The following is a 72089-nucleotide window of genomic DNA, read 5'->3' as shown; positions in this document are numbered from 1 at the left end:
ACGTTTGTTTAAAACAGCCTGTCAAACGGATGGTATGTTTGGGAAATATTATTGGTATCTTTAGAGAAGTCTCACTTTACAAAGAAAGCTCACACAACCCTCTGAGCTAAGTGGAGCAAGTATTTTCAGCTCATTTTAAAGAAAGATATGGAGGCAAATAATTATTGACTTCCCTAAAATGAAGTATCTAGTTAAAAATACAAAGTATACCAGAACTTTTATCTCTTAATTCCCAAGGCAGTATCTTTTCTTCTCAACTCTGCTGCCTGGCTCTGTGCCCATGCAAAATACTAACAAATCTTGCTTAAATTAAATCCATGTGATGTTGAAATCCAAAGTAATATCAATAAACAGGTTACTTTTAATAGCCTGTGAATGGTTGCAGCACATATTGTAGACACTAGATTTGAACAATAAGAATTTAATCATTTATTTTAATAGATCGGTATGCAAGTTGGTCTCTTAAAATAATCATGTTTCTTAACTGTGAGTTTCATTATATCCTTCTTTTATAATATGAGGATTAGAGCATACTTGATTATTTTTTATTGATATATTTTTGATAATGAAGCACATTTGTATGAACTGTGAAGTTCTCCACTCTGAGGATTACAAATATTTTTTACTTGGAATTTCAAGATATGAGAATCTTGGCACATTATCTGTAGTTCTGCATTCCAGTAAATAGTCTGAATAATCACGATATTGAAAGAAGATCATATTTGGAACTAATTTTACTCCAGCTTTTGCTTTCATAGCACATGCATTCATAGTTCCTCTGAAATTCTTATAATTCATAGGATTTTTAAATAAAATTAAAAGATACTATGAATAGAGCTTGAAGGCTAGAATAAAAGGTAAAACAATAATAATGTATTACTTTTTCAAACCTTGTTTGGACCTTTGTTCAGGCATATCAATTGAAACAAAATATCTTTGAGGCAACTGGGAAATTTGAATATGGATTGGTATTATATAATACTGTTAATTTTGATGATGGTATGGCATCTGTGTTTTTAAGAAAGTACTTATTTAAAGATGCAGACTGAAGCACCTGGGTGGCTCAGTCGGTTAAGCGTGAGACTTTGGCTCAGGTCATGATCTCGCAGTCTGTGAGTTTGAGCCCTGGGTCAGGCTCTGTGTTAACAGCTCAGAGCCTGGAGCCTGTTTCAGATTCTGTGTCTCCCTCTTTCTCTGCCCCTCCTGCGCTTGCACTCCGTCTCTCTCTGTCTCTCAAAAATGAATAAATGTTAAAAAAAATTTAAAAAATAAATAAACATTAAAAAAGTATTTTAAAGATGCAGACTGAAATACTTATGGATAAAATACAATGGATTATAACAACACTGATAAGTATTCATGGTAGATATAGATATGTGAGGGAGAGTCTTAAGACAATTCTAATTTCGTATGTTTAAAATTTCCATAATACAAAACTTTTTTAAAAAATAGAAAACAATGAAGGCGATAGATTGGATATGTAAGACATGTTTCAGGAGAAATAGGGAGATCAGGGGAGGCCTTACTAAGAAGGAGACATTAGGATAAAGATTTGAATGGGAAAGGTATGTGGATCTCTGGGAATGTTCCAGGCAGAAGTAGGAGCTAGTGCAGAATCCTGAGATGGAAGTGCAGCTGTCATATCCAAGGAACAAGAAATCCAATGGCTAAATAAGAATGAGTAATAGATAAAATAGTAGGAGGTGGTGTCAGAGAGTTAATAGGATGGGTGAGAGGAGAGAAAATTCCTAACTGCAAATATGCAAAATACATGAAGAATACCTTTAGGCCAATAAGAAAAAAAAAGGCAGACAACCTAATATAAAAAGCGGGCAAAAGACTTGAACAGACACTTTACAGAAAGGAAATGGACAATAAGAATATGAAAAGGTGCTCTACTTCATTAGGCATCAGGGAAATACAAATTAAAACCACAACACTACAACAATACATACCCAGAGAAAGGTTAAAATGTAAAAGGTAGGGAATACAGATAGTTGAGAGGAAACAGAGCTCTCATATGCTGGTGTTTAAAATGGTACAAACTGCAGTATCTATTGAAAATGAAAATTATGCATACCTTCTAAGATATCAATTCTCTTTCTAGGTGTATCTCCAGCAAAAAAAGCATATACGTGTTCATTGAAAGAACTGAATGATTAGAGCAGCACTGTTCTTAACATCCCAAAACAGAACTACCCATATGTCCATCAACAGTTAAGTGGATCAACAAACTGTCTTATAGTCACAAAATGTATACTATACAACATTTAGAAAAACAAAGTAAACAGTATAGATAAATCTCACAAATTTATTAAACACAAGATGCAGACACACAGTACTTAATACTTTGTAATTCTATTTATATGAAGTTCACAAACAAGGAACAGTAATCTATATTGTTTGAGCAGTGTCTACTCTTCAGGAGGAAGTGCTTAGAAGGAAAGATGGCAGATGGTGGGGAGCTGGTAATGTTCTGTTTCTTGGTCTGGATGTTAGTTTAATAGGGAGTTTAGTTTGTGAACAGTCACCAAGCTGTATACTGATGATTTGTGCACATTTCTGTATCTAGATAATATATCATTAATAGTTTAATCATGTAGGAGTAGCTTATCATGTCCAGCATGTGGGCATCACTGTCCATGCTGAATAAGAAGGACATGGGACATGATGGATTGTTGGTTTAAAAAAAAAAAAAAAAAAAGAGGGGCGCCTGGGTGGCGCAGTCGGTTAAGCGTCCGACTTCAGCCAGGTCACGATCTCGCAGTCCGTGAGTTCGAGCCCCGCGTCGGGCTCTGGGCTGATGGCTCAGAGCCTGGAGCCTGTTTCCGATTCTGTGTCTCCCTCTCTCTCTGCCCCTCCCCCGTTCATGCTCTGTCTCTTTCTGTCCCAAAAATAAATAAACGTTAAAAAAAAAAAAGAGTGGAAGTCTTGCGTTTTCAACCTGCAGCTGTAACCCCTGTAGTCAAAGATAATAAACCATATATACATAGTGAGTTCTTTGGCTCTTGGAAAGGAGATATCTGTTCCAAAGCAACTGGGAAAAACTGTAAATAAGAAATGAAAATATGATGAGAGGTATATTCTTGTCAACTTTTTGAATGATAATATATCTTACTATGTGTTATGCAACAGAACATTTTGTATAGCATCATGATGCCAGTTAACTTTTGGCATCATTTAAAAAAATTTTTTTTTACATTTATTCATTTTTGAGAGACAGAGAGAAAAAGAGCATGAGCGGGGGGGGGGGGGGTAGAGAAAAAGGGAGACACAGAATCAGAAGCAGGGTCCAGGCTCCTAGCTGGTAGCATAGAGCCTGGCACGAGACTCGAACCCATGAACTGTGAGATCATGACCTGAACCGAAGTCGGATGCTTAACCCCCTGAGCCACCCAGGCACCCCAACTTTTGGCATCATTTAAGTCCAATCACTAAGAGTTTACAAAAAAAATTGAATATGTAAGTGTAGATGTTATGAGTTCTTTGAAAATCAAAAATTATTACAGTTTCTTAAACTAGACATCAAAATGCCACAGAAGCATTTTAAAATTTTTGATTCTCAAGTAAATATTGACAGCTGTAACCCACATAAACAAAAAGCTCTTAGGGGTTTTCGATAAATTTGATTTTTAATGTAAGCTCTAGGCCCAACATGGGGCTTGAACTCACAACTCTGAGATCAAGAGTCACATGCTCTAACCACTGAGCCAATCAGGTGCTCCATAGGGTCCTCAACAATTTTTTTAAAAGGGTAAAGGGTCCTTCAGACAAACATGAGAAAACCCCTATGGATAATGCCCATTCTTTGCTCATTGTTAGTTCATTGTCATGGAATTCCAAGCCTGTTTTTAAATCCTTGGTTGGGCCTAGGTTTGTGGTCCTTCCAGCTCAGGAAGTTGATTTTCAGTAACCTACGGGATTTTGATTAAAGATAGTTTGCTCTTTGGCATTGTGGGTATCTTGTCTAATTTGTTTGTTGTTATTATTTTTTTTTTACTCCTGAATTTGTATCTCATTTTTTTCTTTCTCCTTTTTCCCAATTTTCCTTTACTTTTAGAATACCTTTAAGCCAAAAAGAAAAAAAGGCAGACAACCCAATAGAAAAAATGTGCAAAGGACTTGAACACTTTACAGAAAGGAAATGGACAATAAAAATATTTTCTTATTTTTAAAATTTAGCTTGCTAGGTCTTTTGTTTTTTTGTTTGTTTTTGTCTGGCAATTAGGTTTTGATTCTGTTATAAAGATCAGCTCATCAGGCATGCTTGGGAAATGTTTTTCTTCTAAGGTGATTTGGACCAAGTTTCTAAAGCCAGCTTTTCCAAATCTTAAGCTGCCTTTGGGACACCTTGACTCAACCCCATCAGTAAGTCCAACACACTGCAGTGCCTCTCAGCTAGTCCCGTCTGATGAGCAGGAGGCCCAGGTTGGCAACTGCTGGTCTTTCAAGAACATTGCCAATGGTAACCTCACCAAGCATAACTTCACCAAGGTGAAACTGACCCAGCACCTTTTGACTGGGAAAGAGATAGATGTGAAGATCATTGATAAAACTCAACAGAACTCAGCCTCCAGAAATGATTCCATGAAGTAGATTCATGAAGGCATTGAATCACCCCAATGTAGTGAAATTATTTGAAGGGATAGAGACTGAGAAATACTCTATCTTCCCATAGAGGATACTAGTGGAGGAGAGGTATTTGAGTCCCTGGTGCTGCAGGCAGTAGCCAAGAAAGACATCTGAACCAAATGCCACGAACTAACATCTACTGTACAGTTCTGTCACCAGAAGCTTATTGTTCATAGAGACTTAACTGCAGAGAACCTTTTCTTGGATGCTGCCATGAACATCAAGATTGCAGACTTTGTGTTCAGCAAAATATTCACCTTTGGCAACAAGCTGAACACCTTCCATGGCAACCCTCCTATGCTTCCCCAGAGCTCTTCCAGAGTCAAAAGTAGGATGTACCACTGGTAAATATGTGTTGCTTGGGAGTTATTATATATACACTGATTAACAGTTCCCTGCATTTTGCTGAACAGAATTGTGAGAAGCTGCATGAGCCAGGACTGCATGTATTCTATTTTACATGTCCATAGAGTCTTAAAACCTCAAGAAATTTCTCATTCTCAGTCTCAGCAAGAGAGCCTGACTGTTCCAGGGTCTGAGGTCTCTATGGCCTCTGTTTCTCCTACAGTCCCCCAGGCCCAGCCCACCTGCACCAGGAATCCAAGTTAGCCTGATTGGCCCAGCCAGGCCTCTAGGCTGTGACCGGCACACAGAAACCGTGAGGTGCTGCAGTCCTTAGAGTGGCCCTATAGCCTCCTCTTCCACCCCCATTATCAGCAGCAGTGATAGAGGCCCATATGGAAGCAACTTCCGCATGGGACAGGTGGAAATTTGTTCATTTTTGGCATCTGGGACAGATGCATGACCACCAGAATTTGCCCTGTGGGTGACCTGAGCCTCTCTCTCTGGCAACAACCATGGCCAGCAAGGAGCCATTGGGAGCTTCTTCAGCAACCACAGCTTTGAGTTTAAATGCAGATATATGTATTTCAGGTTTGCCAGAAAGAACTTGAAAACACAGATGATGATGATGATGATGATGATGATGATGATTGTTTTTAAGGTAACTTTTTAAAAAAGATTTTATTTTTAAGTAATCTCCACCGAATGTGGAGCTCAAACTCACCACCTTGAGATCAAGAGTCACATGCTCTACTGACCGAGACAACCAGGTGCCCCTGAAAGCACAGATTATTTGGAGATGCTCCAACCTCATGTAGTGGGCAGCCAAGACAGTAATGAAAGGAAGTTGGGGAGGAAGGAAGGATAGAAGTTAGGAGAGGTGGAAGCATGGATGGGTGGATGCATGGATGCATGGATGGATTTCCAGAGGCTAGCCCTGCTCATTACACTTTACATGGAATATGGAGATCACCAGCTCCTACGTGCAAGGAGATGATGCAGGAGATTGTCTTGTGTGAACTGAAACAGAAACAGGTTCATCTGTGCATGTGTAGCTGGCAGGGCCAAGAGGACCTCCAGCAGTGGAAGACAGAGGTGTGCAAACCACTACAGAGGTCTCTCACCCTGGCTCATTTTAAGTGAGTATTGGTACCCTTACAGCCTTCATAAGCATTGCCTCCAAAATAACCAAGAAATTAAGCTTTAAAAGGTTGTAAGGAGAATCCTCAAGGCAAGAGGTGGGGCTGGCTGGCCCTAGCTGCCCACTGGCCACTCTACCCCAACCTAGGAAAAATTGCAGAGACTAGATTGGTGTGTTTGCCCTGGGGCACTACCCTACTGCCCTTTACCCCCACCCCTATCTCCTTTTCTTCTGTTTGTCCTAGAGGGGAAATGGTTCATGGAAACAAACGAGTCTCCTATTTCCTCAGAAGAAAGGAGGAATAGAGATAAGGTAATGCTAATGTCACAACATCTTGGTTTCTACCACTTTAACATTTGCCCACACAGCTGCTCTCCATTAAAGAGCCTTTGGCATGGAAGTCTGTATGGGATGAAGATTATGTCAGTCCTCTGAAAATGAATTTTCATCTTCAAAATGTAAAACTATAATATACAAGGCTTTGACTATCCATTTGCATATTTAAAGATTTCTAGCATGCTCTGCTCATGACAAAATCATCCATTTTTTCTTTCTCTCTTAAAAATACTTCTGGACCTTGTGTTAGAGACCACAAAATCCCTTCAGTCTATTTCTCCTTCTTACGCAAAAGCCAATAAACTCTGAGAAGCCAGGGGCATGAAATATTCCGTCTTCCATTTCATTCTAGAAAGATTTTGTGCTCAGATCAAGCCCTTTGTGGGGCTGGTATGAATTTTTAACCCCGTTCACCACTTTTGATAATTACTACTTGAGGGTAAGGTGTTGTAAAAGTAGGAATTGCTCCTATGAAGTGGAGTTATGAATAACTACTGCTGGAGAGATTTGGTCTTTGCTTCGAGTTAAGTTCCTGTCTGCCATGAGAGTTAAGGGCCACCAAAGTGGGACATAATATGGGTATAATTTGTCCCAGCTTGAATAGCTGTTTCCTATTCCTTTCTGTCTTCTCTTTTTTCAAGGGTGGGGTGGGTGTTTTGTTTGTTTTTTGGTGTTGTTTTAGGTATTTAAAATCTGTGATCATTTTTATAAACTGTCATCTCTGTTTCAACTCCTGAGCTACACTATTCTTCCCATAAATTATGTGTCTTTCTGTATGATGATATACTTGCATTTTGTTGTTGTTGTGAAATGTCTCACTAGGGAGCCATTGAAATGGAGCTGATTTAAGTGGATGCTTGTTTTGTACTGAGGAGGGAAATCGTCAGGGTAAATGACACCTGTTGGACCACAGGGATTTGTGCTGGACAGGAAGCACTGGAGACTGAACAGGCACAGTTGCAGTTGACATCATGTCTATATTGGGTCATGAAATTTAGAGATGCTTATTCTTCTGGGTGGAATTTAGTTGCAAAAATTTTTAGGCTGAGCATAATTTATAGATGGCCTTCCATTGAGAGGCCTTTCATTTTTATTCTTCTTCTCCAAGGAAGAGTCTAAAAACATCTAACATGGTGTTTTGCATAAAGCACTTGATGGAAAAGACAATTTCTTTTTGGCTTTCCGGGTACATCACATTACATGCATAAACTCCTTCTGCCCTAGCATGCAAAGTCATGAGGCTGTCACTAATGCACGATAGAGTGAAAGGGAAAAGAACTACGCATTGCAAAACTTGAGTTCTGGTCCTAATTTTCCAAATTTGTGACTTCAGACAAGTCAATTGTAATATAGGCCTACTGTTAGTTTTGAATATTAAATGAAAATAAACTTCAACATTGAAGGCTTAGTATAGTAACTAAGTAGGTGCTTAATATATGCCATCTATCTCAGTGTTGATTATATTTTCTATCTGCCTTGCAGCTCTGTGTGGCCATGTGACTAAGTTCTTCCCCAAGGGATGTAGTCAGAAGTGAGGTGGGCTATTTACAGGTTGTACTGTAAAAGGAGGGAAACTGTCTTCTCTGGTCTCCTTCCTCTATCCTGCCTCTTGGAAAGTGGACATGGTAGCAAGTCCTCAGACCATGTAGAGAAAGACAATATGCTCTGGACATCAGATAAGATGACTTGGTGGAACAAATTCTTTATAGGTTATGAGACAGAGAAATTTCTAGCTCAGTTGAGCTAGATTCTATCTTAGCTAGAAATAGATTCTATAAACACCAAATAAACTACTAAAGTATTTGTTTTGTCAATATACAAATAATAGTAATTATAAATAAATAATTATAAGTAATATAAATAAATTATAAGTAATTATAAATAAATAAAATTATTTGTATTCATTTACTAATTATACTAAGAGAAAATTAGTATTATAATATTTTTAATATGAAGTACAATAATACATGTGCATATTTTAAATATAGGTCATTATTTTATTTAGTTTGCATATGACATTAAACACATTTTCTGTGTCCACTATCATATCTATACCTTGTTATTTCTGTATTTTCTCACGCACACATATCATAGAGTTATCACACGCATATGCATCAAAATATAGACTATAGTCTTATCTCTATTTAATACCATACAATACCTATTTGAGACAATTGAAGTGTGCAATTAAATTACTTCAAATTATAAACATTATTTGAGATGTTACTTTATAACAATAAACTGGTATTTGAAAACTTCATTAGGATTAGAGATTTGTTTTATCCAAGTTTATGTGAAGCCACTTTCTAACAGTCTAACTCCTTTTTGGCCACAGAAGTCATCTTACCATTTCTTAATCCATTGTTTACAAATCCAGAGCATCTTGAATGAAAAAAGATCAGGAATCCTTGAGAAAGAACACTGCAATGCCAGCACAAAGGGAAAACAGAGAGATATTTCAGAAAGGGGTTGGGTCAGAGTGATTCAAAGCATAAGGAATTCATCAGCCATTGCTGGCTTTGAAGGTGAAGGAGGTCATGAGCCAGAGTATGCAGGTGGCATCTACAAGCCAAAAATAACCCCTGGATGAAAGCCAGTGAAGAAATGGGGACCTCAGTTCAACAAGTACATGGAACTAAATTCTGCCAGCGATTGGATTGATCCTTGAAGCAGCATCTTGATTTTAGCCTGGTGAGACCCTTAGAATTCTAACCTACTGGTTGTGAGATAATGAATGGTATTGTTTTAAACTTCTAAATATGTGGTATTTTGTCACATCTCCAAGAGAAAACTGATAGCACCACCCAGAACATTCTTGTGGTTTACTAGTCATGATGGGCTTGAGGAGAGTTGAGGTCAGGTGATACATGGAGTTTTGGTATAAGACCATGTCATAGTGGGCCTATGAGATGTGAAAACACAGCCCTCCCATTATTTGTTCTATTTCCTAAGTATATGATTGAATTAGGCATCCTCAGCAATTTCAAAAATAGTATGAAGATTGTCAAGGAAGAAGAGTCAAGTGGTAGATCGTGGAATACCAGTTCCCTACCAAAATGTAAGTCAAAGAAGTACTGTATCCCTAAGAAATCATACAGATTAATTTTATCCAAAACTTGAAAGATGCAGGTGTGATTATCTTTATTACAGTTTCATTTACCTTACATGTTGTACTTGGGCTTTGGGAAATAAGGGTTATGAATGTCAGCTTAATAAAGTGATGACTCCATTGAGGATGTAGTTTTTTACTAGAGCAAATTTACTGGTACTTGATGTGGTGCTATTGATCTGGAAAATACATCCCTCTCCCCCTCACTTCAGTAACTGTACGTTAAAGAGTTGGCTTTTACCATGTGGAGATGGCAGTACACCTTCAGGGTCAACAAGAATAGGATCTGTTTGCATGAGTCCCAGATATAATCATTGCTCCAGTTTCTTAGCTCTCATTTGAGAAGAGCACTTAAACCAGGGAGGCCAAGGGTGATAAATGAACCCTTAATAATGGATCCTCTGATTGAACTATATTATTATATTTTATAGCACCTAGATTGATGACATCTGCCCACCTTATATGATATTGCCTTTGGCATATAGCCAGATGAGCCTGTTTGAAGAAACTTTTCAGGTTTTAGTATATGACATTGGGGTAGAAGGAGAGCATTTGAGCTTTCAGAGAATTGACATAACTTTCCATAAGATTTTTCACCTGCAGTTTTTCCCTTTTTTGGAGAACATAAGTCATATGAAAATTTATTAATGGATAATGCCGCTGATTGTTGCAGTTCTGATTGCTACATTCTAATTTGCAGTATTCTGATTGCACTGACTTCTTTCTATACTAAGATAAGTAAACCTTACTTAGAAAAGTAAATTTTATTTTACATACCTATGTCATGTTTGTGTCTGTTTATGTCCGAAATGACTATTTGCTATTATGGTGGTTTCATAGCTCAACATGGATGTCCCTTCATGAAAGGTGACCAGTCTACTGCTAAATGTTAGATTTCTAGCAGCAGCGCCCGACCCCGACATAACTGCCACCACCCCTTACTGGCTCCCCACCTCTGCCCTGTGAGAATGCAGTTGCATACCATAGGGGACTAGCAGCCAACTGATGTTGAGTTGAGTGGCATGGACACCTTCTGTCACGAACAGGGAAGCACTTTGTCCTTAATGGAACACACGCTTGGATGTAGGTAAGTCTTTCCTGTGCACCAGAGGTCTTAAAGTTTCCTCCCATCAGATGTATTCATGCAGGTCTTGGATTCAGAAATGAGCAAGTTGAAGAGATGGCTACATTTGGAAGAAGTGATCTGGTGCTAGGTGCAGAAGCACACTGCTCAGATCTTCCCTTGAAGTTTAAGGAGCCATCTTGAAGTTGCCAGAATGTTGCTAATGATAGATGTCAGCTGAGTCTTTCTCCAGGAATTGCTCTTGGAGGGCAGCTCTTCCCCAGAGACAGCTTGTAAACAATGACTGGTCAGTTCTAGAGGTATAAACTCTTAGTCTAAGTTTAGGACAATTCTAAATGTCCACAGCTCTCTAAGGCATTGACTGAGGCCTCTGTTACCATTTTATTACTGTTCAATTTCTCCCTCTGTCTAAGTTACTTCCCTCACTTTCTTAGAGGCTCTGTTCCTGAGAGTATCCCCAATAAATATACCCCACAGAAGTCTCTGCCTCAGAGCCTTTTCCCCCAATACCCTGACCAAGGCATCTGATTAGTACAGTGGTGATGTACTGTGTTTTGGTGGGGGGGGGCGGGGGGAGTGGTGTGTTGGATTTTCTAGTACCTACTCCCAGGGACTTGTTGGGGTTTAATATTCATCTTTATTAATCTTATTCTGAACGTGTACATAAAGTGATCTGATCAGGGAGATTTGGTATTTATTACTTTATAATTAATAGGTGTGTGATTCCCCCTCACCTGAATTCTTACCCTTGAGGTGATGTGATGAAAGCCAGATAGAAAAACTCTCTACATATGTAGCTGGACATTCCATTGGTGAGGCACAGGGAAAATGGATTCCCTCCTTTTATGCAGGAGAGCTGCCTTCCCTCTCCTCTCCTGGAAGGAAGAAGAAAAACCTTTGCTCTATGGAGATGGGATGGAAAGGATTCTGGGTTCTCACTTGAGCCTTTTGGAATATACATATATGTCTCTAGGAGTCATAGAAGCCTCATGTATCTCTCTGTTTTTTTGTGACCTACAGATGTCTCCAAGGTCCTGGGCCTTATTTTCTTTTGAAATGTACACACATACCTCTAGAATTAGGTAAATATCTCTGGAAATCTCTGACTACTCTCCCAGGATCCTAAGTTTTCAGCAATATTCATCCAGAGTGCCCAGACACAAAGTTATTTTCTTTACATCCCACAGCTTCACAGTTACTGATTAGAAGCCTTGATGTTTTCATTAGAGAAACTTTTGTGATGTGGTTAAACTGTGCAGTTTTAGACTGCCTTTTGAGAATCCTGGACATTCTATGAATTATTTAATATTCTATAATAAAATCCTTTTCTGTTTAAACTAACCAAAGCAGATTCTTTTGTATTTGCAACTAAGATTTTCAGCTGCTAAAGATAAAATTTTTATAATGTTATAAAACATTCAGATATTGTTTAAGAAAACATACATACTTAGTAAAATATAAAAACATGACAAGGAATAATAAGCATCAACTTCAAGATTACTTGATATATACTTCAGAGGTTGAGGAAAGACAGAATTTTGATTGGTAAAAAGCACACAGGACCATAATCATATTGGCAATGTTTTATTTATCATGAGAGAAGAGTACAGGGATGGTCACCGTCTTATTATAAGTGTGTATGCATACATATACGTGTGTATGTATATATATATGATATTACAATGTTATATGCAATATCATAAATGTAAATATAATGTAAAATACGTAAATGTAAAATGTAAATGTAAATAAATGTAAAAATATCTAGAGAAATCTTTTAGTGCTCACTTAACCTGCTACAATAGAGCTTCCCAAAAACCATGGCTTAAGGAAAAACATTCATTTACTCCTCTCTCACATAATAATCTTTAGGAAACAATCCAGGCTTTGGGGGTATCTCTGTTTCACGTTGTCAGAGACTCAAATCCCTTCCTCTCTTATGCTCTGTCCTCCCCCAGGACATTAACCTCATTTTCATGGTAAAATCTGGGTCACAGGTGTGTGTGTATGTGCATGCCAGCTTATAGGAAGGGAGAGAAGATCACAAATGTCCAAGGTTAAAACAAGGCCAAGAGCAGGAAGTGGCTCACATCACCTCTGCTAAGTTCATGGTACAGAGAACTGATGTCTATGGTCAGACCATAGGCCTGGCTGGGAGGTACCTTTCCAGCCAGAGGATATGCCCAGCTTCAATTTTCTTGCTGTGAAAGAAAGGAGGGATGCATTTTGATGAAAAGTAGCAGCCTTCTCCAAAGGAACTTTAGGAAAACTGTGTACAAAAAATAATATTTTAATAAGACACAAATACCTAAGTGTAATTTTCTTCCCTGTCACAAGTCTACCAATATTATTGGTCACCATTTAATCTTACCTTAGAGGTAAAATTCTGCATCTGAGCCAGAACAACTCCAGAGAATATGCCTTGTCTTGCTCTTTGTGGGTTTAAGGACTTTGTGTGAGTAACAATCTACTTAAAAGGAAAAGGATTAGAGGGCGCCTGGGTGGCTCATTTGGTTGTATGTCCAACTTTGGCTCAGGTCATGATCTCACAGTTCATGAGTTCAAGCCTTTCATCAAGCTCTGTGCTGACAGCTCAGAGCCTGGAGCCTGCTTCAGATTCTGTCTGTGTGTGTGTCTCTCTGCCCTTCCCCTGCTAATGCTCTGTCTCTCTCAAGAATAAATAAGCATTAAAGGATTAAAAAAAAAAAGGAAACAGATTAGAGCTTTCATGAATCTCTTCATTGGATCTCCTGCCATTATTGACCAAAGCTCTCCACAAGTAAACTTGAGTGTCTGCTGTGCAGAGTGCTTTCTCTGCTGTTTGGCTTGCTTTGTTGGGTTTTGTTATTTGTTTGGCTTGGTCTTGAATTCACCTTTCAATTACATGTTCTCACTTGTCTTCTCATAACAGAGAGTGGAGAGAAAATTGTTTCCTTTGTATTTGTTAGAACGTGTGAAGATCTTCTCCAAAGTAGAGAAAGGTTACTCATCAACAGTGCGTCTCAATTACTATTCTCTCCAACTAACTAATCCTGGTTCCTGTCCATGCTTAAATAAAAGCAATGGTTTGCCGAAGCAGAATTCCAGCTGGTTTACAAATTAGTTTGAGCGTGGTTTGGGCAGCACAGATTTTTCTCTTTCAATATTTGTGGTCCTCCCTCTGAATATTTAAACCCTTTTGGAATAAAACAGTCTTTAAATTGAAAAATGTGGTTATTTCCACATACTCTTTTCAGAAATAAAAGAACTAGAGATAAAAGAACTAGGAGAAAATAGAGATAAAAAAGTAATAGAGGCACACCCCTCCCTTCATCTGCATTCTACAAATAGGGTAGGGCTTAAATTGGAGTCCTTATTTCAGCAATATTGCTGAGGACAGGGATTCCACACTTGACCCTTACCTCCATCCCCAAACACATTTCCCTCTATACCTACCTAGGATAAAAATTGCTAATCAGTATGTTTCCTGCTGAATCCAGCTGTAGTCCATAACTCATTCTCATCAAAGTGTTTTAAGTAGGTGCTATATAATTTGGAATTGGTACTCAAGTTGAAAGTATTTGCCAGCCCTAGTCTAACTCTTTGTCTCTTGAATTCTAGTCCAGTATCTTTATATTTACCACTCTGCAATTTTTGCTGTTATACAGATGATTTAGCTATTTTATTTTAGAGCAGACTAAATGAACTTTTTAAAAAATGTTTATTAATTTTGAAAGAGAAAGAGAGAGAGAGCATGAATTGGGGAGGGACAGAGAGAGAGAGAGAGAGAGAGAGAGAGAGAATCCTAAGCAGGCCTCACACTGTCAGTGCAGAGCCTGCCGTGGGACTTAGACTCACAAACCATGAGATCATGACCTGACTCCAAAATCAGGAGTTGCATGCTTAACCGACTGAGTCACCCGGATGCCGCCAAATGAACTTTTTATATAAATCAAACTACTTTTGTTATATCCATATAGCCAGTCATGCACATTTTTCCAAGGCACAGTTATTTCATTGATAAGTAGTAGTCAAAAAATAGTAGTCATAAAGTTCAGCATTCTGCCTCACAATTTTTACATTTGAATTATATTATAGTTGCATTCTTTTGTTCAATTATTTTTCCTCTTCTTGGGTCATTTTAGCAATGGATCCCTTAAATGCGTGGATGTCGTAAAACAGTTACCTACAGGTAAAATATATTTGCATAACATGAGATACTGATGACTAAAATACGTATACACTCATGCCCAATAGAAAAAAATCCCCAAACTGAATAAATTCTTAATATCTCCTCTTTTCAAAATGTTTTGTGTAACTTTAGTCTTTTTCAGAGTATTCTAATAGACACAATAACAAATGACAGTTAAGATAATGGCTATTGAACCAGATAAATGTGACAAACAAGACTGGATCTGCCTAACACAGGATATTGGGCCAAATTCTATCATAAATCCACACATGAGACTTTCTCTAAGACATCCTGTCTGCAGTCAAGGGCACAATTTAGTTCTTGGTGGTTATGTCTGTGTACAGCTTGAGTGGTGAAAAAAGAAGGGGTTTAGAATAATTCAGAGTTCCACCATTGTTCCTTGCTATGTTTTGGTAGATTTTGTAAATAGTTTAAATTAGACTTCAAGAAGAGAGACCACACAGAAAAACAATCTTGCATCTTGTTCAAACTTTACAAGTCAGTTTCTCCATCTCTTGTGATCATGCATACACATTTAAAGACAAGGAAAGTAGCTATTCAAATTTCCATGCACTCACCACCCAATGAGGAATGCCGTGCTAATTAGATTACAGTCTCTAGATTCAGAGTGTCTGTGGCCTCCTGGTGCCTTGAATTGACGTTGACATTTTGAGTTATCATTTTATGCCTAAATATGAACCCAGAATAGCGCTTCTTTTATAAAGGAACCTGATATTAAGTCTCCATTAGATTGTTGGTGATTTTTGTGTATTAGTAATTGTGATGATGGATGATGTAGGATTAATTATCAATCATAGTAAATAACAACTCAAACTTATACCTTTGTGTATACCAACCCCCCCTCCAGATTTATAAATGTCTTATCTGAGTTTTTCTTGCATCAAAGCATCTCTTTCTTTTAACTTGGTTTATTTGTGATATTTAATGTAACTGGGTTTCTAAGAACTAAGAAAAGACTTAAGGCATTGCGTCTTCCTTCTCTTCCTTTGTGCTGCCCTCTTCTGGAAGTAGTTGGAATGGCAGTAGTATAAATGGAATTTTCTCACCTTTCCCCCCCCCCCCCCCCTCTTATGATAAGTTCTTTGTACGGTCATAAAATTTATAACTTTAAAGGAGGTTAGGATACATTCTGTCTAGTGTATTTATTTTACGAATATAGAGATGAATTTTTATCACATCTTATCCTTTCCTTATTTCTCATATTCTGAAAGAAAAAAAAAGTGCCTCTGCATTTTGGGTATTATCCTCTCAAAATTATAATTTTTAAAAAAAAATTTTTTTTTAATGTTTATTTATTTTTGAGACAGAGAGAGACAGAGCATGAACGGGGGAGGGTCAGAGAGAGGGAGACACAGAATCCGAAACAGGCTCCAGGCTCTGAGCTGTCAGCACAGAGCCCGACGCGGGGCTTGAACTCACGGACCGCGAGATCATGACCTGAGCCGAAGTCGGCGGCTTAACCGACTGAGCCACCCAGGCGCACCTCAAAATTATAATTTTAATCATTCTCCACTTACAGCTCAAATTATTATCATTCATTGCTTTTTTTTAACGTTTATTTATTTATTTTGAGAGAGAGAGAGAGAGAGAGGGAGAATTCTAATTAAATTCTAGGCTGTCAGGGCAGAACTCGAAGTGGAGCTGGATCTCATGAACAGTGAGATCACAACCTGAGCTGAAATCAAGAGTTGAACACTTGACTGACTGTGTCACTATGCATCCCTCACTGATCACTTTTTTTAACCAAGTGCCATGATTAGTACATGTATGTATATCCTGTATTCCCAAATTTCATGATCCACGATGAAAACAGTTGACAAAAAATTGTTGGCCACAAATTTGACTCAACTCTTCCCCTAATATAAAATGAAAGGCTAGGGCTATAGGACTATAAATTTCTGAACTTATTTTCTCACACCTATATTATTATTTTAAAGGTTGTATGGATAAATTCAAGTTTTGTAATCTAAATATGTAGGAGTTGTTTTTGAAATCCACCTACTTTGCCACTGCCATTGGCATAAATATGGTTTTTCGAATTATACCCTCAACGTTAGGAGTTCTTCAACCTTTTTTCTAGAGTAGCACTAGTAATGTGACTTACCTCCACTCCATTATCTCTCTTTTCTAAATGTTAAATTCTTGGGAGACAGATTCCAAATGGCCTAGTTCAGGTCTGAAAACTACCCATGAATTAACTAATAGTGTGGCCAGAGTGCCTGGTTTCTTAGCCCAAACACCTACACTTGTATGCAAAAATCATTCTCAGAAAAGAATGAGTGTGAATTGAGTACCTCTTCATAATACTATTTATCTATTGCTATGTAATAAATTGCTACAAAGGTAGTGGCTTAACATATTTATTATTGTACAGCTTCTGTGGTGTCAGAGTCTGGGCATGGCTTCTCTGGCTTCTCTGACTTAGGGTCTCTCATGAGTGTGAAGTCAAAATGTCAGCCAGGGCTGAAGTCTCATCTGAAAGTGTGACTGAATGAGGATTTACATCCAGATTGAAAAACTGACAGAATTCATTTGCTTCATCCCAGTGTACAAGTCCAGAAGGCAACACAGGCTGCTAGTAAGATGGAAGTTAAAATCTTATCTAATTTAGTTGTGGAAATGATATTCCATCACATTTGGCATATTTTGTTGGTTAGATACAAGTCACAGGTTCTGTCTACAGTCAAAAGGAGAGGATTATATTAGGAGGGACCACTGAAGGGTGATGCCTACTATAAGCACTATTAATCAACCATAAAGACATTTTAGTTAGTTCAGCAAGTACCATATATCTACATATATCTAACAGAAGGCATTATATTTAAAAAATATATTTATAATTTCTAGTCCACCACATTATTCAATAGACTCAAAACTATATAGAAATAATAGTTCAGACTGTATATTCCTCTTCTTAAACCTTTTTAATTGATTCATGTTGCTCTGAGACGAAAATACAATTTGTTATCAAACCTCAGCATGGCCTGTATTATCTAGTCCTCAACTACTCTGACATTTTCACCTTGTGTTTCTTCCCCTTTTCCACTATGTTCTACCCATCTAAGCATCTGACAAATCCTAGGACATGTGTATCTTTGAAAACATTTAAAAAAAAAAAACTAAAAAAAAATTATGTCATTAAATTCCCACCATTAAAACCTCAATCATACAAAGAATGTTTGGCTTTAAACAATATAATTTCATATTGTGACCACTAAGATAAACTAGTTGTCAAAATGTACCCTTTGATAATGAACTGCCCTGATTTGCTTTATGGGACTGTTAGTTGTACGCTGGTTGATTGCTGAACGCAGCTTTCCATAGATGAATGTTTTGATCCAAAGAAGTAACTTAACTAGACCTCAGAGTCCTTGGGACAGTGTGCAAGAGTTGGAAGGATCCCTATAGGTTATGTACACCAATCTTATTTATTTATTGTTCACTGTTTTTGTTTCCTGCATCAAAAAATGCCTTCTTACCAAGCAACTGCAGAAGTTCTCTTGGCTCTAAGAGAAACTTCTTAGCAATTGTTTTTAGCTCATCTTATGGCCACTTACTAACCAGGATCCTTTTTTTCTTGGTCAAAAGACACATTTGAAGTTATAGCCACACTGAAACCCACATATTCTGACTCAAAAGCTCATGGTCTTTCTTTACATGGAATTTACATCTTCTCCCCTAATTCCTTTGTCTTTGTGTTAAAGTTCACCTGAGTCAGTAAGATCTTTCTGCATCGTCCATCAAACTGACCCCATGATCTATTTAAGGTTCTGGAAGACTTGAGGTGACATGTATTGTTTCTCTTACACATTTTCCCCCATTTTTTCCCTTGTTACTTACTTTGATCTGAAACATCTGATTCAGGAATTACAAATGGGTAAGTAGAAGAAAATGATCTTTCTCTCTCTTTCTTTCTCCTTTGCTTCCTTTTCCCTTTTCATTTAATTTTTCCTTCACCATCTATTACACAGGAGACATTTTTGTCATATCCATGTTCAAGGTAGAATGCATAGAATTTGAACAAAAAACCTGTTGGTTTCTATCATAAAGCCTATAAAGAAATTGGCAGATTATGCATATACTTTGGCCCTCGTTCTTTTTCCATATAATTGTTGATGTCACTTGAGAATGTTTTATACCTGGTATAGAAGAAGAAAAGAGAAGGAAAAGTCAAGGACAGAGCAGGATGACTTCATAATTAGCTGGAGGATATAGGCTTTCTGGGTGTAAATTACATAGGGGCAGTGTTTTCAGTCAAGTGAAAACTGACTTGGAAGTAGATTTAGCTACACGTTTTGGGTCTCTAAGGGACTCTGATCTTTATGCTATTTAAAGATGATCACTCTCTGGGTGAGCCAAGCTGAGGCCAAAAGAACAAGGCTCCCCTGCTTCTCCTGAAAGTGTTGAGATTTATTTCTCTGGGGTGGCCTAAGTGAGTACCGATTCATTCCAACATATCATCCTGTTTTCATTTAGAGATTAATATGTTACAATATAACACCCAAAGAAAACTGGAGGAATTAGTAATGATATATTTCAAGAACCATCGTACCATAAAATAAATTGAAAACATAGGGCCTGTTGTATGTTTAGGTATACAGAGACTTGCATGAGATTACCTAAAGGAATAATTTTGAAACGTAGGCCAGGGTGTTAGAGAATTAAAGTATCTGGGTTTCACATACATTTATGAGAAATCACAGTTGGAGTTACATTTAGGATTAACAATCTGTGTTATATAGATTTCCATTTTTACTGTTGGGATTTATTTACATCAGTTCCTTCCCATTTAAACATGATTCGCTCACTTATTCATTACATTAATTCAATAAATATTTATTGTGTGCTAAATACATGCTAGGCATTTAGGATAAAAAGATTTATAAGTGTGGCATCCTGCTGAGAGGAATTTATAGATGTTGAGACTAGAAGTCTCTGAGGAGACTTGTTCTGCTTCTTCATCCCTCCTTCTTCCCTATGGGAGGAGTAGAGGAAAATAATGATGAGGCAAGATATAATGCTACTTTGCAGTTAAAACATAGATCTGAGTATAATCCACTCATGATCATATTATTTCATATTTTCAAAATCCTCCAGTTCTTGGGGTGCCTGGGTGGCTAGTCAGTTGAGCATACGGCACCGGCTCAGGTCATGATCTCATGGTTTGTGAGTTTGAGCCCTACATTAGGCTTGCTGCTGTCAGCACAGAGCCTGCTTCAGATCCTCTGTCCACCCCCCCTCTGCCCTTACCCCACTTGTGCTCTCTCTCTCTCAAAAATAAATATTTAAAAATAAAATAAAATAAAATAAAATAAAATAAAATAAAATAAAATAAAATAATAAAATAAAATAAAATCCTCCAATTATTTACCTAAATATTTGGGCCAGAGTCCTTCCAGTTGCTCTTCAAGATCCATTTCCTTGATTTCTGGCTTTTCCAGCTGGGTTTTACCAAAGGGAAGCCCCAGCAGATCAGAAGGAGGCAGGAAAGTAAGGTCACTAAGACCCTGGCACTGATTCCTTCCTTCCTGGGTGATCATCTTGGGATGGTGGCACCCTTCTACCAAAAGTCATTGCTCTTCTCTAGGCCCACTTCTCTGCAAGACTCTGATTGTCGGTTCCACCACCTGCTGTCACCTCTGTCTTCTGAGCTTCTGCGTAACAGGCTTTAGTGTTACTAACTCTAAGTGCTTCAGCGTTACTGTGGTTTATCTGACCCTCTGCCTGTGCTTTTGAAAATAGTTCCTTCGTCAATAAATGTGCCTAGTATTTTTCTATTTTGACTATTGGAACTCTGATTATTACAGTGTTCATGTCATCCTACTGTGGTTTCTTTATTAATTTGCTTCCTGACTTTGTTCTAAAAAACCCCAAGGCAGTTTGTGGTACATGTTTACTGTTTTTAGATACAAAATTATGATTTTCAAAGAATCCAAATCTAAGTAAATATAATAAATTTAAAAATAATACTCTTTTCTTAGACCAATAAATATATTCTCACCTATTTTCAAACTTTATAATGATAACAGTATAAACATAAAGATCTCACATACAAAATGAGATGGATAAAATTGTGCCGTAAACAGAAATATTTTACTCTTTGGTTTTTTTGGTATTTCTCATTCTTGATTTAGTTTCTTTTCCATTCTTCAAAACAGAAATGAAACAATACTTCTTTCATTTCTTATTTCAGGATTGTTACGGTATTCTCTGACTTTTAATGGAGCATGCGTAGCCTCACAGTCTGACAAATCTGGCAAGATTTCTTAAAAGAAACAGAAGTAACACTCTTTGACCAACAGGTGTTTTGTTATTCTCACAGGTCCAATCAAATGAGTGAGTTAAAAATTCAAATGTAGTTTAGCAAACTTTTTTCAGCTTAAAGATTTTTTTTTGTTAAGATGGTTCAACCAATACTTCTGAAAATAAAGCATAAGTCCTGGTATATTAAATGACTTTTTAATTCACATGTATTACAAATATTGAATATATTCATTTATATTTATTCCATGGGATATGTTGATATGTTTACAAACAGATTAGAATTTTAATCAATCAAATTGGAGTACATTCTGTTTTTCTCAAAATATGACCTCTCCACTCTGTAAAATTTAAAATAACCTGAGATTTCTCCTGGCCCCAAAGATGTAGAACATCAAAGCTATATAATCAGAGGTTTTTAATCTGGAGTCTATGGCCTTTGGTCCTTGGGTAAACCATAGGGGTTCAGAAGGCCTAGGATATTACTGTATGAAAAATATCCATATTTGTTGCATATTTGTACTTTTCTGTAAGAACTTCTAAAGAATTCAAAAGATTAAGAACCACTAATTTTTAATTTTTATTGAGCATCCACTCATTATAATTTTTATTGAGCATGATAGATTTTTCTATTGTTGAAAACAGTCAGGAGACTTACATTATAGGGCCCCTGCTTATAGGGTCCTATATCCAGATAAGAATAGGCATGTGACTAGTTTCTGTCAATAGAATATGGGTGAATGTGATGTGCACCGTATCTGAGAAGAAGCAATAAAACATTTTGAAGTTTTGGCACTTTTTGGGTTAACCTTGACTATCAAACTAGAGACCACAGATACAGGCTGTTACACCAGCCTGGGTCCTCTGATGGAGCAGTACATAAAATTTTGGGGGTATCTTTGTTTCTGCAGGAAAAATCACCCTATTCTGACTCAAAATAAGAGGTCAATTTCCACATAATTTCTTAAGTAGACTAAATTAATTTTCCTGTGCTTGGGTTAAATAAGTAAATCAATGAAATATTCATTTATTATTTTCCACGCCATTCCACAATGGCTGGTATGTCATCATCTACAATTGCCTCAGCAGTGTTTTCTCTCTTCCAAAAACTTTTCACGAATCCTTTCTTGTTAAAATCAGTTCACACACTTTGCTTCCAGTGTAGAAAAAGTAATAGAGACCATACTGAATAGGGACCTTATTGAAGCAATAAGACAGATACAGACAAAATCTATGAAACAAAGCTTTTCAAGATCCTAGATAACACTCAACAAAAGACAGTGATTCCCAAGAGATAGGAAACAGATGAGGTGCATCTTACCTGACAAAAATCCTCCCACTGGTTTATTAAACTACTATTATTTAAAGTTACAAATTAGTTTAGCCCATGAAATAATAAATTTAAACCCCTAACTTTGTTTCTTTAATATTGAAGATATTTTCATTCCTTGGGTAACCTCATCAATAAAAACTAGAAAGTGGTTTAAGCATATGTTGATTTAATGATAAAATAGCTGAAGTCATTCATTCTGCAGCCAAAAAAATGCGTGTTGAACTGCAGAAAAAAAATTACATTCAGATGACAATTAAACAGCTTCTGAGTATGAGTGATCTTCGAGGATTCTAACCTGAAACTCTTGGAAAAGAGCTTCCACATGAGTTGGCTTACAAAATTCAGCTTGTTTCTTATTACAATGAGCGTTGCATTTGCAAACTCAGGTTTCATCCCAGTATTAAATCATGACGCTTTTGCTGTGCAGAGGGCAAGAACAATTAGGAGCTCTTTCATTGAAATTAAAGACTTCATGACTCTGGGATTCTATTAGGAAATGATGCTCCTAGCTTTATACACTTAAATTATACTTTATATACTTTAAGTATACACTTAAGGGAATTATTAGTGGGCATTTTTATTTAGAAAAATCCCCCAAAGAAGAAAATATGCAAGACTTTGAATGTGTAAAGTTGCTTTCAAAAATGACAATTACATATAAGTTTCAAAACAAATACAAAATTATTTAAAATTTTTTGAAATTCTTTTTGGAATAAGCAGCTATCTATAAGGATACTTCAATGAGGAGAGAAAAGGGGGGAGGCTAGACACTGGATTCTCTTCCCAGATTTGTCACTGGGTGTCTCTAAGGCTTGCAGCAAGGCAACTAGTCTAGCTATGCCTTTGTTTCTGCATTCTTAAAATGATAATTGTTTAATCCTCTCCCAATTAGGAAAGTCTATAACATTATGAAACAACCTAAGAAAGTCATGCTAAAGAATAAAACATAACTGCCAACAATGTCAAAATGTTTCACAGTTCTCAATTACCCTGTCATAGTGTTATGTGAGAAAAACAAAATGAGAAATTTGTAGTTTTCATTTTGAATTCAAATTTAAATAAATTTCCATAATAAATAAATAAATAAATAAATAATTTCCTGAGCTAATAAATTCTAGATATTATAACGTATAAAAATGCTAATGAAGGATGAATTCAGTTGTAAGCATTTTGTTTTTGTTAGAAACACACACATATACATATATTCCCAAATGATAAACATTAGTTAGAAATCTTAACCAGATAATAGTATGCATTTGACAGCATTTGTATTAATTCTTCTCTAAAGAATATAAAGAGAGGTGCCCACATTTCCACATACCTTGGCCAGCGTAAAATCCATTTGGAAATGGGTGGGGATTCAACCTCACTGCTTTCTCTGGTATTGACTCAAGTATTGACACATTTACGTTAGATTCAAAAAAGCCATTATTTTTCATCAGTGAACATTTTGGGGGTGGCTACTGCACAAATAAATGTACAGTTTCCAAAATCATTATAATCAATATTTTGATGTCTTAGAGTAAACAATCAGTAATTAAAAATTGATACATAAGCTTACAAATAAGACTCTGTAAATGATTTTTCAGCTTAATCATGAACATATTTTTACTCTAGTAAGGTCATTTTTTTGATTTACTATATATTTGAGCATGTCCCTTAAAATTCTTATGTTTCAAATAGCTATAAAGGGAATATATTTGTCTGGATAATTAATGCCAGCAACCCTCAAAACTTGGTAACGTAACACAATAAAAGTTAATTCCCTGCTGACATCCAATATCATGAGAGTCAACTAGCACTTTCGTTGGTTTCCTTCAGGCAGTAATTCAGGAGTCCAACCTTCTTCCATTGAGTGCCACCAGCCTCTGAGGAAGAGGAGAGGGAGTATATAAAAAAGGCCCATGGCGATTTCAGGGCCAGGCCTGGGGGTGTACTTCTCCCCTTTCCACATCTCATTCACTGGAAGCTACTCACAGGGTCTCAGCCTGATGCAGAGGATGGCTGGGAAATGTCATTTTCCTGACTGCCTAGGAAGAAGTAACAGATCAGAGAACATCTAGTCAGTCTCTAACACAAAGAATGCAATTTTAACATTTTAAAATCAATGGTGTTCCAGTATTCTCTCCTCAAATTTATGTTCCCTATTAGCCATTCTGGCATTCCCTAACTTGAGTCATTATATCTGTGTGGGGATAGGAGATCATGGCCATGCCAAGTATGGAACTGAAACTAAAATCTCAATATAAGCCAAGTTCCTGTCAAAGCTAGAAGAAATCTATCCACTGGGGAAGAAAGATGACAAAGAAGTTTGTCTGTATCAGTGTAGACCATGGGTGATCTATTTTTTTTTTTAATTTAAACTATCTTTTTGCAATACTACATATCAATTATTCTTCAATAAAAAACAAAATTCATAAAAAGATGAATTGAAATGTTTTTTACATTAAATCTCTATGACTATATTATTATTGGCATTGAGAAATAAAATATGTTTGACTCATTAAAAAATGTCTATCCTTTTCTTTTTTTTTTAATTTTTTTTCATCGTTTATTTATTTTTGGGACAGAGAGAGACAGAGCATGAACGGGGGAGGGGCAGAGAGAGAGGGAGACACAGAATCGGAAACAGGCTCCAGGCTCTGAGCCATCAGCCCAGAGCCCGACGCGGGGCTCGAACTCACGGACCGCGAGATCGTGACCTGGCTGAAGTCGGACGCTTAACCGACTGCGCCACCCAGGCGCCCCTGTCTATCCTTTTCAATGTCAGAATACTTTCTACTGATTTCATGACTTATCTTTATTACTTTCATTTCTTATTCTGGAAAGTGAGAGTGCAATGGGGAAGGAGGGGTGGAAAGGGAAGGGGAAGGTGAATACCAGTCAGAAAAGGAGTTGTTTCCAAATTCAAGTCCATATTGTACAAGCTAGGTGATGTTGGGCAAGGCAAATTACTCAGGTTCCTCTTCTGTAAAATGAGATAATAATACTACTACTCCATGGTTTTCTTTGAGAATTCATTTATATATGTAAAGTGCTTAGAACAGTGCCTGGTATAATGTAAATGTTAGCTACCAATATTAACATACTATGTGTTTTATAAATATGTAATATAAGATATCAAGATAATCTAAAATACTTGTAAATTTGCTGATATCATAAAACATTCATGCTCTTAGAGTTTTATCTTCTTATTCTGCATGTTTGCTTTTAAAAGTTTTGCTTGCTATGGAGAATGTCTCCTTACTAGTGTATTTAATATCTGAAGGCATAAGATACCCTTAAAGATGAATTAATAAACACAGATTTCAATATCCTCTTGTATAGTAAAAACGACTTACGATAGCTTCTTGGGACATACCGTTAGATCATCATTACTTTACCTTTTAATGTGGCTGAATAGAAGTTCATACTAGGAACAGAACCATAAACTTTCCTATTCTCTTGTGTTTGCACTATTAGGATTATATATTTTGAAGATTGTTTTTGCAGGAATAATTTAAAACCACATGACCTTTTTATTAGATTAGATGATATGCAAGAATTTATCTGAAATCCACTTATCAGATCACAGATAAACGGAATAATTCTGTTTCTCCTTCATTGACTCCTATATTTCCAGTGCCAGATGCCATAGAACATTTTGTATCATTACTTTTGGTCTTGTATCTTTGTGCCTTGATGTTGGGTAAATTGGAGGAGGAAGGTAGTTCCTGGACACATCATTTGTACACTGAGATGGTTAGTAAGTATTCACCTCTACATGAGAGTACCTGCGAACTAAATGAACGTAGCCCACCAAGCCAAAACTAAAGAAATCCCTTAGGGCAAATCCTAGCCAGATGGTCAAAATGCCGATGGCCACTCCTATACTGCCTGGTGTGAGGAGAAATATGATGGAAAGGAGTCTGTGAAATGAAACAGGGATCTTATCTGGTTGCAGTTAGATTATCAAAAACAAATACCCTGTAAATTTATTACTAGAGTCCCCTTCAGGGGCCTTGAAAGAGGCCCATGCACATGAAAGATCCTGAACTTCAAGTTTTACTAGTGTTTGAGTAAATACACTTTTGGGTTAGGAGACTTCATAGCAGAATTTGATAATTCCCAGTGCAAAATCCAGATTAACTTGAACTGCCCCACAGTGTGATTTCCTGAAGATCAAGGCCAGGACGGTTTAATCGGCTCTTCACAGTGACAGGAACAATGCTCATTCTGGTGGATACTTAGCAATTACTTACCTAAGAGTATTAATTTAATTAATTTATTCGATTTCTTGATCTTGAAGCCAAACAGTTGTACATTTTGCTGTCAAGTAGCATACTCTGTTACAGCAGGAAAAGGAGAATTTTTGACTACCAGAGTAGACTGTTTTTTTTCAGTTAAAAAAATTTATCAATGTTTTTATTTATTTTTTGAGAGACAGAGAGAGACAGAGCATGAGGCATGAGTGGGGAAGGGGTAGAGAGAGAGGGAGACACAGAATCCAAAGCAGGCTCCAGGCTCTGAGCTGTCAGCACAGAGCCCAATGCAGGGCTCGAACCCACAAACCGCAAGATCATGACCTGAGCCGAAGTCAGATGCTTAACAGACTGAGCCATCCAGGCACCCCATGTTTTTTTCCACTTTTAATTCTTATTCGTGCACTGTGATTTGTATAGGCATTAGAAGCTCTTCATGGTTTTCGGCTGAATGAATTACTTAGTACTGAGCCATAAATGTCAACTGTGTATTTCTATGTTTACCTGTAGATAAACAGTTGAGCAGTATTGTTAGGATATTCTGCAGAATAATTTAAAAACTACATTTAAGACTTTTACTGCTGGGCCACCTGGGTGGCTCAGTCGGTTGAGCATCCAAATTCACTCAGGTCATGATCTCATGGCTCCTCAGTTGGACCCCCACGTTGGGCTCTGTGCTGACAGCTCAGAGCCTGGATCATGCTTCGAATTCTGTATCTCCCTCTCTTTCTGCCCCACCCCACTTGCACTCTGTCTCTCAAAAATGAATAAATGTTAAAATTTTTTTCAAATAAAAAAAGACTTCTAGTGCTATTGTTCTATAGACTTTGATTTTGGAAAGTGCTCAAGAATGTTTAAATTTGTTCTCCAGATCTCATTTGAGATTATAGCTTATTAAAAGTTTAAAATCTTTGAGAAATTCATAAAATATATTAATAAGATTTATAAACTATTAATGTGGCTAGGAATAAGTTTAATCTGTTAATGCCTGATATTATTTCTAATTTCTTCCTTCCCCCCTCCCATTCTCTCTTTCTGTTTGCCTCCCTTCCCTTCCCTTCCCTTCCCTTCCCTTCCCTTCCCTTCCCTTCCCTTCCCTTCCCTTCCCTTCCCTTCCCTCCCCTCCCCTCCCCTCCCCTCCCCTTCTTCCTTCCTTCTCCTCCCTCCCTCCTTCTTTCTCTTTTTCTTTCCAGACAATATCAGCTGTCGAACAGATATTGGCCGGTCATTGGCTTCTGTCACTTAATAATTCCTTGCTCCAAAAGAAGTTAATTCTCTTATAGAAAAATCAGACTTCCTTGATTTGTTATAAATAAATAAATTTTCTGGAAAGTGATGGGTTCAGTGCATGTATTTTGAGCAGTCATCCATACTAAGTGATTAAAGATATTTTAATATAGATTTTTATATATCAAAAATCTATTTTTGCCAAAGATCTACAAAGATATTTAAAAATGAGAAGTATCTGATACTTGTATATCTTCACTGGGGGTCCTATTCATGAAAATAATTGACATACCTGATACAGTATTTCTGATGAATCAAGATTCTTTAAATGGTGTTCAAAAAATAATGAAAGGACAAGTGTCCAAGATATAATGAACAAATTGTTCTTGTTTCTTTCTGGGATAAATCTTAGATCAGTTTTGCAGAGACTCATTGGGAGTTAGGAAGGAGTTGTTTCTTCTTCAGACCAGGATGTGAGCATTCAGAGAATAACTCACATGCATGAGACCTCTTTACAACTTTCCTTTCCTTTAAAACTTTCCTGTATATAGGAATTAGTTCTACAGAACAGACTTCCTCAAAGTACTTACCTTTAGCCCATACATGCCAAGGATGTTGTTACCACTGTTGATATGGTCGTAGGTAGTTAAAATAGAAAAGTTGGTTGACTGGACATTTTATTTTGTTCATATCACCAAAAGTCAGATGCTATGTTTTCTCATGGGAAACTTCTTTAAAAATATCTCTGCTCTGGGAATGGTTTTGGAATTCACACACCAAGGTTAATACAGAATGTCTTGGACAGTATTAGAGTTATTATTTGTTTTTAAATGTTTTAACATTTATTTATTACTGAGAGACAGAGAGAGACAGAGCATGAGCAGGGGAGAGGCAGAGAGAGGAGGAGAAACCAAATCCAAAGCAGGTTCCAGGCTCCCAGCTGTCAGCACAGAGCCCAATGCGGGGCTCGAACCCACAAACCGCAAGATCATGACCTGAGCCGAAGTCAGACACTCAGCCAACTGAGCCACCCAGGCACCCCAGTATTATAATTATTTTAAACACATGACAGAAGTCATGCTGTGAGAATTCTGAAATGTGAAATAATAATTCTGTCTGCAATGATATCTTAGATAATAAAAATAGGTAATGTCCACTCCTTGTATCCAATCTTGATTTTTCACAAATCTAAAAATAGCAATTCTCTCTTGGAAAATAGAAATTCAGCATCAACATTTACTAAACTGAATGAGATTTGGGGCACCTGGATGGCTCAGTCAGGTAAGCATCCAACTTCAGCTCAGGTCAAGATCTCATGGTTTTTGGGTTTGAGCCCCGCATTGGGCTCTGTGCTGACAGCTCAGAGCCTGGAGCCTGGTTTGGATTCTGTGTCTCCCCCTCTCTCTGCCCCTGCCCTGCTCATGCTCTCTCTTTCTCTTTCTCTCAAAAATAAATAAAATATAAAATAAATAAATAAAACGAATGAGATTTGATACAAGAAGGGTTCAATTTAAGCAAGTGAGGTGGAATTAGATGTCAGTGTAGAAAAATAAGTTCAATATTTTCCTTTTTATTTCTTTTTCACTACCCAACCCTCAACTATGTCAGAGTTAAAGGAAATGAATTAAACCTTTAACAGGTGTTTTGCAAATGCCAAACATCAACAGAAGCCAGTATTCACTCTTTTAAAAAATAGCAAATTTGTTACTTATTTTCTGGTTTAACAGGAAGAATATATTTATCATACGGCAAACAACTAAAAAACCAAGAAAGAACAAAAATATCCCATTTAAACTACCAGTTAGAGGAAACTACTATTAACATAGTGATGTATCACTTTATAGACATTTGTGTGTATAAGCATATGAAAACATTGGCACTTTGCAGATATTTGTGTATGCATGCTTTTGAGAGTGTTGCTATTTAAAAAATTGATTCATACTCTTTTTGTAATATTATTTTTTCATTTAATTCCAGGAGATAAGCTGTCTTTGCTTTATTCACTGATGTATCCTAGTGCCTGATACACAGTAACCATCAACAATTATTTATTGAACTCACTGGTACAGTATGACTTTTATTCGTGTATCAGTAAGTATTTTTTGAATATATTATACTTAATGGCTGTATGGCAGTGCATTATAGCTTAAATAGTAAGCATACTACTGCTGGGAATTTAGATTTTTTTCCAATTTTTGATGCATAAAATTCCAGGACACCTTTTGTTCATGATTCCTTTTTCTGTACAACTTTGATTATTTGAAACAAATTTAAAGAACTAGAATTATTTGAAATTCTCCGTGTTAAAAAAGCTTCTATAAAAAATTGACTCCTATGCCTCCTTCATGGAAATAGTATTTTCTATTTCCTTTGATGGACCCTCCCTCTGATATTCTCATCCAGAAGGTATTAGAGGGATTGGCCCCATCTCTGAAGCCATTCTCTGGGCCAAAGTGAATGGGCCATGACTCAGGAATGGATACATAATTTAATTCCAGCCATTGAGGTGAGAAATATTGACTATTGGGAAAATAATTTCTTGGCTCCTTTGTGGAAAGGAGAAAGAATACATCTATGAGAATTATTGTGTATTGGGGTTAACTTTAGGGTAAACACTACTGAAGCAAAGACATGGCAGAAAGAATCTGGATTTTTGTGCCCTGGGGCTAGTTCTCACTTGAAGCTTGACCTAACTTGGAAATTTTTAGTACCTGAACTGAAAAATTTCTTCCTTTCTCACTATGAGGTAAGTTTGCTATTTGCTATAATATAAATATCCTGATACAATGATAATTCCTCACAGCATAAAAAGAGATAATTTTCCCCAAATCTACTCAGTATTGGTTGTCATTATATATTGGCTGATTTCATAGGAAGCACATTATATTTCACAATGTTTTGTGTTTTATACAACTGCTAGTGAAGTCGAATATTTTGCTTATGATCATTAGCACTATTTAATTCTTGTATGGTTCTAATTCCTTGTAAGGCATCCAAACACTTAGGTCCCATGAGATACATCAATATCCTTTTGTTTATTTTAATCCTTTATTTTGGAATAATTTTAGATTTGCACAAAAATTGCAAAGATATTGCAGAGGGTTCCCATATGCTCTTCAGTCTTCTTTCCCTGACATCAACATCTCACAAAATCATGCTGCATTTGTCAGAACTAAGAAATAAACATTGGTACAGTACTATTAACTAAATTACAGACTCTTTTTGGGTTTCAACAGTTTTTCCATTAATGTTGTTTTCCTGTTCCACGATCCAATCAAAGTTATATTTAGAACATTTATTCTTGTTAGTGAATTTCTCTCTGAAGGTCTTCAAATTCTTGCAATAGAATTTCACTTGCCTAAGTCCATCGTGAACATGCAAACTGCTAAGTGATTTTTAACATTAAGCTAATTTGAGAAAGAACTTCCTATGATAATGCATTCATTATTTTTGTTTTTATTGTCTTGTCTGTAATAACACTCAGCGAGTATCTCGAATGATACAGAGAAGACTGACTCCGTGTTTGGCTAATAAATAGGCTGATTCTAAGTTGTGGGTACAAGATGAGTACCATAATTTCGGAGGTCACCTCCAAATTTGCATTTGCTTTGGAATAAGAAGCGCTCAATTTCAAATACTAGAACATGTACCCGCTGTGTATGATTGTGGGCAACTTACTTAAATATCGACTTTGGGTTCCTTGTGTGTAAACTCTCACTGGATTAGGCATTCCAAACGTAACATGCTGAACTAGGAATATTCGATTCCTTCTCCCTCCTCTTCCTTGTGCTCCCAGCTGTTGCCTCTTAGAGAACAGTATCACCTTCAATCCTCTGGAAGCCCCGTAGGTGTCATGCACTCATTCCTGTCTTCCACATCCTCCACATGTGGCCCGTCACCGTGTCCACCCCCCACCCACAGCTGACTTTCCCAAGAGACCTCAAATTTATCAATTTCTTTGCTTCCACTATTAACATCCCAGTTCACGTGATTTTTACCTCTTATTTGGATTACTGCAACAGCTTCCTCATTATCCTTTCTGATTCTAATTTTACTCTTATAATCCATTCACCACAATGTACTCAGGTACTATTTAAAAAATGTAAATCACAGCTTGATTTTTTAACTTAAAATTTTTTACTTAAAAATTATTTTACTTAAAAATTTCCAATGGCTTCTCACCTCCCTTAGAATAAAATCTGATTTCCTTTTTGCTGTCTGAAAATCGCTGTACGAGCTGAGTCCTGACTTCCTCCTAATAATCTCCCATTATTCTTCCCTTCACTCAGGAGGGAAGCTGCACTGGCTTTTGGTTTGTTTCTTGAACAAGCTTCGCTTTGTGCACCCTTAGGGCCTCTTGTCCTTGCTATTTTCTCCCCTGGAATATGTTTCCCTTAGACTATTTCAAGGCTGGATTTTTTTCTTCTTATTATTACTGAAGATCACTTCCAGCTTAAAGAGGTCCTTCCTGTTTGAAATTTTTGTGGTGTATATTTTTACATTTATTTTCTCTTTGTCCGTCTTATGCCTTTAAAGTGTAAGCTCCCTGAGAGCAGGAAACGTGTCTGTGTTTTGCTCTTTGGTGCTAGTATAGTGAGTGGGACCTAACAAGCTCTCAACAAATGTTTGCTGACTGAAAAATGAAGGATAAAATGATGCCAGTTTAACATTCTGCTGAAGTTGGGAGGAGAAAAGGGAGAGAAAATACGACTTTAAAACATGTATTTAACGGAGTCTCTTGCCTACTAGATTTTTTTCATGACATATCTGGAATGACCTAAATTGGTACCTTATGGCTAATTAATGAGCTTCCCTTCTTGGAAAACACTCACATTTTCCAAATTTGTATCAGTTGTGAACAAACAAGGAATTGCTAAGTGATTCAGTTCCAGGAAACACTCTTTGTCAATCAGCAATTAGGGGGTTTGCAGATGTAAGGAAAAAGTGTGTGCTTTTGAGGCTGTGGATTTGGTGGTCAGCTCAGGCATTTTGTTCTAAAAATATAAAAATATAAACAGCATGATGTGGTCCTTTCATTAGCACGTGTTCTTGATAGCAGCCATAATGGAATATGTGATTGTAGTGTTTCAGCTAAAATATACTTTTCATTTGGATGCTATTCCTTTCTGGGAAATCTTGTTTATGTTCTATGGATTGTTAACATTTTAATATTGAAACTGAATTCTAATCCCTACTATTTAATTGTTTACTTATATGCTTTTAGATTTTAATTTTTTTTTTTAACATTTATTGATTTTTTGAGACATAGAGTCAGAGTGTGAGCAAGGGAGGGGCAGACAGAGAGGGAGACACAGAATCGGAAGCAGGCTCCAGGCTCCGAGCTGTGAGCACAGAGCTGGACGCGGGGCTCGAACTCACAGACCGCGAGATCATGACCTGAGCCGAAGTCGGACACTTAACCAACTGAGCCACCCAGGCACCCCAACTTATATCCTTTTAGATTTTAAAAGAGGCTTTCATGCTGGTTCCTGCAGCTATTGTCTTCCTCAAAAATACCCCTGTACCCTACCCCCAATACATGTGTATAGGCATCTTTAATATATTTAATCTATTTTGGTTTCCATGAACACTGGTAGGTAATTAACAGTGTTTGATTTTTGAGAGGATGTTGGCCTGGAGACTTCTTCTGTATCCACTGGCTATCAGGCCTTGTGCCATGCACTGACAATATTGGGTGAGAAAAAATAGAAGTATTTTCTGCTCTCATGTAGCTTATAGATAATAGGAGGAAGTAGGCATTTCTCACAGGAGCACATGAATATCCGTCCAACCACAGTGGAGGACATATGCTGTGAAGGAGCAGTTCAAGCTGCTCTTAGTTCTGAGAGGCAGGGGCTGGCCAATGGTAGCAGATGTACTTGCTGAGGAAGTTGACATTTGTCTGAGACCCATAAGTGCAGATGGGAGGTACTGAGTAGATGGGGTGTGGAATGGGGTAAGGTGGACATCAAGGGCTGTGGGAGGTGTGGAGAAATTTCCAGGCCGAGACTAGTATGTGCAGTAGCTTTGAGGAGTGATGGAGGCACGAACTAGGATTGCAAAGCGGGCAGATATGTTCAAGAGAGAAAGGAAGAGGAAGATTCCTGTCAATAAGAACCTGAGAGGCTCAGAGAAATAGATGAGAGACATCACTGAGTGCTGGGCCTGGGGACATGGGGTGGACATGTGTGTGGATATAGTAGGGAATTTTATTTGAGGTCAGCCTTGCCCTGATGTCCATTAGATATTCTATTAAAACTTTCATACACGGGGTCTAATCATGATAAAAACATCAGACAAACCCAAATTGAGTACATTCTAAAAATAACTAACAAGTATTATTCATAACTGTGACCCTTCACAACTGTGCCCATCACGTGTCATCGAAAACAAGGGAAGTCTGAGAAACTGACAGAGCCAGGAAGAGTCTGAGGGGATATAACGAATAAATGTAAAATGGTATCCTGGTGGGATTTTGGAACAGAAAAAGAACGTTAGGTACAAACTAAGGAAATGTGAATAAAGTATAGACTTTAGTTCATAATAATTTATCAGTACCGGTTCATTAATTATAACAAATGTATTTATATTAACGTGAAGATGTGAACAAACTAACATCTTTGCTACACATCTTGATTAACTCAACTAAAATTTTCTTACTTTAAATTTTGTATTCTACTCATGGTAAGCCATTTTCAGTTCTCTCAAGTCGGGCTATCTCAGACATTTATTCTCCTCAGTTCTTCCCTCTACCAGAACATATTTCTGTCTTTTCTGGGCCATAGTAACTCCTACTCATCCTTCAAGGTTCAGCTTTTGTGTTGCTTCCTCCGGGAGGCCATCTGTGATTTCCTCAGACTGGAGTGGGCTCCCTATTCCCTCATAGCAACTTGTGCCTCATGGATTACATCACTCATCACATTACCGTGGGGCTAACAACTTACTGTCTGTAAGCTCCTTCAGCACAGGAGTTCACATTTATGTTTCTGTACTCAATGTCCATCACGATGCTTGCACCTACTTCAAGACATTCTAGAAGAGTTTGCTGAATGAACCCCTGAATAAAAGCTGCTAATTCTTTTAGGCTACCTTGAATCACAATGCTACAGAAATACCCAGGAATAACTTCTAAAAAAATATCTCTTGTTCATCTTGAGATGTTGTGATGAGGCAATTTTGGTTATAAAACTCAATAGCTCTGTGAGGTTATTGAATGGATCAATTGATATCCTGGAGTTGGTATTACAATGGCTTTTAGTCTTCTTCCAAAATGAAATAAGCTGGAGAATAAACCACCCTCTTCCTCTCCTCCCATATGGAAATTGAGAACAAGGGCATTTGGCAAAGTTTATTGTGGACTTGGATAATTATCTCCAAACTCCCTTTTTTTTTTTGAAGGGATCCACCCTTGAGAAGTACAGTTACTGCTCTATTTAATGATGTGACTCACTATATCAGAGGAGGCAGAGGTACCACCCAAATTACAAAGCAGCCAGGAGGCAGTTGGGAAACTTTTGTGCTACTTTATGAATTCAAGCTATCTGACAAAAGTCTGATAATTTGTCTTTGCCCTGGAGAGAAGTGTCCTTTGTCCACCATTCTGCCTGGGTCATAAGGGCCCTATGGGACTTGGGCCACCAGCTGGCTTTTGTCCTCAACTCACACAAGAGCCATGTTTAGGAAAGGAGGGCTGTGCTTCTCATCAACTATGTTGCTGAAACCCCCTCCCCTTCCTTGAGTATTATACACATAGAATGAATCCGGTTTATGGTACTGTGCTGGTAGGTTGAGAATGGGTAGGGAAAGTGGTCGGAAATTGTGAATAGGAAATTGAGTGTTTCCAAAAATAGAATGGAGAGCCTCATGGGGGAATGGAGAGAGTCATAGGGGAGCCAAGAAAGAGTTATATTGGAGAGTGCACAAAAAAGGAGACAGAGGGTAGGGCCTAATTTTTTAGAATTCTCCCCTTGGGCCAAAAAGTGAATGTAGTTTGCATTGTTTCCTCTGGAACCCACAAGAAGATAGCAGTGCATACTTAGGGGACTTTGGAGTGTGGCAGGCTGTGAGCCGCTCAACTGACAATGGCTCATGGCTGGAGGTGGGTGTGGGAAAGAAGAGAGCAATGAGGAGCAGGGCAAGGGAGTTTGCAGTAGGTGCCCATGGAAGGTAACTCTGCAAAGAGGTGGGAATGATGTTTGCATTAAATAATAATGAATCTGTTAAAGTCCAAATTGGCATAAATCAATACTAAACCTTCGTCCTTTATCATTTTACATAAGAATAGAAATGAAAGCCAAGATGAACATGCCAAATGAAATTAAGAAACTTTGGGCAGCCTATATTCTTTTTTTGACTTCTATAAGGATTCTTATATTGGCTTTCAACTATGCATTACCAAATTCACATATCAACGTACTACTTACTACTTAGAACATGAAGTTGTCTAAATTGAGACTTCATTTCCTGGAATATACATTCCAGGAAAATGATCAACACTGATGAGTAAAAGCAGTACTTTAACATTAATCTTTGTAGAAGAGAACCTGCACCAATGGGCAGAAAATTGTCCATTTGTGTAGTGTTTGGCTTCTAATTGGCACCATTCAAAGATGGATCTTGCTAGTTGGGAGTCAAGAAGAAACAGGAAAAGACCAGAGGTAGAGGTCACGTTTGGGGTTTCAATGAGGTTAGTCTTCCAAAGGATATATTTTCAGATTTCTCTTATGAAGCTATAGCTTTTCTTAGAATTAACCTGTCCCATCCAGCCCCAAAGTAACTGCACTCTTTTTCTCCTTATCTTCTCCATGAAGTGTGAACATGTAGACACCATCTCTGTAGAGAGAGGTTCTCCTGACTTGGGCCCTGCATTCTGTATTCTTCTCCTGCCTGTGTGATCAGTCTTTCTCAGTCACCTTCTTTCCTCTTAGGCTAAAATGTTGTTGTTTCTCAAGGTGCTGACTTTGGCCTTATTCTCTTTGTACTCTATATACCGTTCTTGGCCTCTTTGCTTAAATTCTCAGCTATCCATAGATGCCTCTAAATGCATGATCTAGTCTGAACCTGCCTCTTGAGAGCTCCACTGGAATTTCTGACTGCTTTTGAGATATTTACATATGAATACTACATAGGTCCTCAACACAACTCATTCTTCATAGAATTTATCATCCTTATACCACATCTTCAAATTATTCCCCTTCTCAAATTTCGAATTTCATTTGCTGATACTATTATTCAACTAGTCCCTAAGCCAACAAGGTAGAGACAGAACATTCATTCCCTTTCACCTTCTACATCTAATCTGTCACCAAATCACGTTGATTCTACTTCCTGTATCTTTTCCTCTGTATTTTAAAAATTCTATAATTAATACATAATTATTATTAAAAATGATGCAACTTGGAAGTATAAGGAGTAGAAAGATAACATTCCCCTTCCATTTCTCTTGTCCATAATTCTGAGCCTGCACAATGAAACTCTGTCTACATTCTAAAGAAATAGCTTCCCATCAGCTAGCCTTTGGGTCTAAAGGTATCCACACTCACAGCACAATCTGCTCAGGTAAGATGTGCTCAGAGAAGCAGACCACACAGCCTCAGAATGTGGATTCCGGTTAATTCTGTGTCTTTGTTATCCAAAGCATGATGTAAAAGGGTGATCATAGACTTTAGGTGGCCATGTTGTGCTGACCACTGAAGGAAGAAGAGAGGGTATTCTAGCCTGATGGAGAGGGGGTGCAGCTTGAGGAGGGCAAGTGGAGCCTGCAAAAGTGCAGGTTCTGAGACAGGGGAACCTCTTGCTTAAGGGCAGTTCTAGTTCCTAGGGTAGTACCAGGTTTCATGTGAACTAATTCAGAAATTGGGCAAGGCTGAGACTACAGATCATTTAATTTCTTCATGAAATATTTGAATTGTTACTATTAACTGGATCCTATACATGTACTGAAGAAACAACTGGTTAACAAGACACGGTTCCTGCCTTCAGGGAGTTCTCATTCATAGAGGGTACCATCTGTTTTCATGTAGGTCTTCTGCAGTGGGGCTGTGTAGGCAGAAACTTACATATTAATTAATATTTATAATTTAGTGGTGACTATTTCTAGAAATATTCTAAATACATGCCATATTGCTAATATCAGAATAAAATTTTGTAGTTATAGAGGTTAAAGTAAACTTATAGTCTATTGTTACTCTTTTTTTAATTTTTAAAAAATTTTTATTCATTTTTTGACAGAGAGAGTACATGGGCGAGGGGCAGAGAACAAGGGAAACACAGAACCTGAAGCAGGCTCCAGGCTCTGAGCTGTCAGCACAGAGCCCAATGTGGGGCTTGAACTCACTAATTGCATGATCATGACCTAAGCTGAAGTGGGCCACTTAACTAACTGAACTACCCAGGCACCCCTATTCTATTGTTATTCTTAGATAAATTTGATCTTCAAGTGAAACGGCTTTGGAGGCCACTGAAGTCCATTATTTAGATTGTACTGCCCTCTGGTGGTTAAACTACAGTTTTATTTATTTATTTATTTATTTATTTATTTATTTATTTATTTTTCAGTTTACCAGAGGTTCCCTGGAAAGACCCATGAGTCTTTTCTTTACCATGAGATTTTTGACCTTCTTAATTTTCTCATTAAGACTTATTTATTTACTACTTGCTTATTTAAAGTTATTTAAATTCCAGTTAGTTCACATACCAGGTAATATCAGTTTCAGGTGTACAATATAGTGATTCAATACGTCCATACAACTTGCAGTGTTCATCACAAGTGCCCTCCTTCATCCCCATCACCTATTTAGTCCATCCCCCCACCCACCTCCATTCTGGTAACCATCAGCTTTATTTTTCATTTCTTACTGTTTTCTTGAACAGATTCTATTATTTTTGAAACTGTGTTAAAATTACACAAAATAACTACCTTGGGGAGAGTTTCAAACAATACTCTGAGAATCCCAGAACTGATTCAATGAGATATTGGGGAAAAAGCCTGATTAAAGGAGTTTAAAATTTATCAGAAAAAAAATAACATTAAAGAATGGTGCAGAAACTGGAATAATCCACCTAAAAAGGGGAACTTCTTGATAAGATATAAACACAAAGAGTATTATAATACAAAAGGTATTAAAGAGATACTTTAATCTCCTTAAAGATACTTAACGATACTCCTTAAAGAAGTATACTGTACACCTGTATACTTCTAAGAAGGTGGTACCACCATTAAAATACATAAATGATATAGAGCCAAAAAAATCGAGAGATAATCATAATAATTTTTTTGTATTACAAATGTAGCATTTCAAGGCTATTGGTCTACATATCGAATGATATTAGAACAATTAGCTCATTGGAAAACCAAATTTAAATTTATACCGCACAGCTTAGATGCAAATACTTTCTTGACGTATTGAAATTAAAGCGGGAAAATGCAACTAGGAAAAGTACAGGCAGATAATTACATGATCTTAGGTCGCTAACGGCCTCTGGTGTGACACCAAAGTCAGAAATCTAAAGAGAAATTTTTGTAGGTTTGGTTAGAGTAGATGACATTAACAAACAAACATAAAGATGGAAAAAAAAGGCAATATATGGTAGATAAAGGTACTATATAACAGTGTTATGTAAAGAACTTCCAATTTCATAAAACGTTGGAGAAGGAAACAAAGCCAACTCATAAAGAACAATTAAAGGTCAATGAACAAAAAATGTCCTTTCTATTTTGTAATTAAAACAATACAAATGAAAAATAGCACTGGGAGATTATTTGTCACATACCAATATCCCAGTGATGAAGTATAAAATAATGTAAACTTTGTGGCAGATGGTAAGTCATTGTACATTACAATGTAAAACATGAACATAATTTAAACACAATTCTAATTATAGCAATTTTCTAAGAAGACAGTCACATTACTCAGCAAAAATATATACTTTGGTGGTGTTTATAAAATTGGCCAAATTGTATTTTTCTTTTCTTTTTTTTTAGGTTTTTATGCATTAATCTGAATTCCTTTATTAATTCAACTAATCTTTACTGAGTGTCTACTGTTTATCAAGAGTTGTGATAAATGCTAGGGATACAATGCACAAGACAGACACAGCCTCTGCATTTGGAAGGTTTTTCTTTATCACTTTAAAAATTACAATAGGGAGGAGCCTGGATGGCTCAGTCAGTTAAGTGTTTTGACTCTTGATGTTAGCTCAGGTTATGATCTCACTGTTGTGGGCTTGAGACCCATGTTCTGCTTTGAGAGGACAGAGCCTGTTTGGGATTCTCTCTCTCCCTGTCTTTCTTCCTTTCCCCTACTTTCTCTCTCTCTCTCTCTCCCTCTCTCTCTCTCTCTTTCTCTAAGTAAATAAATAAATGTTTTAAAAAATTAGAATAGGAGAACCACGGATGTCTCAGTCAGTACAGCATGCGACTCTTAATCTTGGTGTTGTGAGCTCAAGCCCCACATTGGGAGTACACATTACTTAAATAAATAAAACTTAAAAAAATTAGAAAAAAGCAATATAATTACTTAAACTTACTTTGGAAATAGCTTTAAAGGGTTAATTACATCTTTATGTTGTTTGTAGAATATTGACATTATTAAAGTTACAAAGCATGAAAAGTCTGCAAACCATTATCAGTAGGCTTTATAGGATTTTGTGTTATGATTATGTATATGGATGCCTATTTCGCTCCTTTAAGGCATTAATCACTGTCACTACTTTACCCAGAGTTTTCACATAGGAATTTCTTAGTAGATATGTGTTTTGGGAATGAGATAAAACTGAAAAAAAATTTTTGATTTAAGAACAAAGGAATCGTGACAAATAATAATTCAGAGTTTACTCTAAGTGTTATCTTAGCTCCAAACACATACCTATCAACTAGATATTCTATACCCTGGATTCCTTCTCTGTAAAAAACCATTAGTAAACATTAATCTTGTGGGCAAGTTTATAATTATGGTCTCGGATAGCCCACCTTTTTCATTTTGCATGTTCTGTCGGTCATCTTACACAGGGATCACATCATACTCAATGGATTTCTTGCTTCTGAGAACAGGTAGAAAGATTTTAGTCTTTGCTGACGTTCACTTAGAGAATCGTTTTTGCTAAGTCACTTCTGTTGAAGATTTTCCTTCCATTCTGTTTTATGTTCAGAATGCTCCATGACAGTTTTACAACGTAAATAAAATATGTGGTGTTCCAAGGTATGGGCATTTGGCCTATGGTCTTTACCTTTTCATTTATAGTCAATGGGCCCTGCACTTAGAGACAATGGAGGAATACTTTAAAACACCCTTTAAGGGCGCCTGGGTGGCTCAGGGCTGAGCATCTGACTTCAGCTCAGGTCATGATCTCACGCTTCGTGAGTTCAAGCCCTGCATCAGGCTTGCTGTTGTCAGTGCAGGGCCCCCTTCAGATCCTCTGTCCCCTTCTCTCTCTGCCCCTCCCCCGCTCATTCTCTAACTCTCTCTCTCTCTCTCTCTCTCTCTCTCTCTCTGTCTCTCTGTCTCTCTCAAATAAGATAAATGAACATAAAACCCCACAAAAACTCTCTTTAGAAGTTGGGATGTAACCTGAGAAAGATTTCTTGGTAGGGAGAACCACCATCCCACTTCCTTTGGAAGATGATTATAATATGCCCCGGAGGCAGCAACAAGGGGGTTCCTGATTAAACATTTCATGCTAATGTGTGTGTGTGTGTGTGTGTGTGTGTGTGTGTGAGTGTATCACTGTGTAGGTATATACAAACTTGAGCAATCATTGATTTGGAGAAGTGCTGGCTGACTGACTATATAGCTACAACAGGTCTGCATATGTATCTGCATTCCAAACATGTGCTTCCTATTCTGAGACCTAGTGAAACATGATCCTCTGGGAATCGGTAAGCAAAAATGTCAGAAAGCTTCACAGCATATATGATTGATCGATTGAACCACAGTAAATCCTCTTAGTTCCTCTCTGTTATTTCTGGTTAAATTTGACTATCACAGGAAGAATCTTGCTGCTTTACTGGAGAGGAATTCTTTCTCGCCAAGTGAAAGGACTATTATCAGGAACTGTTAGTTGTTTTGAGAGTCATCCTTAATAAATCTAACTATTCTTTTAATGACAGAAAAATTTGGACTCCCTTTGAGGGAGAATTTTCCAATATTTGTTAAAATTTTAAATAAGTGTATGTTATGACTGGTCCATTCTGTTTTTAGGATTCTGACCTGTAAAAATATGAACATGTGGGAACAGTTAGACATATGATTAAGGATTTTCATTTTGGTATTTTTGTGATAGCAAAATAAAAAGACAAATCAATATAAATGCCTATCGATAGGAGGATAAATAAATAAATTTTATTATATTGGAATACCATGTACTCTTACAATGGGAATTAAAGACGTATTTTTAACTGACCTGAAAAGCTATCCATACTCAGAGGTTGTGAAGTGAAGAGGGAGATTTTAAAAATATGTATCCACTGAAAACCTTGTAAATGAGGTTTACTTGTAAATAAGAACCTAATAAATGAGTTCAGCAAGATTGCAGGATATAAGATCAGTATATAAAAATCAATTGCATTTCTGTACGTTATTGATGAAAAACCTGGGAATTAAATTAAGAAAGCAATTCCACTAACAATAGAATCCAAGAGAATAAAGCTACTTGGGAATAACTTTAGCAAAAACAAAACAAAACAAAACAAAAAAAAAACCAAGGCTACACTTGAACTACACTAAAAACTACACAATATAGCTTAAAAAAGTTAAAGAATATCTAAGTAAGTGGAAAAGCATCATGTTCGTAGATTGGAAGACTTAATATTGATAAAATATCAGTATTTCTCAAACTGATCTACAGATTCAATAAAATTCCTATCAAAATCCCCATTGATGCCTTTTTTTTCTTTGCAGAAATTGGCAAACTGAACCTAAAATTCATACAGAAATATAAGGAACCCAGGCTAGCCAAAAAATGTTCACAAAGGAATAAAGCTGGAGAACTCACACTTTCTGATTTCAAAACTTATTACAGAGCTGCAACAATCAAGACAGCGTAGTATTGTAAAATAAACATCTAGATCAACAGAATATAATTGAGAGCTGAGGAACAAACCCTTACCTTCATAGTCAATTGATTTTCAACAAGGTGCCAACACAATTCAATGGGGGAAGAGACTCTTTTCCGCAAATGGTGCTGGACAACTAGATACCCACATTCAAAAGAATGAGTTTGGGCCCTATTCTCACTCCATTTGTGAAATTTGAGCTCAAGATGGATGAATGAATAAAGTGCAAGAGCTAAAACGTGAAATCTTAGAAGATAATACAAGAACAAATCGTTATGATTTTGGGTTGGTCAATGATGTCTCAGATAAAACCAAAAAAGCACAAGCCATAAAAGAAAAACAAAAGTTGGACCTCAGAATTAAAAACTTTTGCTTCAAATAGTACCCTCTATGAAGTGAAAAGACAACTTACAGATGGGGAGAAAATATTTGCAAATCATATATTGAATAAGAGACTTGTATCCAGTATATATGAAGAATTCTTGCAATAAGAAAACAACCCAATTAAAATTGTCAAAGGACTTGAATAGAAATTTCTCCAAAGATGATAGAAGAATGATTAACATGCACAGGATGTATGTGTAACAACATGAGTCATTAGGGAAAAGGTACATCAAAACCACAATGAAATACTACTTCATGAGTACTATAAAGTCTACAGTCAAAAAGGCAATAGCAAGTACAGATGAGAATAGGGAATTAGAACTCTCGTATATTTCTGGTGGGAATGTAAAAGGGGGCAGCCCCTTTGGCAAATACTTGGGCAGTTTATCAAAATGTTAAACATAGAATTACCACAGGGTCCAGCAATTCTGCCTCTAGGTATCTACCCAGGAAAAATGAAAACATGTTTACCAAAGACTTGTACATGAATGCGCAGAGTAATATTATTCATAAGAGACAAAAAGTGGAACAACCGAAATATGCATCCATTGATGAATGGATAAACAAAATATGTTAAATCCATACAATGGAATACTATTGGTCAACAAAAAGGGTCCACATACTGATACATGTAGCAATGTGGATACATTTCCAAAACATTCTTCTGAATGAAAGAAGTCAGACACAGAAGACCGCATACTGTGTCAAGGTATGTAAATTTCCTCTCAATAAAGTGGTTAAAAAAACATGTACAATAAGATTCTAGTTCTGTTTAACAGCACATATATATCTAGGTGCTTAAATACCTCTATCTATTTTACTTAAATATATGTATATGTATTTAAATAAGCATGGAAAAATATGGGGTCACAAACATTCAGTAAACTGTTAATGGTTTTTCCCAGGGGAGGGAGGAAGAAAGGTTGAGAGACAAGTATTCATATCCTACTTTATTCAGTTCTGATTCATTTACATAGGTTGTAATACACAAATTGATTTAATGTGTTTTTCTTAAAAAATAGAAATGAATCCATTACAAATGAAGAAAGAAAAAGAGAGAAAAACAGAAAGAACAAAATAATGAATTGCTGTAATGTATCAAGATTGCAGCTCTTGTTAGTAATAGATCTGTTCATTCATTTGTCAATTAAATGACAAATAAAAGAGGTCCTGGAGATAAACCCTATAGGACAGGATTTTAAAGACCTGCATTTAGTTCGTGTATAACTGTAAAAACAAAGACATATTTATAATCTGAACACTGTTCCTTTTTAAAAATATTCAGTATTTCTGATCATTAATGTTATTTGGTGGCAAGAGGGAAAGTGGTATCTTTTTTACATATTGCAATTTAAAATATTTTTCCTGGGGCGCCTGGGTGGCGCAGTCGGTTGGGCGTCCGACTTCAGCCAGGTCACGATCTCGCGGTCCCGGAGTTCGAGCCCCGCGTCAGGCTCTGGGCTGATGGCTCAGAGCCTGGAGCCTGTTTCTGGGCTGATGGCTCAGAGCCTGGAGCCTGTTTCCGATTCTGTGTCTCCCTCTGTCTCTGCCCCTCCCCCGTTCATGCTCTGTCTCTCTCTGTCGCAAAAATAAATAAACGTTGAAAAAAAAAAATTTAAAATATTTTTCCTTATGATGTTAAATAAAATAAACCTTAGATCCATTTTTGTTTTTGCATATGATTAGCAACTACAATGGTCTTTTGGATGTTTCTGTGGTTATACCAAACAAAACTGTGGCATGCTGAATTTACGTCTAGATCCCTTTATGATCACTATTTCCTATTCCTTTAACATTCCAGCTGCCTCACCATTCTTTAGGATGAATTATCAGTTATTTATCTAATAGTTATTTATGTAAATATTTATCAGTATAACAAACCGATAATTGGTTTTTGATAGCAACAGCAAGAGTTCTGAGGTAAGAGAAACAAATGAACTTTATTTGCTTAATTTGCAGTAAGAGTACTTGGGTATTATTCATAACTCTTTTGTCATTGGCAAAAAGAGTTATGAATAAAAGAGTTATTATTCATAACTCTTTTGTCATTGGCAAAATAATTAACAGTTTGTAGTTCTGAGTTCACTTTAGTCAGAGTAATTGCAAATACAGTTAGCCCTTGAACAACAGGGGTGTTTGGGGTTAGGAGCATTGACTCTGGCTCAATCAAAATTCCTCATATAACTTTTGACTCCCCCAAGACTTAACTGTCAATACCCTATTGTTAATAGGAAGCCTTACTGATAACGTAAACAGTCCACTAACACAAATTTTGTATGTTATAATAATAACATACAATATAATAAAGTATGTTCGAGAAAAGAATGTTATTAAGAAAATCATAAGGAAGAGAAAGTACATTTGCAGTACTGTATTGTATTGAAAAAAAATTGTGTGTAAGTGAACCTGAGTAGTTCAAACTCATGTTGTTCAAAAGTCAACGGTAATGCATATACCATCCTCTCTGCTTAGTTGTTTTCTATGTAACGATAAACTGTTACATTTGAAGAGATAATGGTATTTTACAAAATTAAAAATATTTGATATAAATTAAAATAGTCCTCTGGAATTGAAACGTGACATATATAGCATAAGAACCAAAATATTTTTAATATGCTTTTTTTATATTTTAAGATTTATTTTAATTGTTATAGCCATATTTCCTGCATGCACTCATTCATTATATATTTATTGAGTTATTCTAATTTTCTGGCATTCTACTAGGTGATGTAGGAGGGAAAGTGAGTAGGATATTGACCCTGCCTTCAAATACTCATGATCTTTCTAAAAAGACAATCTTATAAACCAGGCATTGAAGTCACTGATAAAAAAGTATAAAATTGTAAACTACCTCAACTTGGATATTAAAATACTGTGTAAAAAGAAAATATATCTCATTAAAGATGACACAAATTTAATATATATTTTTAAAATCCAATACTGTGGCATCACAAAGAAAAGCAATGTTAATACTTTCTATTTTCCCTTTTAGTCCCCCAGAATTTAAAACAACCATTTTAAAGTGAACAGATACTTAAGTTGACTTTGAAGAATATTAGATCCAACTTTACATTTTTAAGGGTAGCTCATTAGAGTAGCTGATGTCACCCAACTCTATTTAATTGTCTGATCTCCAGACCCCCTCCCATTTTCACTCAAAATAGAAGTAATTGATTTTTTTGTTGTTGGGGTCCTCAGCTCACATCTCTTTGGAAGCTCTTTATCATTTTGAGTTATAATTATTTATATATACATTTTAGCTCCTTGTGCAGACTATAAGGTTATTGATAACAGGGGCTCTGCCTATTTATTCTTGCATTTGCCATAGAATCCTGTGCAGTTCTTGTACAAACAGGTGCTCAGCATTTATGGCACGCATAAATGATCTGCTACCAATCCAGGAAACTCAAACTTCTGAAATTTACATCCCCTCTCAATGAAAAACTTTGACTTCGAGAATGTTTCTCTGAAATCCCTGGGAAAAGTTCGTCAGAATCTAAATCTACCATGTCACTTCCTTTATACAGTCCAGTGCAACTATTCTTCTGGCTCCATAAAAGTGTCTGGGACATTTGCCAGAATGTGTTGCCTTCAAATGTAAAGCTTCAGCACTTTAGAAATTGTTTTCCCTTTTAAATACTTTTCCAATAATTAGAATTTCCTGCCATCAGGTAGCACAAACAAATGCAATACCTTAAAAAAAGAAAAAGCAGTTTTCCTTGAGATCCAGACTCTAGTTTTCAAAATAACCTAAAATTATCAACTAAGCGTAAATAACAGTAAACACATGTATTAACTAAAGGTATTTGAAAAGACCATGAACAACTTTGGGATTTGCTCACCGCATTTTTTTAAAGTTTTATTATGTATTTTGAGAGAGAGAGAGAAAGCATGAGTGGGGGAATGGCAGAGAGAGAGCCAGGATCCTAAGCAGGCTCTTCACCACTAGTGTGAAGCCTGATGCGGGGCTCGAACTCGCCAACTGTAAGATCATGACCTGAGCTAGAGTCCAATGCATAACTGGCTGAGCCACCCAGATGCCCCTTGCTCACTTCATTTTGAGTATAAGATGCCTTTGATTTTAGCTGGCACCAGTCTTTTCTGTACCTCTAAGAAGGAAAAGATATTGTCGATTAAACAATAATATAATGCTTTCTTATCATTTAGAATTGTTTTCAGCTTTATTGAGGTATAATTGACAAATAAAATTGAAAGATATGCAAACAGTACATTGTGACGATTTGATATATGTATACTGTGAAAGGTGTCCCCCCCCATAGAATTATATCCATTTCTTTCTTTTTTTTTTTTGTTCAGCTCTAGTATATAACATGGTGACTATAGTTGATAACATGATATTATATAACTGAAATTTGCTGAAAGTAGAACTTAAGTTTCTCACCCCAAAATAATTTATTTTATAATTATTGAAAAGGGTCTTTTGTAATTATTAGATACAGGTGTTTATATTATATTACACTTCTCCATTTACGTGCTTTTTTGGCAATATGGTAACTTTTTATTCAGTGCTGAGTCATACCACAATCTTTTTGAGGGTGTTTTGTGGCAGTTTAACACAACATGCATACTCAAAGTGCACAGAGTTATTAAAATTATGCCAAAACAAATAGGTACCTCAAAGTTTGTGCACGCTTAGGCATAAGTTACATTGTTAGTGCCACAAGAATGACAGCAACTTTAAGATGACTAATAAAAATACTGATTTCAGAGATCATTTACCATTTTATCATGAAAGAATTTGAACTTAAATCAATGAAATACAATATCCTTAACTTTTACTGTGTTAATTCAACTTGAATTTTAGATGATGAACAAAATCCCTTCTCTGAAATTTGGGCTCATTTTGTTCAGCAATGTCTATTTTTACTCTCTTTTTGAGAGCCCTTATTTCCAACCTAATCAAAAAAGTTCTTTAATTTGCTCTCTCAGCACTGCTGAGTATCTACATTATAGCCTTGGACCTAAATGAATGCTGCTTCTTCTAATCTCATGAAGTACAGTGTGCTCTAAGGATTGACAACAGTTAGCATTCATTTAGTTGTTCAGGCCAGAAACCAGAAATATCTATAGGCTTGTGCCATCAAGGCCCATGTGGTGTCTTTAATTATCTGCCTGTCTCTACTATGGACAAATGTTTGTATCCCTCCAAAATTCATAAAATGAAATCCTAACCCCCAATATGATAGTATTAGGAGCTGGGGTTTTTGGAAGGAGATTAGGTAAGGAGAATGGAGCCTTTATGGTTGAGATTGGGGCTCTTATAAAAGAGACCCCAGTGAGCTCTCTCTTCCTCCTCACCAAGTGAGTATATGATGAGAAAATGGCAACTCAGAAGATGGTCCTTCTTAGAACCTGACGATGCTGGCATGACGGTTTCTATACCTGTGAGAAATACATTTCTATTGTTTATAAGCTATTCTGACTGTGGTGTACTATTTTACCTGCCTGAACAGAATAAGACACCCACTCTAGACTTTAAATTCTGATACAATAGAGACCATCATATTCTGTTTGTCTTGCAAACTCAGTTGCTGGTCCATAATATACATATTAAACTAAAAACCCAAATGAGAATTCACTTACCTTATTTCTTTGAACAAGTGAACCCACATATTACTAGTTAGGGACTAAGATTGAAGGGACACTTGGATTTTAATTTCCTTGATTTTAATAAGATTTTATTTTGTATGTATTTTGTGCTTCATAGGGCAAACCATGAGGATACCTAGTAAATGCTTACACTGCTCATAGTTACATAGAATTTTAGAATTAAATTGGAATTTAGAAATCAGTGAATTCTAAATACCAGATCCAAAGAAGTTCTGTATTATATGAAGTTTTAAGAAGGAACACCAAGGCAGTTGGTTAGGCACTAGACTTGACTTTGTGTCTCCTCAGTTGGTGGGAAAGAGTCAAATGTTGCTCACAGAACAGCTTTACATATATAAAAAAAATAATAAAAATCGTTGAGCAGAACTTGCCTCTGATAGAAAGCTAACAAAAAATTAAATATTTAGCTCAAACCTTGTTTGACAAAGTTAATATATTATGGACATTTCAACATTCATATTCAAAGAATATCCAAATCTGGTTTTCTTTGGAGTATAAAAAGCACTTTGGAGGATATAGAAAGATATAATAGATGGAGTGGGAAGAAAAAGTTATGGGAAGTTAAGTCTTTCATTTGTTACTTTTGACAAGCTAAGCCCAAGTAATAAGAGGCAAGGTAGTATTCTAATAAAGCATGCCTCACCGGTTATAATCGAGTTAATGTGTTCTCATCTCCAGCACATCAAGCTGCCAAGAATTTTAATAATCACAGTGCACAGGAGGATTAGGGAAGCGATATACTGTTAAGTTGGTTAATGAAGTAAAGTGTTATGAGATATGTTTTCTCAGATGGGGAAAAAAAAACAGGCAAAAACTGACTTTGGTTTGTATATAATAGCCATTTGCTTCTTATTTTAAAATAAGTTATCTAGAAAGAATGCTTGCAGTCCTCTGTACCTTACGTTTTTGTCTTTGCTGGTGCCAATAGTTTACCAAAAGTGTCCTTGTTAATAACAAATATTTTGGAGGGAAAGGGAATAAGGAGTATTCTTTTTTTATAATTCTTCTTTTTTTTTTTTTTAATTTTTGAGAGAAAGGGAGAGACAGAGCACAAGCTGGGGAGGGGCAGAGAGGGAGACAGAGAATCCAAAGCAGTCTCCAGGTTCTGAGCTGTCAGCACAGAGCCCGACTCAGGGCTTGAACCTACGAACCTTGATATCATGACCCGAGCTGGTCAGAACTGACTGAGCCACGCAGGCACCCCTTGAACAAGGAGTATTCTAATGCTTATGAAACTTTTTGTATGCACCAGGTTAAGTGCTTAGCCCTACAGTGACCCTGTTGGATAGATATTATTCCACCTTAGAGATCAGGAATGTGAGGTTCATGGACATGAAATATCTTGCCCAAAGTCAATTGGAAAACAGGAGAACAGGTAGAATCAAGGCTTGATTTGATCACAGGTCTGTGTCAGCTCCCAGCTGGTTTTTTCTCTAGGTCCTCCTGTCATTTCTCACTCTGCTGCTGCCCCATACAAGTTCTGTGTGTGTTTTAACTCAGATTTTGGTTTAGTGTGTGGAAAATTGTGTTTACAGGACACAATAACATGAAGTGAGTCTTTCTTGCCATCACAAACAGCACTTCCTACAACAGTGATAGGAAAAACATGGATCATGTAAAAGTTGTTCTTACTATTTGCCCCAGAGTTGCAATCAAATTTTACTGTATCTAAAACTAATAGACGAAATTTAAAAAGTGATTAAAATAAAAACAAAGACATACCACAATCAAAATATTTAGTTTTTGAAGGTTAAATCAGATAAACTAACATACTGGTAAGAGTGAGCAATGGGGAGTCCTAAAGGAATAAAACTTCAATTTTAATGTATTTCCTCATGTGCTTGCCCCCTGCCATTACACTATTTTACAAGAAAAATAAAGAATAAAGCTATCCACTTTATCCCTTATCCCTCATTCTACTCTGCCTTCATTGAACCAGTCTTTTGGTTAGCAAAGCTTTCTCCAGGCCTTTGGCTCATCTGTCATTTTCATAGCTAGAAACCAAATGATCTAGTTAATGTTTCCACTTCATTATTAAAGAGCTAACTATCACTTGATCAGAGTGGAATTTGTTCTTTCTCTTCTAGAAGAACAAATGTTTAAAATACCATAATTTAAATCAGGACAGAGTTAATCAATAAAAATGTCATCAGAAAACTGAAAATAAAGGCTGATGTACATACTGATAAATTCAAACCCATCTATCTAAGACCGAGAAGCTATTAATAACATATGCTTAGCCATAATTTGTACAATTTTATTGAATATAAATACTTGCATCAACCACTTAGGGAGGCTATCCATTTTAATTACTTTCTATTTTTAAAGTAATGTTTCACAGCCTTATGTCCAAGGTAGTAACTAGGTCAGCAATTTATACAACTTGGATATTATCTAATTTTCAGTGAACTCATTCTAAATCAAAGTGGCATATTTTAAGCCTGGATTTCTTCAGGTCAACATTCTTATCTGAATTTCAGGGAAACCTATCTAAAGGCTAAAGAAGAAAATCAACCATGCTAATGGCTTATGCTTAAAGAGTAATCTTATGACTTGACATGAATCTATAATAAATATATATTTCTCCAGGCAATTGTTAACATGTTCAGTTAATTCTTTGTTTAGCAAAGTGAGTTAGAAAATACCATTACCTGTAAAAGGGACCATAGCATAGTTTTGATAATTAATTAAAAACAACTCTTCTGTTTTCAGTCATCATCCACACAATATAAATCTATACACACCCACATTTTAACATCATAATCAATTTTAGAAAAAAAATGTTAAAAACTCCAATATCCCAAAACTTTAGGACTGATGTTTAAAGTTATTATCTTCTGTATTCCAAACAAAAATTACTCTTTTGGTTCTGTTTATTAAACATTGCTGCCAAGAAAGTGTCTGCATATGACCAACAAAAACTTAAAAAAATAGCTGTGGTTCAATATAAATATTATGTTGGATCTTTGAAGGTTTGAGAATCGGTATATATATATTTTTAATTTTTTTAACGTTTGTTTATTTTTTGAGAGACAGAGCATGAGTGGGGGCCAGACAGAGAGAGAGGGAGATAGAGAATCTGAAGCAGGCTCCAGGTAATGAGCTGTCAGCAAAGAGCCTGACCTAGGGCTCGAACCCACAAACCACAAGATCAATGACCTGAGTCAAAGTTGGACATTTAATTGACTGGGCCCCCCAGGCACCCCTGAGAATTGGTAGATGTTAAACAGAACAAAGCTATAGCTGTATCTCCTTACAGAACTGGCTTAAATTCTAAGATTCTAGAATTCTCTCATAAAGTTTGTTCCTTATCCCTTAATTTCGTGTGGAATTTAAAAATCCAAAAGTAGAAACAGTTTTGGAAAATTTCTATATCAGTAACTATAAGGAAAATAAAACCTCTACTCTGGGCATAATCCTATCCTTTTAACCAATAGTGTGGGGTTTTGGAAAGGGTTAACCACAACGATATCCTCAACTCCAAATTTGAAACCAATTGAGAGATAGGCACAAATCAGACAGAAGGAGGCTCAAATAGAAGTTTTAGTGGAGATTAAAACTGGATAAAAAGACTTGGTGCAGGTATATGGCCACACTGGGCTTTCTAAACCTTGACCTCAGAATTAAACAGGTTTGCCCACTCAGGGGCTGGCACCATGGAGCCACTGCAGGGCCCCTGACAGGGGCAGGGCGCTTTCCCCTGCGGTGGGGAGGGCTGCTGTTTTGGAAGATGTGTTGATTTAATGAGAGAAAGAGCCCCAACAGTTGAGCACAGCATCATAAACTCCTTTCCCCAAATTTCCCAGTCCAAGAAGAAGAGTGAGAGAGTGTGCAAAGAATATGCCTACTGGGAACTAAAAAGGTCCTCCCCATCAAGACAAAGGGAGGCATGGGGAACCCGTGTTCCCCCTCAACTCTAAATTTAAGTGGGAGACCACTGCCTCATCCTTTTGGATTGCTCATAGATTATTTGAAATGGATGGCTGGAAACCATGGCAGGGGTTGGACTGAGGGGGTGGGGGTGCTTTCTACAACTGTGTTTTGCAGTAAAAGTTGACACAGGACTATTGCATCCTACACTGATTTCCTCAGAAACAACAAATTATGGTTTAAATCACCAGCAGCAGAGGTGCTTAATCAGCAGAGGTACTGGCTAAAGGGAAGGAAAATAGGAAATCAAGAATGAAGGAGTGAGTATCAGTCATAGTTTAGAGCAAGTTGCTGAAAATAACTGTGGTCTCTATATACCCTTAGTGCATTTTCTTTCCCTTTTCATTCTTTTTCTATTGCATCCACGGTATGTTTAACACTTTGCCCAGGATATGGAGGAGATGCTGGCAAGAAACTGTAGGTATGGATCTTTCTTAGAAATTCAGGATTCAGGGAACAGAATTTCTACATCATTCTCTTATGGATGGTCCCTACTCTGTAAAAATTATTTTAAAATTCTAAGAAATATAAACTCTGTATGTTGCTAAGTATATACATTAGTATAAGATGGGAGTGCCTGGGTGGCTCAGTTGGTTAAGCATCCAACTCTTGATTTTGGCTCAGGTCATGATCTTAGGATCATGAGATCGAACCCTATATTGGGCTCCGTGCTGAGCATGGAGCCTGTTTAAGATTCTCTGTCCCTCCCTCTCTACCCACCCCTCTCAAATAAAAGGAATATATATATATATATATATATATATATACTGATATAAATCAGTACAAGATAGAACAGAGCTCTGCATGTTGAAGGAATTAATGGAACACAGAGAATTGTGGTTCTCAGTGATGATTTTCATTTTGTTAATGCTTGGTTGCAGCAAACTAACAGAAAAATACCAGAAACAAACGTTGGTATAATATTTTCATGAAATAGTAATAGATACAGATTTTGCCTCATGAAGTTCCATTGTATACATAAAAGATTCTGGCCATTATTAGGAAGTCACATTTTTATTTTTAGAATAATCTTTGTGTGCTACATCAAAAGAGATTGACTGCAGAGGGTGATTGTAATAAAACTGACTTTCTACTTAATCACAGTGGTTCCTTAATTAGGGGCTCTCTCTTCTTTTCATCCTCCATTTTTTGAGGTTGATTTAATATTCATTTCTAGTATCCAAATAATGGTACCATCCCCACCAAAGAAATAAAAGATACATTTAAGGCAAATTCCATCCTATGATGGTATTTTATAAAATGTACCTTCCTAATGAGTTCAGATATTTTAACCTGGTGTGTGGCCTCTAATGGATCTAGTTAGATTTTATATGAATATTTTTCTTCCCTACAGAATATATCTTTAAATATACATTTTCCCCTTTTTCTTCTCTCAGCATGTATATTCATTTATACATTTTTTCTTTGTTTTCTACTTTTCCTTTCCATCCTTTCTCTCTCAAGAAAAATAATTATTCACATGGGACAACAAAAAAAAACCCAGGCAGGAAAGAAAAGTTCCATGGAGTCTAATCAAACATGGAAACTGAAAAACAGTGGCCTCTATTCAGAGAAAGATAGAACACCCTTCCCTGGTGAGGGCTTAGGACAGAAGAGGCTTTGTGAAGAATTCTGGTATAGATGGCGAGTAGATTGTCAGAGTGGCAATGGCAGCCATTTTCATTCCTGGAACAGGATTCTCTCTGACCTACTGTAGACCGAATAGTGCTCTTGTGAGACTATTCCCTGAGTCCCCTACTCCCCAAGAAAATCAGGAGCAATATAGATCTGATTCTGCTTTTCCTTTTTTAATTGTTTAAATGTTTATTTTTTTGAGAGGAGAGAGAGAGAGAGAGCACGAGTGGGGGGGGGGGTGGGGGCAGAGAGAGAGGGAGACACAGAATCCAAAGCAGGCTCCTGGCTCTAACCAACACAGGGCTTGAACTCACGAACCACGAGATCATGACCTGAGCCAAAGTCAGACCCTCACCTGTCAACTGACTGAGCCACCCAGGTGCCCCTGTTTTTCTTTTAAATATGCATTTCCAAATATGACATAAAATGTATTGCAAAAACGCTGAACAGAAATAAAATATGATGGCAAAGATTGTAGGTGATTTTAACCGTTTTCTTTTGAGAATTTAAGTTTTTTTCAACATTTTAAAATAATATTCACTACTTTCAAAACCAGGAAAATGTGTTATTAAAAATTAAATACAGTTCAAACATACAACTGCATCTTCCCTTTGGGCTGGGAAAGCTCAGAGTATAAGTGTACTTTCTGAACTCTGTCTTGCTGTTATGATTGTATGAAGAAGAGCTACAATAGTTTCCCATTCTCAGTTATTTGCAGGAGAGTTTTCCAAAGTGTCCAAACCTGATTTTATTTTTTTTTGTTTTTTTTTTTGTAATTTTTATTGGAAAACATTTAGAATTAGCATTACTTCGATCTTTTGCAACTTAATTTTTTAAAGAATCATATTAATCCGGAGTCTTAGATAACCAATACGTTTTCAAGGGTAAGAAGTTAATTAATTGAAAGGAAGATCTGACTTTTATGATACAGATTTTTAAATAAAGCTGTTTCAGTGATATTGAAGTAATTTGTCACTTATCTGAACTTCATGAACTGAAATAAAGCAAAAGTGTTTTTGTATTCCAAGTATTATAGACAGTTATTTAAATGGTGGTCTTCATTTACTTAAAAATATATGATTAGAATTTAATTATTTGTGCATATGCCAGGGTAGTGGAAAATAAGTTCTATTAAAGAGCACATACATAATAATCAGGGAAAAATTAATTCTTGAGTAAATTTCATTCTAAGGGTCCAGCAGGGAGGTATGTTAGGGCCCAGATAAGATGTAAGAGTTGGTCTAAAAAACTAATGGGATTCTCTAAATCAGGAATGTTCTCATCATAATCTAAGAGCATAGGTTTCTTAGACTCAGAAGAAAAAATGTGATTGCTAAAGTGATGTATTAATTCTTGGGGGGGAGGGGCAAAGTTTTGTACTTGTGGAGATTGCAGAAAGAGGGAGTCATAACAAGGGCCTTTCCGGATTTGCACCCAGAAAGTGTGATTTTATCCTATTCATGTTAATTCTTCCCTGTACCTATGTGGAACCCCATTTAAAATCTCATGAGAGTGTTGAGGCATGTCCTTTACATGCAGAGAAGAGACATCTAACTCAGATGCTAAGAGGGACCATATTATTGGTTTGTCTGAGAGTGTCCTGAGATGTGGGAACTTCAGAGCTGAAATCTGGGTAGTCCCAGACAAACTAGGGCAGTTGATCTCTCTACTCCATTTTCAGTAGGGGATTAGACATTTGTCACTCACACAGAGTGGGCAAAGAAATGCCACTGTGTTGGGGCGCCTGGGTGGCGCAGTCGGTTAAGCGTCCGACTTCAGCCAGGTCACGATCTCGCGGTCCGTGAGTTCGAGCCCCGCGTCGGTCTCTGGGCTGATGGCTCAGAGTCTGGAGCCTGTTTCCGATTCTGTGTCTCCCTCTCTCTCTGCCCCTCCCCCGTTCATGCTCTGTCTCTCTCTGTCCCAAAAATAAATAAACGTTGAAAAAAAAAATTAAAAAAAAAAAAAAAAAAGAAATGCCACTGTGCATCAGTGAAGTCACCCTAGTATCCAGATGGGAGACATATATTTTTCTTTATCTCTCAGTCCCACAGTACCAGAGGAGGCAGGTCTGAAATCTTCATACAACTTCTTGCCGTATCTCCTTGATCAAGAGGTAATTATGTGTTCCACCATTCACAGGAAAATAACAAAAACAACTCAACAAAAAGGTGATCTTGATCACATCACAATAATAATTTACACTGGAGCTCAGATCAGAGAAAGATGTTTCCAGAAAACTCAGCTGCTGTACTAGACCCAAGTGGGTGATTGATTATCCAGAGGCACAAGTTTATTTTAGGCACTTCCTTTGATAACATTTAGAAGAGAAAGTTGCTGGATTAACTATCAGGTGTAGGTATAATCCACCAGTTTAGGGTAACTGAGCCAACTGATGTTTTGGACATCTTTCTGTGGAGGGGTATGATGACCAGATGTTTTTTAGAATCGGATTTACATTTATTAATCTTTAAAACATTGTATTGCATTCTGTTTCAGGAAGGTAGTTTGTGTATTCTGTCTAAAGCTTTCTTCAGCAGAAATATTTAGTCGGTTGGCATGGACTTTCTGATTAACAGTAATTTGATATCTTATAATCTCCTTCTATTCTGAAATTTATGGTTTATTTATTGAATGTTGTATTAGCCTAAACTTCTACATTTGTCAACTGCTGCTTGTTTCCTTCCAGGTCACAATTTTTTTGAGTAAATTTCTGGTGCAGAATTATATGTTGACTGATTGAGCTTCCTAAGATTCTCTACTTTGACCTGAGGGGTTTTCCTTGAACATCTTGGAGATTTGGCCCATTTCAGTGAAGAAGGGTCATGGTGCATTGTCTTTATTTGTTTTTCATACTTGCAGCTCATTTTTTTCCAGTTTGGACTAGAACATAGTATCGTCTCCATTATCTTCACTTTTTGTTAATATGTTTTGTTTTTCAGAGAGAAGGAAGAAAAAGAGGGAGGAAAGAAAGATCAAGGAAAGAAAGAGAAAGAAGAGAGGGAAGAAGGACCGAAGGAAAGCTGACCAGGAAAAAAAAAGTGCTTCTATCAATTTGGTTACTTCTTCAAAGAATGTGAAAAGTCCCCAACAAAAGTATACAAGACTTTATTATTTTGCTGAAGAAATGGATATGTTCAGCCTGCTATTTGGGGCAGGACTTCAAGGACTGGGTATCTATTAATAAATTCTCATAGGATATATTTCTTGGTCTGGGTGGCTTAAAATCTAAATTCTATCATTTGACTTAGGTATGATCAGGCTGCTAGTGAACTCAATGAACTCAATTAAAATATATTGAAGGACCATGTCTGCTGTGGAACCATCTGGTTGTGAAATACAATTATAAAACACAAGGTCATCTGAACAACAGTTTTAGAATCTAGTTAAAATAGATTGGGTGTCTACTATGTTTCAGGTGCTGTGCTAATTATAGTCGAGGAAGGATATCAATTTGAGGAAGATGCTTCAAAAGGGTATGTGTATGTTAAAAACAACCAGTTAGGGGCGCCTGGGTGGCGCAGTTGGTTAAGCGTCCGACTTCAGCCAGGTCACGATCTCGCGGTCCGTGAGTTCTCGGAGCCTGGAGCATGTTTCCGATTCTGTGTCTCCCTCTCTCTCTGCCCCTCCCCCGTTCATGCTCTGTCTCTCTCTGTCCCAAAAATAAATAAACGTTGAAAAAAAAATTAAAACAAAAAACAAAAACACAACCAGTTAGTTATTATGTAATATTTCCCTAAAAGATCCTTAGAAAGATGACTATATATATAATCTGTATTCTTACTAGCATCTTGCTAAAAGAGTGACACTTTCAATTCTTTTTCCTAAAAACTCTGATTTAATTTGGCACACAATAGCATGCTGTTAATTATTAATTTTCCTATTATTGTCAAATTGTACTAAGTTTATTTTTATCATCATGATTATTACTAATCTTAAAAAATAAAAACTTGAAAATATTAAAAAGTAGACCAGAGCATTTATCGTGTGCCAAACGTCGTGAAAGTCTAGTTATTATTTTCTGTCAATATCACAATTTTAATAAGGAGTGGAAAACATTTCTGTATGTTAACATATTTCAGCTCTTTCGACAAACGGTATTTTGCGACCTGCGAGAGGGTCTATTATAAAACTCGGGAACTGTGAATCACAACAGAAGGGATAAAAATAATGTTTTATATGTTAAATTTTAAACATTGATCATTTTTTATTATAGATTTATGTGTAACTTTTTTGTTTTCCTTTTCCCCTCCTTACCTTCCATCGCATAAGACTTAATAGCGATGCTGCAGATCTAAACTTGTTGACCTGACACCTACTTCCTAACTAATTAATTATTACATCACACGGTCAACAAAGGAAATTACTTAACTTTTCTGGCCTTTTTCTCTTTAGAATGAAAGACACAACCCTTTTCGGATATGGAATCCTTGGATGAAATGTGCTTTGAACAAAATTCTTTCTCCGTTTAGTTTGTTTGACACTACTCAGCCTTGTAATAGGGTTGTCAAGTTTAGCTAATTAAGAAAGCTTTATGGAGGGGGCCTGGGTGTCTCAGTTGGTTGAGCCACATTTCTCTTGGTTTTGGCTTAGGTCATGATCTTATGGTTTGTGGGTTTGAGCCTTGAGTTGGGCTCTGGGCTGACAGCCTGGAGCCTCAGAACCTCGGTTGGAATTCTCTCTCTCTCTTTCTCCCTTTCTCTCTCTCCCTCTCTGCCTCTGCCCCCACCCCCCACCCCCCCCAGCTCGCACATACTCTCTCTCTTAAAATAAATAAATAAACATTTAAAAACAGCTTCAGGGAATGAAGATATCTCTTCTTTTTTTTTTCAATATATGAAGTTTATTGTCAAATTGGTTTCCATACAACACCCAGTGCTCATCCCAAAAGGTGCCCTCCTCAATACCCATCACCCACCCCCCCCATCAACCCTCAGTTTGTTCTCAGTTTTTAAGAGTCTCTTATGCTTTGGCTCTTGAAGATATCTCTTCTAAGAGATACAATTCCTGTGTATGTTTAGAGTGAGATTTACTGAGCACAGTCCTAAGAGGCACTTGTGTTAGACTTACATTGACCTCGTTTGCTGGTGTTTGCAAAAGGAGTGTTTAAGTTATCTGTTGTGGGAGATTTGTGCCTTAAACAACTTTCCTTTCCCAATCTAAAAGGGTTGAAAATCTGTGAAGCTGAAATTAATGACAGTTCCTAATGTGATGTGTCCAAATTTTTGTCTTCTGACTGGTTGTGCTTTTATTGCTGTCACTGGTAAAACTTTGAGACCTATTGCTTCTGGGGCAGGTCAGGTGTGATTAATGTGCTTTGTGAGACTCATGTAATAAATCTATATACTTGTTAACAAGTATATATCTATCATTACACAGGCCAAGCCATGGATTCCTTTGCAACCTGCCTATGAAAAAGACATCACCTGGTTACTTCAGAGCTCTGCTCCCCTCCTGTTAAGGATGCAGAGTTGACTCTTGGCACAACGAAGCTTAGAGAAACCTGGAATGTTTTATGGATGCTGTCTGGCAGTTTTGATTCAGAACTAGAGGAAGACCAACAGGTGTGAACTCGTCTGCATCTGGCATCAAATAGTTCATAACTTGAAGTCTGCAACCTTATTTTGGTGAGACTCTTGAGGACCACAAAGGAGAAAAAGCACATGGAATTCTTAATAAAATCCAACAAAACAACATAGGAATAGGTAGTCACTTTAAATGTGGTAGGAAAACATATGCTTCAAATGAAAGGTCGCTCAGCATTATTGCCTTCACTTCTACGGAATGGAGAGCTGCTGTTATCACCGTTATTAGTCAGGGCTGTTCCAGAGTCTTTGCTCAGGCATTTAAAGGTGCACAGAATAAAAGGCAGGAATGCAAATCATCAGCCTTTGTAAATATTATCATTGCATACCTGAAAACCATGGAGTGATGTTTTCCAAACTGTAAAAATATTAAAATGATCACAGAATTAAGGTATTTAGGAAATGACAACAAAAAAGTATCATTCTTTATACAAATAGTAACTAGATAGGAAAACAAATATTGTCATAATAAAAACAAATAAGATTGTCATAATAAAAACAAAAATAACTTATCTACAAATACATTTAGCAGCAATTAGGTACTACTGTGATAAAGATAGCTGTAAAACTCTAATGAAAGGAATAAAAGAAACTCAAATGAAAGCAAAGACAAAACCACCTTGTTCCTAGATAAGAATATTCAATATTTATAGCTCCCTTAATGAATCTCCAAAAGGCAGTAACAAATAAAATTAAAAGATATTTTGTTTTATTTAGAGATAAAGTGATACTACAATTTATTTGAAAAGAAATTAACATGTGAAAATTCAGAGGGCAATTTCTCAAAGGGTGAATAGTAAAAGTGTACTAGTCCCCACTGGATGTTAAAATATTTTATAATGCAGCAGAAGCTAAAACTGTGTTTTACTGGAATCTGAATGAAAGACGGATAAAGGGAAATGAACACAGAGTTCACACACTATTCATGGATGTTTGTGTCCAGATGAGGTGGGTTAATGAAAAGAATCAGAACAGATTCTGTCACTCACCTGACACTGCTTACCATCTTCACTGCAGCAAAACAAGCTGGTCCCAGGTCGGCTGAAAAAAGAGCTCACCAGTAAGATGGACTCCAGAAGAAATAAGCACCATGTAGGAGAATTTTCCAGGTATGTCACTGCTACCACATACATGAAAGCATAGCCGAGTCCCAATGTGGTTATGCTTAGGGAAAAAAAAAAAAAAAAAAGGAAGGAAAGATGGCAAAAAGCAACAAAAGTGGTTGCTAGCAGAATAGGGCTCTAAATGATTTAAAATATTTTACAGTACCTTAATTATACTTTGGTTTTTCAAATATTGTAAGAAATTTCCAGGTCTGTGTTTCACTGTCCCTGCTGGCGGGAGGGGAAGGTCTGGTTGTCCTGTTCTGGTCCAGGTTGTTTAGATTTGGTGATGAAAGGAAGAGCTACTCCCAGATCTGTCATTTCTTTGTACAGGTATATTCCTTTGTACAGGTATATCCTTCCTTTCACCAAATCTAAACGTGTGTGCCTCTCTCTTTTCCTCACCTTTTATTTATTCCCTTTTTTCCTATGGGCTCTTCTCCATCCTTGATTTTCTTTTAAGAATTATAATCATTTATGCCTCTTGTCTTGAGGACCAGGTATTTATTTTAAAATATATCACATTCATCCATGGGATCTCCCCCTAAGTTGGTGTCCTTAGTAATAGGCTAATAACATGTAGGTGAAAAATGTATAGGGATAGTTCTTTGCTTTTTGTTTAAAGTTTATTGGAAAGCATTATATTCTCATGGCACTTGGTTTGATATCATTTGTGAATTAATCACGTAACATGAGCTGGAACGAAGAGTCCGGTCTCCTGTGCTACACAGTTCGAGAGTGTGAGAAGCGGTGAGCCATTGACACAGAGGACAGCAATATGGTTTCTGTAGAGGCTCTTTGTCTTCTGCCATTCACTCTCCGTTTCTCAAATTCTCTGTCTTTAACTATGCTCGACTCTGTATCTTACAACCTCTCCACCTCCTGTTCCAGCATATGCTCTTCTTGATTCAGTTTATTTCAGAGTCACGCCTATTTGCTCATGGATTTCCTTAAGGACCTCCACTTCTTATGCCAAGGTTGTGCATTTATTTTCTCATCAAAAGGGGGAAATCATCATTTGCCAAATGATTTTTCTGTTTTTCAGTTCATCTCTAAATGACAGCTCATGATTCAGCCTGCGTTGTCAACAGCCTCTATCTTCCACTCTTGTTACTATAGTTATTATCTGTGAGACATCTATCATTTTCAATTTTCTCACACCAGTGGTCTGATGGTTGGCTGAATTTATTCCATCTCTAGCCATTTCCTTTCTTATTAGATATGCCCTTAGATTCAGAGTCAGTAGCAAGCCCTGTCATCAGTAACAAGCAATTATTTACACTTTAATTTTATTCATTTTGTAAGCTAGAGGTTGGATATTTGAGACTTCTGGTTTAATTTAGTTTGTTCACTGAATTCAGTTGATCAGTCCGGCTATCTGCTTCCTGTTCTATGCCTTTCCTAAGCTCGATATTTTCTTACCAAACACAAAGATTTTGTGTTTTATTTTCTCTTCATTTAGTTTAGTTTCACAAGGGGAACTTGCTACTTTTGAAAATTTTATTGACTTCCTTACAAAGGTAGATAAGCAGCAATAAGAAATAATACATTATAGTATAGCACGATATAATACTGGTTCTTTTATCGCATAGTTAGAACACATTTAAAATATTTTTTAAAAATTCCAGCTTCATAAAAACCCTTGATGATGTCAGTTGTAAATAATCCACTTTGCAAATTCCACCTGTAATTAATATCAAACGTATCAGCATTACCATGTGATAATGTAAGGTTTTTTACTTCTTTCACTTTAAATATCCAATGTTAATTTTGTTTCCTTATAGTCTTCACCAGTGTTTTTCAAACTTCAGTCAGAATCACCTGGAGGGCTTGTTACCCCACAGACTGCTAGGTCCCACCCCAGAGTTACCAATCCAGGAGATCTGGGTTGGAGAAGAATTTACATTTCTAACAGTTCCTAGGTGATGTTGACCCTGCATTGTATGAATCTGTGCTAATGTAAGTGTTTTGGTAAAAAAAAAAAAAAATTGTATTTTTTTCACTTAATTTAAAATTTGTATCACTGCTCTCCATTTCTTAAGTTTTAAAATCTGATGTTTTATATATAAAGCTATATCTAAAAGCTCATTACAACACAGAGCTAAGTATGTTCCTGACATTCCTTGCATATTTCAATTCCTTTTCCCAGAAGCAAGCATTTTTGGCTCTTAGGGTTTCATGAAAATCAGATCATTCTGGTGCTGATCTGTCAGGCAGCCAAAGAATGATGTCCGAAACTACTGCACAATGAAAGGCACTAGACTTGGATCTTGTTTGTTTGTAGCTATTGCTCTGAGCCTACAGGGGTATCTTTGTTTATAACTATACTTATGACCAAACCTTCCTTAATACTCTGTTCCTGGGTGACTTCTTAGATTACTAGGCATTGATGCCTCTGATCTCCTAAAATTAAATGATCAGCATCTTTAAGCATGTTGTTACCCTCTTCAGGCATTTTCATTCAAAAGTCTACTTTTGTATTTATCCTATTAGCCTAGTGGAAACCTATTTTCACCTTCTGTATGCTACTGGTTTGATTTCCTGACATCCTTATGTTGGCTTTACAGTCTTAAGTGGGTGTCACTGTGTTCTTCTATAGGCTCAGCTGTGGCCAATGAGATACCTCCTTCCAGTGAAGAATTATGGTAATTGACAAAACGGGTTAGAGTTTAAACAATATCCAAAGAGGGGGCGTCTTCAGCAGGCTTACAGATAACCTCCTTAATTCTCAGGTTTTGATTACCTGCCACTCTGGCAGCTACACTTTTTTCTATTAACTCCACAATGTGTGACTCGGAAGAGAAAAATATCTTGTGTGGGCTCACCTACCGAATCAGTATGAAGTGTAACTCTACGGCATGCGGATGTCTTCTATCTGGAGAAACTTGGATACCACAGGTAATTACTGTACTGCTCTCCAAGCCTTTTTTTCATCCAGGAGGGCTTGAGGCACTGTCTGCACTGTGTCAGTGCTTTTGGGAGTCTGGATTGCTAGGTAAACTTTTGTATGTGTCCTTAGAACCGGTTGATGGCTTAAATTCGTGAATTCACTCAGTTCTCGGGGTCCTCTTGGGAGAGTTCTTTCATTTTGGGTTTCCTTTCATTTCTCCTTTCTCCTTCCTTTCCTATGTGTTCACTCCCAACATTATTATAACTCTCTTTACCTAAGTGTGAATCTTCTTAAAAATTATTTTAATTATTTTTATATAGTTAGGATTTTCTTTTTAAGACTGTGAGTCTTGTATGCTGAATGGTTCTGTTTGCAACTTTTCACACTTTTTCCATTGGAGATCATAACAGAAGCAGTGTATTTCACAGATCATGTAGCGTGATAATTATGAAACTAAAGCCAGGTCCGTCTCAACAGTTAGAAAAAAAAAAGAAATCATTATTAATAATCCATAATGGCGTCTGAGGGGGCTAATAATAAGAATAATATCTTTGCCTCCAAATTTCAGAATTTACTGAGAACCAAGACACAAGCATTGTCAACTGCCTATCAATATATCAGCTTATTTCAAATAAGGTTTAATGGGAATTATGGCTGGGATCTGGGGCCAAATGGATTTTTCAATACTTCATTCTAAATTTAAGTTACTATCCGTAGCCAGAGTTGGATGACGACTGCTCCCTTCCCCACTCACTCCAGCCTTGGTGACAAAGGATGCTTCTATAAACTTATAGCTTGATAGAGCAGAAAATGTGTGTTTCTTGAGGAAAAGCCATTATGAGAGAGAAAGAGAGAGGATCCCAGAAGGGGGCAAGTAGAGTGTGCTTAATTTCTTCTCTTGAGTTCCCTAGTCAAGATGAGCTGATGGGATTCTATATGAACAGGAAATTTACTTCTGTCATCTCTAAATTTTCTGGGACACACAGCTGTCCAAGAAATAGTAGGTATAGACCATGCATGTCACAGAGGTCAGACACAAATTGTAAAATAAACTAAATTTCTTAAGAGTAATAATGCTTTTTTTCTCTTCCTGCATTTTCAGTATCACAAGATAGATGGGGATAATGCTCTGGGAAATATACAAATATGATTAACAATCCAAAAAAAAGTACTCAGGTTTGTTTTCTTTTAAAGCAGAGGTATTAAAATTAAAATAAAAACAGCTGCACGAGGGAACAGAATTTGGTAATTTCAATAAACCACAAAACTGGTGAGGTCCTTATTTGAACTTCTTAGAATGAGCTTGGATATAGTAAAATTAAAGAAGTTAAGTATGTAGATAGATTAAGAGGCCATGTAACTATTGTATAGTACTAATATCAATAGAACTTTTAGCGCAGATTTTATGATTTTGAGGTTTTGTTCATAATCATTATCCATAGGGCAGTGAAATACTCTCTTGGGAACAATTTCATTTGACAATCTGAAATAGCATGAGTTTATGCATTCTGCTGGCATATGATCATGCAGGATAAAGATATCCATAAGGCATGCTCACTTTGAGATCATTTCAGCGTTCAAGTTGAACAGATGGACCGCAGAGATCTGCCAAGTGAAAGAAGTTGACGAGGCTGGGAATATTGCCATTACCTATAAGGACAAATTTCAAAGGAGGATTTTTGTCTACCTAACTCCAATAATTCTAATGAGCATACATCTATATTTTAGGGCTCTGTGGGTACTTAGGCAATATGTTCAGTCTTGTCTCTGTTAGGCTTAATAAGGGAAGATGAGTGCAGTGATTGCTTATTTTAAATTATATGTGAATTTAATTTGAATTAGAATTAATGACATTATAAATATCTGCCATTAATTCAATTGAATAATTTCAAATCATTTATTCATTAAAATTATTGAAAACGGTAGGTACTGTACATCATGAATTACAGGAGATATAAAACTGAATATGACATTGTATCTTCAATCAGGAAATTCATAGGTCCTTTGGGGAGACAGGCTTGCAAACCAATAATTAAAATCTGTATATGAATGAAGTATGATAAGTAATACCACATATTAGCAACACAAAAGTACATTAGTTCATTAGCTGCACGAAAAACAAGTAAACAACTCAGGAGAAATCAATGAAGCATTTATAGAAATATAGAGAAAACACATTTTCATGATATTCTTCCACAACATTCACATACAATCTCTAATGCGTCACATAAGACAATTTTTCAGATGATGAAGTTTTGATAATATTATTAAGCATAGCTCATTGAATGGACAAAGGCTATTTACTTAAGGATATTTTATGACAAAAAGAAATGAGTAAAGATTTTGTTCTGTGTTTGTGTTTTTATTGTGGTGGTTTTAATGGTGGAATGGGGTGGCATAATATAAAGGAAACTCTCGGTAATTTTTCCCTATGATTTTAATTACATCAATTTTCAAGATGAGCCCAATGTTAAATTTTGGGATTTAGCTGATAGGATCCATGCTTTCATTCTTTCCTCTATGTTTAAAAATTAGATAATTATGAGATTGGATTTTGCTGAAAATGTGATGCATTTTCAGGTTACTTTTCTATGATGTGGAAACTCTAAAAAGACATCTGATGAGAAGCAAAAAATTTGTGTTTCTTTGTTCTGAAGAACCAATTCACAGGCCAAGTTGCACAAATAATTGTTGTTCACTAGATGGCAGAATACTAAAAGAATACTCTGGCATAGTGAGGCTAGTTTCCTAAATGTGCTGGGCAATTTGATTTAAGGGCCTTTGTGTCACTGCAAAATTCAGTGACTCATTGTTCTGTGACATTAAATATATATGAATCTTCTGAAATATCCCCTACCACAGATGAAGGTAGTTTCAATAAATAAATAATAGAATCTTAGATTTGTAAGGGACTTTTTATCATCCTTGTTAACTCTGGCATGACCGCAGACCTATGCCTTCTTCTGTGTTTCCTAGGCCAGTTATTTTCATTATAATTCTCCTGGCTTCCTAACTCATAAACCTAGGAAATATCTAGGAAATATTCTTGAATCCTTTCTCTCTCTTGCCCACCTTTAACACAATATTAAATAGCATGAACAAAGTTCTGTTGATCTACTTCAACAGCTGGTCTTTGTGATATGCTCCCCCTTCCTCTTATTTTTTCCTCCTAATACATTCAAGGCACTGCTCTGGTTAAGCCATCCATTTTTTCCACAGTCTGTTGTAACTGTTTCCTACCTGTCCTTTCTGCCTTGAGTCTTGGTGTGGCCAAGGTAACCTCCAGACTGCCTCAGCTTATCTTTCCAAAACACACATTTCAACACATCAGGCTATTTTTAAAATACTGTGAGGATCAATTTTCACCCATCAGGCAAAAAATTTAAAAACAAAATTTGATGAAAACTCCCATTAGCAGGAATATGGAGTAGAAGGCATTCTCTTACACTGATGGTAGGGCTACTGAACATCTCTATTTGTGACAGGCAATTGTGCAACATTTTGATATTAAAAAAATAAATTTTTTGAACAATTCCTCTGCTATTAATTTTGTTGCAGCATTATTTCTAAAACCCAAGCCCATAATGAACCTTAATATTAATCAATAGAGAAATGTTTTAGTTTGGAATGTTTACATAATGGACTATTGTGTAGTCAGAATAAAGTGGATCAAATGTGTTGATAAGGAACCATCTTCAAGGTAAATTACTACTTGAAAGAACAAGGTGCAGAGTAAAATGCAGTGTATGAGTCATTTGTGTTAGAATATTTATTGCATAGTTTTCCCACATATACCCATGTAAGCATGTGACACATCATAGCATAGTGGCTAACAGCATAGATCCTGGCGCCCTAGCTGCTGGGTTCAAAGCCTAACGTTGCCTCTTACTAGTTTTATGACCCTGGGAAAGTTAGTGAGTCTTTCTGAGCCTCAAGTTCATCTTTGTGAAACGGAAATGATAATAGTAACTACCTAATAGCACTGTGGTGAAGATTAAATGGGTTAATACATGTAACTTGCTTTGAATGGCGTCTGATACATAATAAGCTCTAGTGTTCACTGTGAATTTATACAGTAGTCAATATCTTCCTAGAAGGATCTGTGAGCAACATTTCTGGAATTTAGGTCCAAGGGTAAAGGATATCTCTTTTCTTTTTTTTCCTAATATACTGCACAAGTACTATTAAAAGGGAATACCTCTAGAAAAAAAATCTTTCAGTGGTTCTCTGTTGCTTTTGGGTGAATTTGAAATGAATTGTGTCATCAAGACCTTTCACGATCACTTATGGTTTCCCTGTTTGGTTTCAATTTGTGTGCCTCTCCTATCCTCTGGTCACAGATTTTATCCAACACTCTTTGAATTTGTTATGTTCTCCTGGATATTCTTTCCTCCAATAGAATGCCCTTCTCACCCTTACAGAAAGCCCTCACCTGGGCCCTGTGCTTCTTCACAGGCTCTCATAGCACTTGGAGTGCTCCTGTGTTATATAGCTTGTTTACATGATGATTGCTAGTCCAAATATTTACCTCATCCATTTATTGTGAACATTTAAAGCCAGGAATTATGTCATTTTTTTTATCTTCTGCATTCATTGTTCATGAGAGTGACCAAGTATTTGCTTGATAAGTATTAAATTAATGAATAAATGAACTGTAAACAAAATCTACTCCCCCTACAGACACACCCAGAAATTCCTTCTAAAAGAGTTATCAATGCTGGAAAACAGAAACCTCACTGCATACTTCAAATTGAGTGGATTAGGGATGTGGTTACACAGGTGTGGGCAGGCTTAATGAGTAAAAAGGTGATACTAAGGTATCTAAGTTTAATAACTGCAAGATGTGAGAGCACTACCGGGAAACAGTAGGGTTATGGTACCTAGGGGTCTGATGGAAGGACTGGATGGGGATGGTGCTTTGGAATTTGAGGGAAACTACAATTTGTCCTGGGAATCTGGACAGGGGGTGTCTGGTCCGTGTCAGATCTCTGAAGGTGGTGTGGCCCAGTGGGCACTCACATTGCTGATGTAGAATGATAGATAGGTGTTGAATTGCCCCAGACCATGGCCCAGTTGGTAGGCATATGGCTTGGCTGGCTCTCCAACTGCCAAGGTAGTGCTGCTGGCTACGGTTGGTAGCCTGTTTGGAGAAGCTGGGTCTAGGAGGGAGGATTGGTCCACAGTCTGCAGCTACACAGGCAGTGCAGAGAGGAAGTGGAGAATAGGAAGGCAGTCTTTTCTTCCTTCCTCTTCCTTCCAGTTCTCCTTCACGGCAGAATTTCTTGCGTCTTTTCTTTCACTGCAGTTTTCCTCCATTGGCAGATCTTAACAGGAAGCCAGTTGATAAGGGAGTCTGAAAACTGTAGTTTGAAAAATTTCATCTCCACCATCTCAGAGGAGTCTACAGAAGGTTAGACTTGTTTCTGAAAGACAGCAACTGCTTCAAAGTGGAATGTGTTAAAGATTTCCTATCCTTCCCAGAGTTGAATTTGTAGACCTGCAATACAATTGACAATATCTATCTCCCCTTTAAATTCCTGCCTCAGAATTTCTGCAAAAATACTTCAAATTTATGTAACACTTCATGATTTTTCAGTGTAGTTTCACATATATTTCCATCTTACATGTGCGTTTAGATCATCCTGTAGTTCTTAGTCGTTTTTGGGTTTTGTTTTTGTTGGTTGTCTTGTTTTCAAATTTTATTTAAAATATATTTCTAGAGTTACAAAGAATTTGCAAAAATATACAGAAATGTATTACCAACAGCAATGTATGAGTGTGCCTGTTTACCCCACAGCATTTTTATCAGGTTGTGTTTGCATACTTGCAGAACTTTGCCATTCTGAAACACCTCAGTGTTGTTTTAATATACATTTCTTTAATTATCGGTGAGTTTGAACATTTTTTCATGCTTTCAGAATTATTCCTATTTATTTCTTATGAATTGTCGGTTTATATGTTTTTTTCCTATTTTTCTGCTTGATTGGATCTTTGTCCTTCCATTTTTAAGAGTTACCTATGTATTGGAAATTTTAGCCCTTTGTAACATATGTTGAAAATATTTTCAATTGCTTTTTGACTTTAGTTTTGATATTCTTTGCAACAAAACATGTATTTTGTTTTTAAAATGGTATGTAATCAAATTATCATTTTTTAAAATCATCCCTGGATTTGGACTCAACATCAAAAAACCTTTTCCTACCCAGTAATTAAAGAGGACTCTTCGATGCTTTCCTCTAGTACTTGTATGGTTTCAAATTTTACATTTAGATCTCTAAACTATTTGTAGTTTATTCTTGTGTGTGATGCAAAATAAACATGTAATTACCTCTTTTCCCAAATGACTACCAAAATGAGAAAAATTTATTAAAATATCCATCTTTCCCCTGATTAATTTAAGATGCTACCTTCATTATATACTAAAGTTCAGTGTGTGTGTGTGTGTGTGTGTGTGTGTGTGTGTGTGTTTATAAATACATTTGGATCTGTTTATGGGCTTTCTATTTATTTCACTGCTGTATGTGTCTCCATAAGCCAGTACCAAACTGTTGTAATTATACACACTCTATATTATGTTTAAGTATCTGATTGGGTTATCCCTCCCTAATAGTTTTTCTTTTTCATTTTTGCCCTGAATATGTATGCATTTTTCATATGAATCTCAGCATCAACATTTCTAATTCCATTGAATAAAAATACTTGTTAATGTTTTTGTTGGGACTGTATTACATTTATAAATTAATTTAAGGAGCACAGACATCTTTATATTGCTGCATTGTCCTATATTAGAACAAGTAGTGTTTTCCCATATGTTCAAATTTTACTTTTATGTCTTTGGAGTTTAAAAAACAATTTGTTAGAGAATAAAATACATTGGACACATTTCTTTTTTTAAGTTTATTCCAAAATATTTAATCTTCCCTTCTGTTAGCATAGGTGAATCATATATATCTACTATCATATATAACTACGTGGTTATTGTTTGTATATGTAAAGACCATTAATTATTTGTCAGTTTTTAATCCTGCTACCTTACTGAATTATTTTTGAGTTAGTTTTATGAATGATTGTAAGATTTTCTGGCTACATTATTATGTCATCTGTAGATAAAAATACTTTCACAGCCTGTTCTTATGACTTTAATTTATTTTGTCTATAGCAGCTAATACTTCTAGTACAATGTAGAATAGTTTTAGAGTTAATGGGCATACTTGTGTTGTTCTCATTCTTAGAGAAATGTCTCCAATGTTTCTCTACTAAGTTAGACACTAGCTTTAAGACTAAGTTATACATATTTTACAAGGTTAAGAAAGTATCCCTCAATTCCTATTTTTGAGTGAGTTTTTTTTATCATGAATGTTTTTCAATCTTAACAAAAGCTTTCTTATTATCAATGGCAAAAAATTGTATGAATTCTTTCCCTTAGAGATTCATCAATGTGGTGTACAATATTGATCGATTTCCTAATATTGAACCAACGTGCATTCTACAAATAGATCCGGTTGTTGATTATTATCTTCTTATTCTGGTGCTGGATTAATTTGCTAGTATTTTATTTAATGTTTTTGCATGTACATACACTGGTGATAATGGTATGCAATTTTCTTTTTTTTTTTTTTTTTTTTATTTATATATGAAATTTATTGTCAAATTGGTTTCCATACAACACCCAGTGCTCATCCCAAAAGGTGCCCTCCTCAGTACCCATCACCCACCCTCTCCTCCCTCCCACCCCCCATCAACCCTTAGTTTGTTCTCAGTTCTCAACAGTCTCTTATGCTTTGGCTCTCTCCCACTCTAACCTCTTTTTTTTTTTTTTTTTTTGTTCCCCTCCCCCATGGGTTTCTCTTAAGTTTCTCAGGATCCACATAAGAGTGAAACCATATGGTATCTGTCTTTCTCTGTATGGCTTATTTCACTTAGCATCACACTCTCCAGTTCCATCCACGTTGCTACAAAAGGCCATATTTCATTTTTTCTCATT

General features: G+C 36.5%; 1 long non-coding RNA gene across 1 annotated transcript; it reads left to right on the top strand.

Annotated features, from left to right (window-relative positions):
* The first annotated feature begins 29881 nt into the window (after positions 1–29881).
* Positions 29882–59030, top strand: LOC147580993 (uncharacterized). Its single transcript, XR_015250815.1, has 4 exons — positions 29882–29989; positions 42796–44043; positions 57470–57700; positions 58923–59030. It is a non-coding gene; the product is annotated as an uncharacterized LOC147580993 (long non-coding RNA).
* The last annotated feature ends 13059 nt before the right edge of the window (positions 59031–72089 follow it).

Source organism: Puma concolor, chromosome B2 (assembly GCF_028749965.1).
Source record: "Puma concolor isolate L17-30 chromosome B2, mPumCon1.1.hap2, whole genome shotgun sequence".
In the NCBI taxonomy this organism is placed as follows: domain Eukaryota; kingdom Metazoa; phylum Chordata; class Mammalia; order Carnivora; family Felidae; genus Puma; species Puma concolor.
The sequence above is the reverse complement of the archived record's forward strand: the minus strand, read 5'-3'. Positions and strand labels throughout refer to the sequence as shown.